This window comes from Lampetra planeri, chromosome 74, assembly GCF_965212315.1.
Source record: "Lampetra planeri chromosome 74, kcLamPlan1.2.h2, whole genome shotgun sequence".
NCBI lineage: Eukaryota > Metazoa > Chordata > Hyperoartia > Petromyzontiformes > Petromyzontidae > Lampetra > Lampetra planeri.
In genome coordinates, this window is record NC_136179.1 from 3,847,787 (window position 1) to 3,915,024 (window position 67,238).

Below are 67,238 nucleotides of genomic sequence, written 5' to 3' on the forward strand. Positions count from 1 at the left end.
AGATGCCGTACCAGCTTCGTCAACTCTTCGCTACCATTCTGCTGTATTCCATGCCAGCAGATACGAAGGCTCTCTGGGATAAATTCTATGACGAATTGGCTCGCGATTACGAGTACCAGTACCGCCAGCTGACCAACAAAGAAGAAATGGTAAATCTTCTTGGTTGTTTCGGTAAAGTCATGTATAAGGGAAGTAATAAAATAATAAAAATAAAACAAAATAAAATAATTCTCACGACGTTTTGGCCACAACGCAAGCAGCCGTCCTCAGGTGAAAACCAGGTCTGTCGAGGCGACAGCGTCTGAATGAAACAGCACACGTGCTTGGAGCATATAAATAAGCTGGGATGGAAGGGGGGAAAGGGCGCCTTGACAAAATAATTTGCATATCAAGAGGAATTTAGCATATTTATGGGAAATGCAGGTATGTGATTACTGCTACTTATGCCCGTGCATTATGCAGGATTAGCAGCATCAATGGGAGGGGATATGGGAAATGCAGGTATGTGATTAGTACTACTTATACCCGTGCATTATGCAGGATTAGCAGCATCAATGAAAATAAAAGAAATGGTAAAGTTCAAGACCCTTCACAGCCTCCACGAGTTCCTCACGGCAGGTGGGATGGCTCTGTCGGACTTTGACGACCTCCCGCAGCTTTCCGAGTACCCACACTTGGTCTTGGACTCGCTGCTTGAGAACAACCATATCCGCCGCGAATTGGACACGAAGGACTTCCCATTTCGACTTCGGCGCAAACAGTTCCCCATTGTCCCAGCATTCGCGATGACCATCAACAAGGCGCAAGGGCAAACTGTTCACAACCTGGGATTATATCTACCAACGCCATGCTTCTCGCACGGCCAACTGTACGTGGCACTATCGCTAGTCACGGCAAGATCCAACATCAAGGCGCTTATTGAGGGACCTGACGACGAGGAGGAAGACGGAGTGTACACGAAGAATATCGTGTATCGCCAGATATTTCAATAAGTTGCATTCTATATCTGAATAAATTGCATTCTTTAATAATGTCGATTGAGCGTCTCATAAAAATGCATAAAACCTCACAAAAAGTAAACATTAAACAATCACCAAAACATGTCTATTGTGTACAGCCACTTTCAACTTCCCACCAACCAAGCATATACACACCGCCCGCGACGCGGGCGGCGACTGCTAGTAATATTATAAACTATGAACTACAACCTATCCATTTTAACTCTGTAAAATACTATTAATTGTTATAGTGTATAATCACGTAAATGGAGGTATGGGATTATAATCGAGGACAATGGATGGCATGGGGAACGTGTTTTTCCAGCGCTAATCCCATTTATTCCAAATAGGCGCACAATTACACACTGAGATGCACTTACATATTCATGCATGAAGCACAATGGGCACATTACCCTTCGGTATGTTAATAGACATGCGGATTGTACCTTCCAAAATTAACAATCGAATGCAAATATCCTGAAAGACAAAGGATTGGATCCGAGGGGGGGAGTTATGAGGCGGCTCAGAAGCAGAGCTCAATGCCATTTCGAGAGGGAACTTGATGAGGTTGGACGCTCGACTCGTCGCTCTGCTGATCGCCCTTCAACCCAGAGACAACGCAGCCTGGCGAGCACAATTGCTGTGTCGACAGTGAGGCGACTTTGCGTCGGGAGAGTTCGTGGCGACATCTTCAAACGGGTTCCAGACATCGACATACCGCGAATCTCCAAGTAAGTGTCTATTTTCGCGGATAAACTCTTAAACGTGTTCGCCGTCACATTAGCGAGATTTTTTTGCATCTCGGTTAGAGTGTCGTTCTTGTTTTAGCAGTTAACAAAATCCAAAACTCAACGCTAAACATACTTGCGGCCGATAGCGTACTTTTTACTCGATAACACCGCTGCTGTTACTACGCTCACATGGAGCAGAGACGCTCTCCACAGCCCCACGCACACGGATGCAAGAAGCCATTCAATTGCTCTGTGTGTGGGAAGGCATTTGCACACTCATCACATTTACAGTCACCAGAGAACACACACGGGCGAGAAGCCATTCCTGTGCCCTGTGTGTGGTAAGACATTTGCAAAGTCATCACATCTTCAGAGTCAGCAGAAAACACACACGGGCGAGAAGCCATTCCTGTGCCCTGTGTGTGGGAAGACATTTGCAAAGTCATCACATCTTCAGATTCACTGAAAAAATATTAAGTCATGTGGTTATACCTTTTAATCCGTATCGAGTACTTTTGTGTGTAATTTTTACCATTTTAGTTTTACAGTTTTTGTGAGAGTTTAATGGCGTGCCAAGTGGTGGTTTGTAATGTTATCGGATTACTTGCCGAAGTGGTGTGATGAGCACTGGTTGTGAGAGGGTTGAATTGTAGTCGTTAGGTGTTCCTGTTGAGCTAAAGTTGGAATGCGTCTGTAGGTAAATCTTTACTTAACATTTTAAAGATTTCGATTTAAAGCTTTCGTGACTGCAGGGATTCATCTTCTTGGTTCTTTCGGTAAAGTCACGTAGAAGGGAAGTAATAAAATAATAAAAATAAAACATAATAAAACAATTCTCACGACGTTTCGGCTACAACGCAAGCAGCTATCCTCAGGCGAAGAATGAAGCACCTCCAAGCTTGGAGCGTCGTGAGAATTGTTTTATTATGTTTTATTTTTATTATTTTATTACTTCCCTTCTACGTGACTTTACCGAAAGAACCAAGAAGATTTTAAAGATTTTTTGTCAGGTGTATAGCTTTTTTTGATTGGTATTAATCGATTTTAGATAGCTGATTTCAGGATGTACATTGATGACGCGTTCTTTGGATATATGGCCTTGACTTCAACATAGACGCACAGTGAACAAATGTGGTGAACTAATAAGGAAATAATGGGGAATGATACTTTAACGCTTTGGTATTCCTGGAACGGATATGGTTTACATTGCACTGTAACTGTTTGAACATAGGACATAATACATATTCGGTTCGAGTTTTGACTTAAAAATGATTGCAGATGAATAAAAACGTTTTTTTAACAAATGTGTGTCCGTTTATTTATTCATACAGTGAGGGAAAACGTATTTGACCCCCTGTTGATTTTGTACGTTTGCCCACTGACAAAGAAATAATCAGTCTATAATTATAATGGTAGGTTTATTTGAACAGTGAGAGACAGAATAACAACAAAAAAATCCAGAAAAACGCATGTCAAAAATGTTATTAATTGATTTGCATTTTAATGAGGGAAATAAGTATTTGACCCCTCTGCAAAACATGACTTAGTACTTGGTGGCAAAACCCTTGTTGGCAATCACAGAGTTCAGACGTTTCTTGTAGTTGGCCGCCAGGTTTGCACACATCTCAGGAGGAATGTTGTCCCACTCCTCTTTGCAGATCTTCTCCAAATCATTAAGGTTTCGAGGCTGACGTTTGGCAATTCGAACCTTCAGCTCCCTCCACAGATTTTCTATGGGATTAAGGTCTGGAGACTGGCTAGGCCACTCCAGGACCTTAATGTGCTTCTTCTTGAGCCACTCCTTTGTTGCCTTGGCCGTGTGTTTTGGGTCATTGTCATGCTGGAATACCCATCCACGACCCATTTTCAATGCCCTGGCTGAGGGAAGGAGGTTCTCACCCAAGATTTGACGGTACATGGCCCGTCCATCGTCCCTTTGATGCGGTCAAGTTGTCCTGTCCCCTTAGCAGAAAAACACCCCCAAAGCATAATGTTTCCACCTCCATGTTGACGGTGGGGATGGTGTTCTTGGGGTCATAGGCAGCATTCCTCCTCCTCCAAACACGGCGAGTTTAATTGATGCCAAAGAGCTCCATTTTGGTCTCATCTAAGCTCAACACTTTCACCCAGTTGTTCTCTGAATCATTCAGATGTTCATTGGCAAATTTCAGACGGGCATGTATATGTGCTTTCTTGAGCAGGGGGACCTTGCGGGTGCTGCAGGATTTCAGTACTTCACGGCGTAGTGTGTTACCAACTGTTTTCTTGGTGACTATGGTTCCAGCTGCCTTGAGATCATTGACAAGATCCTCCCGTGTAGTTCTGGGCTGATTCCTCACCGTTCTCATGATCATTGCAAATCCACGATGTAAGATCTTGCAAGGAGCCCAAGGCTGAGGGAGATTGACAGATATTTTGTGTTTCTTCCATTTGCGAATAATCGCACCAACCGTTGTCACCTTCTCACCAAGGTGCTTGGCGATGGTCTTGTAGCCCATTCCAGCCTTGTGTAGGTCTACAATCTTGTCCCTGACATCATTGGAGAGCTCTTTGGTCTTGGCCATGGTGGAGAGTTTGGAATCTGATTGATTGATTGCTTCTGTGAACAGATGTATTTATACAGGTAACAAGCTGAGATTAGGAGCACTCCCTTTAAGAGTGTGCTCCTAATCTCAGCTCGTTACCTGTATAAAAGACATCTGGGAGCCAGAAATCGTTCTTATCGAGAGGGGGTCAAATACTTATTTCCCTCATTAAAATGCAAATCTATTTATAACATTTTTGACATGCGTTTTTCTGGATTTTGTTGTTGTTATTCTGTCTCTCACTGTTCAAATAAACCTGCCATTAAAATTATAGACTGATCATTTCTTTGTTAGTGGGCAAACGTACAAAAACAGCAGGGGATCAAATACTTTTTTCCCTCACTGTATCAACAACGTGTTTTAAGCGAGTTTCAGGTGGAGGATCTTCGTCACACATCTGCCCTTAACCGGCAGCATCTTGGCTGTCTCCCCATTAACATGTGTCCCTGGAGGGGAAAGGGCCCCATTATAAATCGATTCACAACGTTACGGTCCCTAATCATCAAGTATACAGGGAATCCTGTACGCTATGACATGTGAACTGTAACACTATAAACGATAACACGAAACATTAAACTACTATAAACTAGTTTCATCATTTATAACTATAAAAACCGAGGTACGGTATTATAATCTCATTCCAAGTATTAGAATAACAACGTGATCGTATTTAAATCACACTCTGCGCATATGTATGTATAGTGTACGTGCAAGCGAACTGCTCGTATGTACGCATGTAATATGCATCTATGGACATGCGAACCGGTGGTCGGATATGCGAATTGGGGGGTGCAGGATTATGATCAGATTAAAACGATTAGAATAACACTTTGGTAGTATTAGAATGACACTGAGCTAGAATGTATGTTAAATGTAGATGCACATCGGGAGTCGTAAACGCGGCCTGGGTGGTGCCAGATTTAGAATCGCATCAAAATAATTAAAACAGCACCATGGTCGTATTAGAATCAAGCTGCCCACTGCTGGTAGAATGTTCCATCGCAATGGCACCAGCATATATATAAGCTGGGTTGGAAGGGGGAGAAAGGGAACCTTGACAAAAAAGATTGCATATTAAGAGGAATTTAGTATATTATGGGAAATGCAGATATGTGATTAGTACTACTTATGCCCGTGCATTATTCATGATTAGCAGCATCAAAGGGAGGGGATATGGGAAATGCAGGTATGTCATTAGTACTACTTATGCCCGTGCATTATGCAGGATTAGCAGCATCAAAGGGAGGGGATATGGGAAATGCAATTATGTGATTAGTACTACTTATACCCGTGCATTATGCTGGATTAGCAGCATCAAAGAAAATAGAAGAAATGGTAAAGTTCAAGACCCTTCACAGCCTCCACGAGTTCCTCACGGCAGGTGGGATGGCTCTGTCGGACTTTGACGACCTCCCACAGCTTTCCGAGTACCCACACTTGGTCTTGGACTCGCTGCTTGAGAACAACCATATCCGCCGCGAATTGGACACGAAGGACTTCCCATTTCGACTTCGGCGCAAACAGTTCCCCATTGTCCCAGCCTTCGCGATGACCATCAACAAGGCGCAAGGGCAAACTGTTCACAACCTGGGATTATATCTACCAACGCCATGCTTCTCGCACGGCCAACTGTACGTGGCATGATCGCGAGTCACGGCAAGATCCAACATCAAGGCGCTTATTGAGGGACCTGACGACGAGGAGGAGGAAGACGGAGTGTACACGTGTATCGCCAGATATTTGAATAAGTTGCGTTCTATATTTCAATCACTTGCATTCTTTAATATTGTCGATTGAGCGTCTCATAAAAATACATATAACCTCACAAAAATAAACATTGAACAATCACCAAAACATGTATATTGTGTCCAGCCACTTTCAACTCCCCACCAACCAAGCATATACACACCGCCCACGAAGCGGGCGGCAACTGCTAGTGTGTAGTGATTATGATGGGTGGTAGTGATGATGATGGATGATTGGGGAGGTTATGATGATGGGTGGTGATGGTTATGGGTGGTGATGATGATGAGTTGTTGTGATTATGGGTGTTGATGATGATGTTTGATTGGTGGTGGTTATGATGAATGTTGGTTGTGATGGTTGGGTGGTGGTGGTGACGATGGTTGATGATGGTGAGTTGATAGTGATAATGATGATTGGTGATGATAATGTGTGTTGATACTGATGATTTGTGTTGATGATTATGGGTTGTGATGAGTAAATGAGCCACCACCCGACGCAAAACAGCAACAGAAGTAACTAAAGCAACATCAATAACATCAGCGACAACAGCAGCAGCAACAACACATTTAGAGGGCGACACAACTACTTCTGATTCTGCTGTTTTGGCTGCTCGGCTATTTGTAGCCAGGCCCTGCTCTCGCGGGACCCCACACGTCTTTGGAAATGATTGCGATGATCATGTCTGAGCTGAGAATTAAGTGACTAAACGTTACTTTGTTTAACCATAACTGTGTGTAGGTTAGTATCTGGGGGCTCAGCGAATACTACTCATGAAATAACTCGTACTCCTTTTTGACCGCCTTTGTACTAATTTTGGTTGATCGAGACGAACACTGGATTAAACATGCACCTCTTAACCCCTGCCTCGCATTTACGACTAACAATTTGCATTTACACATAACATACAGTCAAGCATAGTAAAATGCTAATACGACAATATTGTTATTCTAGGAATTTGAATTCGATTCTAACCCTGCACCCCCACAGTTAGCATATCCAACCCCCGGGTCGATTGAACGTAAGCTTTCTTTTATATGAGCAGATTGCGATTATAATACTTTTAATGAGATTCGAATACCGTATCCATGAATCGCCTAAATATGAAAATGTGTCATTGAACCCGCCACCACCCCCACCCCCAATTAGTAAGGTTTGTCACGTGAAGAGGACATGCTAATTCGTTACTAGTCCAGCACAATGGTGTGTTGGAGAGCCAAGCCACAACATATACAATCTGAGTACGACGTTTCGCCAGTAATTACAACTAGTTTCATTAGGCGACGGCCAGTATTGTGGAGAAGTGCTCCTGTTTCGTTCCGTAAATAGAGAGATAGATGTGATGACAAAACGTGTGTGCTCTTCTTGCGCGAAGTGGGGGAGGGGGGGTGTTGATGGATACATATATATATGGCTATGGGTACCCATTGCCGTTTGGGTAATGTATATGGTAATCAACGTACAATAGGCATGCGAATTAAGTGAACCCATTGTCCTTGTGCTTCCTGTCGATTGTGTGTACTAAAATAGCCGTGCCAACGGTAATCCCAATTGAAGAATAGTGACCGGAATAGACATGCTTTAGTAACGAATTGTCATGTTCTGTTTTAGTGACAATCCTTACTATTTTCATGTGTCGGGTTGAGGCGGGTTTAACAAAATATATTTTTTACTTACGCAATTTAACCCCAAAAACCTGTTCGATTGAACATACACTATACATATTTATGAGCAGAGTGCTATTCAAATACTTCTAATGAGATTTTAATACCGTACCTCCGTTAATGGTGTAATAAATTATTAAACCAGTTTATAGTAGTTTAATGTTTAGTGCTATCGTTTATAATGTTACAGTTGACATGTTATAGAGTACAGGTGATATCCAGTATACTTCGGGATTAGGGACCAGAATGCTGCGAAACGATTTATAACGGGGCCATTCGCCTCTAGGAACATGTTTATGGGGAGACAGCCAAGATACTGCTGGTTAAGGGCAGACTTGTGTGACGGAGATTATCGACTACTACTGAAGAATTATCTATCATTTATGATAGAATGTGTCATAATTTTGGTTGATTACAGAGAACAAGACACCTGCTATGTTGACGAATTCTTAGTACATATAGTGTACTTACCTATATTGCTAAAATATCGTTAACACTAGAATGAACTTGAAGTTCTTAGCCATCTCATCACGTTGCTTCAAATATGCTCTAGGTTGAGTGTCCTGATGTGGTCTGAAGCATTTACTGTGATTAAATTGAAGCATTCAAAGCGGTCCACAACCCTGAATTGTGTAGCTTGGAATAAAGGAGGAATTCGCATTTATTTTTTGGTTTTTTGAACCTGAGGCCATAATTAGGAGGTACAACACAAGCGAAAGCGATAATATTTTCCAAGAATATCTTCATTAATCGAGAACGAAAGTAGGAAGTTCAAATGTTGTCATATACCGCCTAATTTTCGAGTTGGATCTTTGGGGCTGTTTAATGTGTAAAGTTGAAGGTGCTAGGTGTTGTCTTCTTCTAACAGCTACTAACGTGCGTGTGGTCTGTTTTTAGGATTTGTCCATTGCTGTTGTTAGCTTTGTCGTGCGCATTTCTTGTTGAGTTCTGCCACTTTAGTGTTGCAGTTTGTTAAAGAATTCGCCACGTGAGCGTGATATTTTGCTTAGTGGGAATTTCGCTTTGTTACAATTTGTGATTGTTATAATAATTGTAACGATTCATAAGCTCATGAGCTTTTAATGTGTTTATGCGTTAATTTATGAATATAAAACTGTCTATTGTTCTTCGATACCATTGAGATGTAACATTCATCCAGCAGTGAAAATCGTGATTCTATAACGACCGTAGTGTAATTGTAATGATTTTAATCCGATCCTTGCACGTACACTATACATACATGAGCAAAGTGCTATTCTAATGAGACCACACTGTGATTCTACTGCTTATAATGGAGATTCTAATACCTTACCTCCGTTCATATCGTTCTAAATTAAAACACTAGTTTATAGTCATTTTATGTTTAGTATTATCGTTTATAGTGTTACAGTTTACATGTTATAGAGTACAGTTTATCCCCGGCACACTTCGGGATTAAGGACTGGTACGTTGAGAAACGATTAACTACGGGGACCTTTACCCTCAAGGAACACGTGTTAATCGGGTAGACAGCCAAGATGCTGCCGGTTAAGGGCACACTTGTGTGACGGAGATCCTCCACCTGAAACTCGCTTAACATGTTTTTGCCAGGAACATTATAAAATAAAGAACGGACAAACATTTGTTAAAAATACGTTTTTATTCATCTGCAATCATTTTTACTTCAAAACTCGAAGGGAATATTGATTATGTCCTATGTTCACACATTTCCAGTACAATGCAAACCATTTCCGTTCCAGGAATACCAAAGCGTTAAAGTATCATTCCCCATGATTTCCTTATTAGTTCACCACATTGGTTCACTGTGCGTCTATGTTGAAGTCAAGGCCATATATCCAACGAACGCGTCATCAATGTACATCCATAAATCGTATATCTAAAGTCGATTAATACCAACCAAAAAAAGCTATATACTTGAAAAAAACTTTAAAATGTTGAGTAAAGATATACTTCCAGACGCATTCCAACTTTAGCTCAACAGGAACACTTAACGACTACAATTGAACCCTCTCACAACCAGTGCTCATCACACCACTTCGGCAAGTAATCCGATAACATTACAAACCACCACTGGGCACGTCATTAAACTCTCATAAAAACTGTAAAACTAAAATGGTCAAAATTACACACAAAAGTACTCGATACGGCTTAATAGGTATAACCACATTACATAATATTTTTTCAGTCACCCCGAGCTCTCTGGTTGACTCTCGAGCCACTCCATTACATCCAGCCATCTCTCGGGATCCAACTGCATGGGATCGAAGGTGGAAACTTCGTCAGGACTCATTGCAGCACCTTGAATTTCAGCTTTTGATTTCAGTTTTCTATCATTGTGGACCTTCTGATGCCTGTTAAGATTTGACGACTGTGAAAATGCCTTCCCACACACAGAGCACAAAAATGGCTTCACGCCCGTGTGTGTTCTCTGGTGCTTCTGAAGATGTGATGAGTGTGCAAATGTCTTCCCACACACAGGGCACCGGAATGGCTTCTCACCAGTGTGTGTTTTCCGATGACTATGAAGAGTTGATGACTGTGCAAATGCCTTCCCACACACAGAGCACAGGAACGGCTTCTCGCCCGTGTGTGTTATCTGGTGTCTCTGAAGATGTGATGGCCATGAAAAGGACTTCCCACACACAGAGCAATTGAATTGCTTCTTGCCTCCGTGTGCGTGGGGCTGTGGAGAGCGTCTCTGCTCCATGTGAGCGTAGTACGCTATCGGCCGCAAGGATGTTTAGCGTTGAGTTTTAGATTTCGTTAACTGCTAAAACAAGAACGACACTCGCGTCTAAGCGAGACGCAAAAAAATCCCGCTAATTTGACAACGAACACGTTCCGCGAAAATAGACACTTACTTGGAGATTCAAGGTATATCGATGTCTGGAACCCGTCTGAAGATGTCGCCACGAACTCTCCCGACGCAAAGTCGCCTAACTGTCGACACAGCAATTGTGCTCGCCAGGCTGCGTTATCTCGCGGTTGAAGGGCGATCAGCAGAGCGACGAGTCGAGCGTCCAACCTCATCAAGTTCCCTCTAGAAATGGCATTGAGCTCTGCTTCTGAGCCGCCTTATAACTCCCCACCTAGGATCCAATCCTTTGTCTTTCAGGGTATTTGCATTCGATTGTTAATTTTGGAAGGTACAATCCGCATGTCTATTAACATACCGAAGAGTAATGTGCCCATTGTGCGTCATGCATGAATATGTAAGTGCATCTCAGTGTGTAATTGTGCGCTTATTTTGAATTAATGGAAAAACTTTGTCCTCGATTTAAAGTGAATGCAGAGAAATTAGCATGTAACTTTAGAAAAGGAAGAGAGCGGCCTTCTCGACGAGGGAGTGAAACCCAATGGGTAATATTCTTTTACAGCGTTACAATGGATAGGTTGTAGTTCATAGGTTATAATATTATGTTCCACTATGATAGAGCTTAACATGTGAGAGTATACAATATCAGAGTTGATCAAATGCGACGATCAAGGGCGTCAATCGGGTGAGTTTGATCAGAGGCTTTAATCAAAGGCGTCATCCCATCACGGAACACCACATCCCTGCGTTTATTACAGCAACAGAAGCAACTACAGCAGCAACAACAGCAGCGACAACAACAGCAGCAACCTCACATTTCGAGGGCGACGCAGCTACTTCCGATTATGCTGCCCAGCTGTTTGGAGTCAGGACCTGCTCTCGCAGGACCACACACGTCTTTGGAAATTATTGCGATGATCATGTCTGAGCTGAGAATTAAGTAACTCAAGATTTCTTTGTTTAACCATAACTTTAGGTAGGTTAGTGTCATCGGGGCTCTGTGAATACTACTCACGAATGAAATCACACTCCTGTATGACCCACATTGTACTAATTTTGGTTGATCGAGTAGAACAAGGCATGTGCCATGTCCAGACGAATTATTATCAACAACAGTGTCCTTAAATATGATGCTAAAATAAATGTTAACACTGGATTAAACGTGCACCTCTTAACCCCTCCCTCGCATTTACGACTAACGGTTTGCATTTGCACATAACATACATTCACGCACAGTAAAATGCTAATACGACCATATTGTTATCCTAAAATTTGAATGCGATTCTTGCCATTTACCCTCCACAGTTCACATATCCGACCCCCGGTTCGATTGAACAGATCATTTACATACATATCTGTAGAGTGCGATTGTAATACTTCTAATGAGATTTAAATACCGTACCTCCGTTTATGGTGCTATAAATTATAAAACCAGTTGATAATTTTGATGCCGTTCAATGTTTAGTGTTATTGTTTATAGTGTTATCAATTTGCATGTTTTTAAGTACAGGTGATTCCCGGTATACTTCGGTATTCTGGACCTGAACGTTGCGAAACGATTCATAACGAGGACCTTTAACCACCAGAGCGCAATCCGCTAATGAAAAGAACTCGGGCGGCGGGAACACGTGCTTCCATGGGCAGTGGGGGACAGGGCATGGTTGTATTGCCTACAGGTGCCACCGGGAAAATCCCCCAAGTTGCTTCGCCCATGGCGGGGTCAGGTAGAGGTCATAGAGGTGGGTGATGTAAAGACAGTGCATCAACTAAGGGACAAGTGGTGACAACAAGATAGAGAGAGTTCGAGAAGGGAATGCGAGACCAAGTGTGGGCGGAGGTTCACGCCGAGAATAAGAGAGGAGGAGGAACGAGGTTTGGGGCTGTGTTGGCTGGTTGCTGTCTCGTCGTCGTTGCCATATCGTGACGCCTGGGGTCTGAAACCGCGTTAAAGGCTACCGAAAGAACTAAAGAGTAATTCCTGCAGTCACGAAAGCTCCAAATTAAGATTAAATAAAAGAACCCTCTGCAGTCTGAGTCCGGAGTCATTACAATTGTAACGATTCATTATTTCACGGGCTAATATTGGGTTTGTGCGATTATTTTACATATTCATACTGAATATTGCTATTTGATGCCATTGAGATGGAACATTCATCCAGCAGTGGACAGCTTGATCCTAATACCACCAAAGTGTTAATAAAAATGTTAATCCCAACCTGATCATGCACCTTCATGTTTCACATATTCCACCATTGGTTCGCACGTCCATATTACATACATACATTTTACATGCATACATATTACATACAGACATATTACATTCATGCATATTACATACAGACATGTTACATACTGACGAGCAAAGTGTGATTCTTAGAGGATCACAGTGTGAGGCTAGAATTCGAATTCGAATATCACACTTCAATGTTCGGTGTTCTAATCTTTAACAAAATTTATGATGTTATTTTATAGCGTTATAATATATCGCTCATAGCTAATATTGTTAGAGTTCACAACATTTTAGTTTACTATACTAGTTTGTAGTGTTATTTTAAAGCGTTACAATGTATAGCTCATAGTTTAAAGGTTATATTGTTAGAGTTTATAATGTTAGAGTATGCAATGTGAGTTTACAATTTGAGAGTTTGTTGAAGTGCCCTGTTCTCCTGGGACCCGACACGGATTTGGAAATAATTGCTATAATCATGTTTGAGCTGGGATGAGCGTTTACTTTGTTTAATCATAACTGGATGTAGGTTAGTGCAATCGGGGCTTAGTGAATACTACTCATGAATGAAGCCAAACTAATTTCGGATATAAATTGAAATCATGTTGGTAGAACAAGTAGCCTGCCTTTTCTAGACGAATTGTTATCTTCAAGTGCGTCCGTAAATATATTGCTATAATGCACAGCATAGGGAAGGCTGCCTTGTTCGGGAGACGTAGTTTGGCTAACGCGCTGTGGCCGGGTGATGACACGGATTCTGAAACAATGGAGTTAAACACTCGCTGCTAGGCCCCGTCGACAGCAGCGAAGGCTGTCATATACCGCCCCATTTACGAGTTGGCTGTATAATGTGTATCGTTGAAGGTGCTAGGTGTTGTCTTCTTCTAACAGCTACTAACGTGCGTGTGTTGTCTGTTTTTAGGATTTGTCCATTGATGTTTTTCTTTTAATTGCGGCCTTTTTGTTGTTGAATTTTGTCACTTGAGTGTTGCAGTTTGTTTAAAAATTCGTCACGTGAGCGTGGTGTTTTGCATGTGGGAAATTCTCTGTCACAATTTTTGATTGTTTTAATAATTGTCACCATTCATAATCTGATGTTTATAATGAGTTTGTGCGTGTATTTATATAAATATATTCCGTCTTTTGTTATTCGATTACATCTAGCAGTGAAAATCGTGATTGTAATATGACCATGTTGTAATTGTGTAATAAACGACTGGACCACGATGTCTGGCTCAGTGTCCTTTATTATTCGGTTCGTGCTGTACACCCACACGGCTGTCTTTACTCTGTAGCTTCTCCACGGTGCTGACTCCAATGTCGGCCCGATCCCCAACAGCAGCTCCGCTGCTGTTTCTCTCACACAGCCCCCCTTGGCTGTACTCTCTGCTGCTCTTCTCCCTCCGCAGCTCTCACAGCTTCTTGCTCTCTCTCTCTCCCTCCGCAGCTCCTCCTGGCAGCCACACCGCTGCCTCTATCAAGCAGCCCCCTCTCTCTCTCTCTCTCCGCAGCTCCTCCTGGCAGCCACACCGCTGCCTCTAACTCGCAGCCCTCCTGGCTGTCTCCTGCAATAAATACAACTGTAAGAAAAAAATAACAAGACAGCAACAATCAACGAAACGTAAGCGATTTGGAACGTGTGCGGGTCGCCGGCCCGTCCCGGACGGTCGGCGGCCCACTCGCAGAACGGGAACGCGATGAAAGTCGAGGAATGACAGGGGGTAATCCCCCTGTCGCAGCTGGAAGTCCACCGACGTCCCGTGTCCCTAAAGAGTTAGTCTTGGGCTTGTCCTGTGACCGTGCCCGCAGCTGGGTCGGAAGGGCTGCAGGGCTCGAAGGTCCCGCAGACCTGGCAGGCGTCCTCCGAGCAGGGCCCCTCGTCCCCCGCAATGTCACGGCCGGCCTGTCTGTTTCGGAGGATCTTTAGCCGACTTGACCGGTGCCGAGGCCTCCTGCTGCGGCGGAGCCGGGAAGCGGGCCCAGCAGTCTCTGGCGTAGTGGCCCCTACGCCCGCAGCGGAAACATTCGGCCTCGTTGCGCCGAAGCGCAGGCCTCGCCTCCTGACGGCCCCGTTCTGGTAGCACCGCGCGCGGTCTCGGCCCGCCGCGTCCCGTCCATGGAGCGGAGGCGGCCGTCAGTTGTTGAGGGCCCCGGTCATCCGGAACATAGACGGCCTGCGCAGGGTTCCACCCCAGCGCCTCCTCTTCTTTGACGGGCTCCCCCGTCCACGCCGTCACTTGTTTCCAGCGACGGAGGTTGAATTGCGCATCGAGACACTTAGCAGCCATCCGGGAAGTTAGCTTCTCATGCCCACACACAGGCATGGGGATCCCTAGATCCCGAGACAGCTCCAACATTTTCCCTAATATGAGAGGCTCCAGCAGGTCCTGTGGCGTCTCAGGATAAGCTGCCATGGCCAGCTCCAGCACCGCACCCCTGAACGCCACGGGCGACTCCTCTGGTGCTCGTTGTCGTTGAGCGAATCGCCGATGCGCATCATCTGGTGGCTCATAAGCATCGGCCATTTCTTGAAAAACACCACATAAAGTTGCCTTCTTATCGGTCGCTATGGAACGGAAGAATCGGACAGATTCGTCGTCCAGGAGAGTCGGCAACACCTCCAAAGCCTCCGCATCGGTCCATCTTGCTGTGCGTACCGCCGCCAAGAAGCGGCAGGCGAACGCGCTCCAGTCCCCACCGACGGAAAATTCTTTAACTGTTGTAAGGTGGCGACTCCGACTCCTCTTCCCGCCGTCTTCCAATGGTGGTGGTTGTGATGGCAAATTCAAAATGGCGTCGGCCCGCGGCGTGGCCAAGATGGCGGTTTGGCGCCACGGAGCGCGCAAAATGGCGGCCTCTTGCCGCGTGGGCAATGGCGGCGGCAGGACAGGCAACGTGGCGGCCCGCGGAGCACCACTTGCATCATCCATCGTCCCTGGCGCGACGAGATGGCATAGATGCGCCAGGACGTCCTTAAGTGCCTCCAGTTGTACCGCCATCGCTTGCCATCGTTGATCCGCGTCTGATGATGTCGACGGACCCGCCACCGCGCCAACATCCTCCACTCCCGTTCCCGTGGTCTCCTCAGCCGGGCTCTCCTCCACCACCCCAACAGGATCCGCGGTTGGAGGGAGTTCGTCGTCGTCGGACGAAGAAGCCGATGCAGGCGCCGGATTAACTTTCTTCCTCACTTGTTTCGACATGCCGTTGCACTTCCGACACCAGTGTAATAAACGACTGGACCACGATGTCTGGCTCAGTGTCCTTTATTATTCGGTTCGTGCTGTACACCCACACGGCTGTCTTTACTCTGTAGCTTCTCCACGGTGCTGACTCCAATGTCGGCCCGATCCCCAACAGCAGCTCCGCTGCTGTTTCTCTCACACAGCCCCCCTTGGCTGTACTCTCTGCTGCTCTTCTCCCTCCGCAGCTCTCACAGCTTCTTGCTCTCTCTCTCTCCCTCCGCAGCTCCTCCTGGCAGCCACACCGCTGCCTCTATCAAGCAGCCCCCTCTCTCTCTCTCTCTCCGCAGCTCCTCCTGGCAGCCACACCGCTGCCTCTAACTCGCAGCCCTCCTGGCTGTCTCCTCCCCAGCTGCACACCACTCCGCAGCTTGCTCTTATCTTCGGGGTTGGCTCCCGATCGCCGTCGGCGCCCTCCCGATCGCCGTCGGCGCCCCCCCTTCTCCACACTTGCCCGCGTGGCCTCACTCTTTTCCGCTCACACCCCGACTCCCTTCCCCTTCCGGTTTACCCGCTTAAAGCCCCGAACCTTACCCCCACGTCACATGACTCCACCCCCCGTGACGTCACCTCCGGAAGGTCGCTTACGCCCGCATTACAATTGTAATAATTTTTATCCGATCATTGCACGTACACTATACAAAAATATTAGCGATTCTTATACGACCACGCTGTGATTCTAATGCTTCTAATGATATTATAATACATTACCTCCGTTTATATGGTTATAAATGAAAACACTAGTTTATAATCGTTTAATGTTTAGTGTTATCGTTTATAGTATTACAGTTTACATGTTATAAAGTACAGTTTATCCCCGACATACTTCGGGATTAGGGACTGGTACGTTGATGAACGATTAACTACGGGGAACTTTCCCCTCAAGGAACACGTGTTAATCGGGTAGACAGCCAAGATGCTGCACACTTGTGTGACGGAGATCCTCCACCTGAAATTCTCTTAACATAGGAACATTATAAAATAAAGACCGGACAAACATTTGTTAAAAATACGTTTTTATTCATCTGCAATAATTTTGACGTCAAAACTCGAAGGGAATATTTATTATGTCCTATGTTCACACATTTCCAGTACCATGCAAACCATTTCCGTTCCAGGAATACCAAAGCGTTAAAGTATCATTCCCCATGATTTCCTTATTAGTTCACCACATTGGTTCACTGTGCCTCTATGTTGAAGTCAAGGCCATATATCCAACGAACGCGTCATCAATGTACATCCTTAAATCGTATATCTAAAGTCGATTAATACCAATAAAAAAAGCTATGTACTTGAAAAAACCGTTTAAAATGTTGAGTAAAGATGTACCTACAGGCGCATTCCAACTTTAGCTCAACAGGAACACCTAACGACTACAATTAAACCCTCTCACAACCAGTGCTCTTCACACCACTTCGGCAAGTAATCCGATAACATTACAAACCACCACTGTGCACGTCATTAAACTCTCACAAAAACTGTAAAACTAAAATGGTAAAAATTACGCACAAAAGTACTCGATATGGCTTAATAGGTGTAACCACATGCAATATTATGTTTCAGTCACCCCGAGCTCTCGGTTTGATCCTCGAGCCACTCCATTACACCCAGCCATCTCTCGGGATCCAACTGCATGGGATCGAAGGTGGAAACTTCTTCAGCACCCACTGCAGCACCTTGAATTTCAGCTTTTGATTTAAATTTCCATTCATTGTGGACCTTCTGATGCCTTTTAAGATGTGATGACTGTTAAAATGCCTTCCCACACACAGAGCACAAGAATGGCTTCTCGCCCGTGTGTGTTCTCTGATGGTTTTGAAGAGTTGATGATTGTGCAAATGTCTTCCCACACACAGGGCACAGGAATGGCTTCTCGGCGGTGTGCGTTCTCTGATGAGTTTGACGAGTTGATGACCGTGCAAATGCCTTCCCACACACAGGGCACAGGAATGGCTTCTCGCCCTTGTGCGTTCTCTGATGAGTTTGACGAGTTGACGATTGTGCCTTACCACACACAGAGCAATTGAATGGCTTCTTGTCTCCGTGTGCGTGGGGCTGTGGAGAGCGTCTCTGCTCCATGTGAGCGTAGCAACAGTAGCGGTGTTATCGAGTCAAAAGTATGCTATCGGCCGCAAGGATGTTTAGCGTTGAGCTTTGGATTTTGTTAACGGCTAAGAAAAGAACGACACTCGGGTCTAACCGAGACGCAATATCAGAGTTGATCAAATGCGACGATCAAGGGCGTCAATCGGGTGAGTTTGATCAGAGGCTTTAATCAAAGGCGTCATCCCTTCACGGAACACCACCTCCCTGCGTTTATCACAGCAACAGAAGTAACTACAACAGCAACAACAGCAGCGACAACAACAGCAGCAACATCACATTTCGATGGCGACGCAGCTACTTCCGATTCTGCCGCCCAGCTGTTTGTAGTCGGGACCTGCTCTCGCAGGACCCCACACGTCTTTGGAAATGTTGGCGATGATCATGTCTGAGCTGAGAATGAGGTCACTCAAGATTACTTTGTTTAACCATAACTTTTGGTAGGTTAGTGTCATCGGGGCTCTGTGAATACTACTCATGAATGAAATCACACTCATGTATGACCAACATTGTACTAAATTTGGTTGATCGAGTAGAACAAGGCACGTGCCATGTCCAGACGAATTCTTATCAACAACAGTGTCCTTAAATATAATGCTAAAATAAATGTTAACACTGGATTAAACGTGCACCTCTTAACCCCTCCCTCGCATTTACGACTAATGATGTGCATTTGCACATAACATACATTCAAGCACAATAAAATGCTAATACGACCATGTCCTGGAAACCATGGCAAGGTCATCCCATGAGGACTGCCTGGATGAAAACCAGCATGGAAGGGGCCCAGTGTGGGGCCGGCTATGTTAAAGACATAGTCCCGTGTGTGTGTGATGTGAGGTCTCCTGGCAGCAGTCATTCTCCGCTGTAGTCCTGGCATCTGCTGCTCAGCTTCATTCCCCAGCTGTGGTCCCAGTGGCACCGTCTCTCTGGGGACCCGTGTGGTGTGTGTAGCGAGTATCACGGGGTGGGCGGGTAGTGTGGTGATAGTGGTCACGGTTGGCACCGATGCACGACCACCGCCACCACCCCTACTGGGCGGTGGACCTGCCACCACAAAGCAGCACGCGGCGGACGAGTGAGGCGATCGCTCTCGCCACGCGAGCGAGGCCCCCTCGCTTCCTCTTCTTTTCGTGCATCTCCACCTGCACCTCTTCCATCTTCTCCTCCGTCTCATTTTCCTCCATCCCCTCTTCTTCATCCTCCACCACCATCTTCTCCTCTACCTCCTCCTCTTCCTGCGCCACCTCCATCTTCTCCATCTTCTTCTCCTCCGCTAGCACCATCTCTTCCTCATTCATCTCCTCCTCAACTTCCGGATCCACCATCTCCACCACCGTCTTCTCTTCCTCCTCCACCACCATTGTTTCCCCTTTGTCCGTCGTCTCCATGTCCTCCACCACGACCATCTGTGCATCCTTTGTTGTCTCCTTGTCCTCCATCTCCGTATTGTCTTTCTCCTCTCCCTCCGTGTTCTCCTCCATTGTCACCATCACAATCTCGTCCTCCTTTGCCTTCTCTTCCTCCGATTTCTCCTCCTCTGTCCCGCGTCCCGGCCATGGAGAGGAGGCAGCCGTCAGCTCCTGTGGACCCCGCTCATCCGGCACATAGATCGCCCTTGTGGGGTCCCACCCCATCGCGCCTCCTTCCTTGACGGGCCCACCCGTCCATGCCGCCACTTGCTTCCAGCGACGGAGATTAAACTGCGCATCCAGACACTTTGCTGCCGCCCGGGACGTGAGCTTCTCATGCCCACACACAGGCATGGGGATCCCCAGATCCCGAGACAGCTCCAGCATTTTTCCCAATATGAGAGGCTCGAGCAGATCCTGTGGCGTGTCAGGATATGCTGCCATGGCCAGCTCCAACACCGCACCCCTGAACGCCACGGGCGATTCTTCGGGTGCTCGTTGTCGTTGAGCGAATCGCCGATGCGCGTCGTCAGGTGGCTCATAGGCGTCGGCCATTTCCTCAAAAACTCCACATAAAGTCTTCTTCTTATCGGCCGTTATGGAACGGAAAAATCGAACAGATTCGTCGTCCAGTAGAGTCGGCAACACTTCCAAGGCCTCCGCATCGGTCCATCTTGCTGAACGAACCGCCGCCAAAAATCGGCAGGCGAAAGCGCTCCAATCGCCCCCGATAGAGAATTCCTTAACTGTAGTAAGGTGGCGACTCCGACTCCTCTTTACGCCGTCTTCCAATGATGGTTGTTCTGGAGGTAAATTCAAAATGGCGTCGGCCCGCGGCGTGGCCAAGATGGCGGTTTGGCGCCGCGGAGCGCGCAAGATGGCGTCTTCTTGCCGCGTGGCCAATGGCGGCGGCAGGGCAGGCAACGTGGCGGCCCGTGGAGCACCTTCTCGTTCCATCGTCGTCCTTGGCGTAACGAGGTGACACAGATGCGCCAGGACGTCCTTGAGTGTCTCCAGTTGTTCTGCCACCTGTTGCCATCTTTGCTCAGCGTCCGATGTTGTTGACGGACCCGCCATCGCGCCGACATCTTCCACGCCCGTCCCCGTGCTCGCCTCAGCAGGGCTCTCCTCCACCACCCCAGCAAAATCCGTGGTCGGAGGGAATTCGTTGTCGTCGGACGAAGAAGCCGATGCTGGCGCCGGGGGAATTTTCTTCCTTACTTGCTTAGACATGCCGTTTCACTTCTGACCCCAGTGTAATAAAAGACTTGACCACGATCTCTGGCTCAGTGTCCTTTATTCGGTCCGTACTGCGTTCCCACACGGCTGTCTCTCTTATTCTCTCTGTGCTGGTTCCGATGTCACTCCAGTCCACATCAGCAGCCCCGCTGCTGTTCTTGTCGCTCTTGCAGCCCCACAGCCGCTCCGCTGCTGTACTCTCACACAGCTCCCTTGGCTGTTCCTGCTGCAGCTCTGACAGCCTCGTGCTGTCTCGCCTTCTCGTCGCTCCTGCGACTCTTGGCAGCCACCCCGCTGCTCCTCACACACAGCCTTACTGCCTATCTCTATCTGCAGCTTTACACCTCCCAGTAGCTCCCTACTGTTCCCAGGGTTGGCTCCCGCTTCTGACGGTGCCCCCTCGGCTCGTACGCCCGCGTGGCCCCAAAATTTCCATTCACACCCCGACTGCCTTCTCCTTCCGGTTTACCCGCTTAAGGACCCCCTACCTTTCACCCACGTCACCTGGCTCCGCCTCCTCGTGACGTCACATCCGGAAGGTCGCTTTCGCCCGCATTACATATGTAACATGTATGTATGTATTATGTCTGTTTGTAGTAAGTATATGTGCATGTAACATGTATGTATGTAACATGTATGTATGTAATATTGGGTTTGTGCGATTATTTTATATATACATACTGAATATTGCTATTTGATGCCATTGAGATTAACATTCATCCAGCAGTGGACAGCTTGATCCAAATACCACCAAAGTGTTATTCAAATAATTTTAATCCCATCCTGATTCTGCACGTTCCGTTTCACATATCCCACCATTGGTTCGCACGTCCATATTACATACATGTATACATGTTACATGCATACATGTTACATGCATATATGTTACATGCATACATGTTACATGCATACATGTTACATGCATACATGTTACATGCATACATACTACATGCATAATTACTACGTACAGACATGTTACATGCACATATACTTACTACAAACAGACATATAAAATGCAATCTTAATTTTGGAGCTTTCGTGACTGCAGGAATTATTCTTTGTTTCTTTCGGTTAAGTCACGTCTAAAGATAAAATAATAAATTAAAATAATAGCGACGTTTCGATTGCAGCACAAGCAATCATCATCAGGCATAAAAGAAATAACAACAAAAAACTAACTAGAAAACTATAGACAGACATACAAGCAGACAGATATCACAACGGCACACAGAGAGAGGACACACATCGGCACAAAGAGAGGGGCCGCCCCTGTGACGGTCCCTTAAACATAGAGAGAGGGGGGCGGGGACGGAGAGAGAGAGGGGGCAGAGAAAACCAGCACATCAATGAGTGTACGGCAACGCACCGCTGCTGCAAACAAGATGACGACGCGGCACGGGTACGCAAGCCTGAAAACTAGGAGAAAGGCACACGAAAATTAAATAACCTAGCAAAATATCGAAATGTGATGTAATACAACACAGAGAGTCGGTTAACACACAATTAACGCATAGCCTGGTTGATTACGTATCCCAAAGATTGCTAAGTTAGAATTTTAAGTGTGAAAATTCCAAAGAGAGGACACAGGCAGAGAGAACACATAGCCAGAGAGAGAAAAGGATAAGCTTAAAACTTCTCCGTAGAAGTGGTTCAATCTTAATTTTGGAGCTTTCGTGACTGCAGGAATTATTATTTGTTTCTTTCAGTTAAGTCACGTCTGATGATGATTGCTTGTGTTGCAATCGAAACGTCGCTATTATTTTAATTTATTATTTTATCTTTAGACGTGACTTAACCGAAAGAAACAAAGAATAATTCGGGGTGACTGACAAAATATTATGTCATGTGGTTATACCTTTTAATCCGTATCGAGTACTTTTGTGTGTAATTTTGACCATTTTAGTTTTACGGTATTTGTGAGAGTTTCGTGACCTGCACATTGGTGGTTTGTAATGTTATCGGATTACTTGCCGAAGTGGTGTGAAGAGCACTGGTTGTGAGAGGGTTCAATTGTAGTCGTTATGTGTTCCTGTTGAGCTAAAGTTGGAATGCGTCTGTAGGTAAAAAGCTATACACTTTTTTGTCAAGTGTATAGCTTTTTTTAATTGTTATTAATCGATTTTAGATAGCCGATTTCAGGATGTACATTAAAGACGCTTTCGTTGGATATATGGCCTTGACTTAAACATAGACGCACAGTGAACAAATGTGGTGAACTAATAAGGAAATCATGGGGAATGATACTTTAATGCTTTGGTATTCCTGGAACGGAAATGGTTTGCATTGTACTGGAAATGTGTGAACATAGGACGTAATAAATATTCCCTTCGAGTTTTGACGTAAAAATTATTGCAGATGAATAAAAACGTATTTTTAACAAATGTTTGTCAGTTATTTATTTTATAATGTTCCTAGCAAAAACATGTTCAGAGAATTTCAGGTGGAGGATCTCCATCACACAAGTGTGCCCTTAACCGGCAGCATCTTGGCTGTCTACCCGATTAACACGTGTTCCTTGATAGACAAATCCTAAAAACAGACGTTAGTAGCAGTTAGAAGAAATCAACACCTAGCACCTTCAACTAGACACATTATACATCCAACTCGTAAATGGAGCGGTATATGACAGCCTTCGCTGCTGTCGACGGGGCCAAGCAGCGAGTGTTTAACTCCATTGTTTCAGAATCCGTGTCATCACCCGATCACAGCGCCTTACCCAAACTGCATCTCCCCAACAAGGCAGCCTTTCCTATGCTGTGTATTTTAGCAGTATATTTACGGACGCACTTGAAGATAACAATTCGTCTAGAAAAGGCAGGCGACTTGTTCTACCAACAGGATTTCAAATTTCTACCGAAAGAAGTATGAGTTCATTCATGAGTAGTATTTACTAAGCACCGATGGCACTAACCTACACACAGTTATGATTAAACAAAGTAGACATTAGTAGCTCATCCCAGCTCAGACATGATCGTAGCAATTATTTCCAATTCCGTGTCGGGTCCCACGAGAACAGGGCACGTCCACAAACTCTCAAATTATAAACTCACATTGCATACTCTAACATTATAAACTCTAACAATATAACCTTTAAACTGTGAGCTATACATTGTAACGCTTTAAAATAACACTACAAACTAGTGTTATAGTAAACTATAATGTTGTGAACTCTAACAATATAAGCTATGTGCGATACATTAAAACGTTATAAAATAACATCATAAACTAGTGTTACAGATTAGAACACCGTACATTGAAGTGTGATATTCGAATCTCATTCGAATTCTCAGCTTCACAACGTGTTCCTCTAAGAATCACACTATGCTCGTGAGTATGTAACATGTCTGTATGTAACATGTATGCATGTGACATTTATGTAATATGGACGTGCGATCCAATTGTGGGATATGTGAAACGGAAGGTGCAGGATCAGGATGGGATTAAAATTATTTGAATAACACTTTGGTGGTATTAGGATCAAGCTGTCCACTATTGGATAAATGTTCCATCTCAATGGCATCAAATAGCAATATTCAGTATGGATATGTAAAATAATCGCACAAACCCAATATTAGCCCGTGCGCTCCGGTGGAGAAAGGTCCCCATTATGAATCGTTTCGCAACATTCAGGTCCAGAATACCGAAGTATACCGGGAATCACCTGTACTTTAAAAACATGTAAATTGATAAAACTATAGACAATAATTTTAAATTTGAAGCTTTCGGGACTGCAAGGATTCATATTCTTAGGTTTTTCTGTAAAGTCACGTAGGTAAAACATCAAAATTAATAAATATAATAAAATAAAATAAAAGTCACGACGTTTCGGAGGCAACACAAGTCTCCGTCATCAGGTGGGACCGTCACAGCCAGATTAGCTGCATCAAGTGAGGCAATGATTCAAGATGCAATCCCTTAAAAGCAAGTTGAGGGGGGAGGAGAGGGGGGCTCATCAGAATGTGGTAGCCAATGAATGGAACGTATCGGGAGGGAGGGGGGCGGGGCTCAAAGACAGCACGGGGCGCCAGGCACAACGCATCGGGAGGGGGAGGGGCCAAAAGGATGTGCTCGACGTTCCATTCATTGGCTACCACATTCTGATGAGCCCCCGTCTCCTCCCCCCTCAACTTGCTTTTAAGGGATTGCATCTTGAATCATTGCCTCACTTGATGCAGCTAATCTGGCTGTGACGGTCCCACCTGATGACGGAGACTTGTGTTGCCTCCGAAACGTCGTGACTTTTATTTTATTTTATTATTTTTATTAATTTTGATGTTTTACCTACGTGACTTTACCGAAACAACCTAAGAATATAGACAATAACACTAAACATTAAACGACAACACAAATTATCAACTGGTTTTATAATTTATAGCACCATAAACGGAGGTACGGTATTAAAATCTCATTAGAAGTATTAAATCGCAATCTACACATATGTATGTAAATTATCTGTTCAATCGAACCGGAGGTCGGATATGTGAACTGTGGAGATACAGGGCAAGAATCGCATTCAAATTTTAGAATAACAATATGGTCGTATTAGCATTTTAATGGGCTTGAATGTATGTTATGTGCAAATGCAATCGTTAGTCGTAAATGCGAGGGAGGGGTTAAGAGGTGCACGTTTAATCAAGTGTTAAGGACACTGTTGTTGATAAGAATTCGTCTGGACATGGCACGTGCCTTGTTCTACTCGATCAACCAAAATTAGTATAATGTCGGGAGTATGATTTCATTCAAGAGTAGTATTCACAGAGACCCGAGGACACTAACCTACCTAAAGTTATGGTTAAAAAAAGTAATCTTGAGTGACTTAATTCTCAGCTCAGACATGATCATCGCAATCATTTCCAAAGACGTGTGGGGTCCTGCGAGAGCAGGTCCCGACTACAAACAGCTGGGCAGCAGAATCGTAAGTAGCTGCGTCGCCCTCGAAATGTCATGTTGCTGCTGTTGTTGTCGCTGCTGTTGTTGCTGCTGTAGTTGCTTCTGTTGCTGTGATATACGCAGGGAGGTAGTGTGCCGTGAAGGGATGACGCCTTTGATTAAAGCCTCTGATCAAACTCACCCGATTGATGCCCTTGATCGTCGCATTTGATCAACTCATAGTGAAACATAATATTATAACCTATGAACTACAACCTATCCATTGTAACGCTGTAAAAGAATATTACTCATTGGGTTTCACTCCCTCGTCGAGAAGGCCGCTCTCTTCCTTTTCTAAAGTTATGTGCTAATTTCTCTGCATTCACTTTAAATCGAGAACAATGTTTTTTCATTTATTCAAAATAAGCGCACAATTACACACTGAGATGCACTTACATATTCATGCATGAAGCACAATGGGCACATTACCCTTCGGTATGTTAATAGACATGCGGTTTGTGCCTTCCAAAATTAACAATCGAATGCAAATATCCTGAAGACAAAGGATTGGATCCTAGGGGGGGAGTTATAAGGCGGCTCAGAAGCAGAGCTCAATGCCATTTCGAGAGGGAACTTGATGAGGTTGGACGCTCGACTCGTCGCTCTGCTGATCGCCCTTCAACCGCGAGACAACGCAGCCTGGCGAGCACAATTGCTGTGTCGACAGTTAGGCGACTTTGCGTCGGGAGAGTTCGTGGCGACATCTTCAGACGGCTTCCAGACATCGATATACCCTGAATCTCCAAGTAAGTGTCTATTTTCGCGGATGAACTCTTGAACGTGTTCGTCGTCAAATTTACGGGATTTTTTTGCGTCTCGGTTAGACGCGAGTGTCGTTCTTGTTTTAGCAGTTAACAAAATCCAAAACTCAACGCTAAACATCCTTGCGGCCGATAGCGTACTTTTGACTCGATAACACCGCTGCTGTTACTACGCTCACATGGAGCAGAGACGCTCTCCACAGCCCCACGCACACGGAGACAAGAAGCCATTGAATTGCTCTGTGTGTGGAAAGACATTTTTACGGCCATCACATCTTCAGAGACACCAGAGAACACACACGGGCGAAAAGCCGTTCCTGTGCCCTGTGTGTGGGAAGACATTTGCACGCTCGTCACATCTTCAGAGTCACGAGAGAACACACACTGGTGAGAAGCCATTCCTTTGCTCTGTGTGTGGGAAGACATTTGCACAGTCGTCAACTCTTCAAACTCATCAGAGAACACACACGGGCGAGAAGCCATTCCTGTGCCCTGTGTGTGGGAAGACATTTACAAACTCATCACATCTTCAGCGTCACCAGAGAACACACACGGGCGAGAAGCCATTCCTGTGCCCTGTGTGTGGGAAGGCATTTGTACGGTCATCAACTCTTCAAACTCATCAGAGAACACACACGGGCGAGAAGCCATTCCTGTGCCCTGTGTGTGGGAAGACATTTACAAACTCATCACATCTTCAGCGTCACCAGAGAACACACACGGGCGAGAAGCCATTCCTGTGCCCTGTGTGTGGGAAGACATTTACAAACTCATCACATCTTCAGAGTCACCAGAGAACACACACGGGCGAGAAGCCATTCCTGTGCCCTGTGTGTGGGAAGGCATTTGTACGGTCGTCAACTCTTCAAACTCATCAGAGAACACACACTGGTGAGAAGCCATTCTTGTGCCCTGTGTGTGGGAAGGCATTTGCACGGTCATCAACCATGAACAGGCATCAGAAGGTCCACAATGATAGGAAACTGAAATCAAAAGCTGAAATTCAAGGTGCTGCAATGAGTCCTGAAGAAGTTTCCACCTTCGATCCCATGCAGTTGGATCCCGAGAGATGGCTGGATGTAATGGAGTGGCTCGAGGATCAAACCGAGAGATCGGGGTGACTGAAATATAATGTTGCATGCGGTTATACCTATTAAGCTGTCTTGAGTACGTTTGTGTTTAATTTTGACCATTTTAGTTTTACAGTTTTTTTGAGAGTTTAATGACGTGCACAGTGGTGGTTTGTAATGTTATCGGATTACTTGCCGAAGTGGTGTGATGAGGACTGGTTGTGAGACTGTTCAATTGTAGTCGTTATGTGTTCCTGTTGAGCTAAAGTTGGAATGCGTCTGTAGGTACATCTTTACTCTACATTTTAAACGATTTTTGTCAAGTATATAGCTTTTTTTGGTTGGTATTCATCGACTTTCATAACCGATTTCAGGATGTACTTTGATGACGCGTTCGTTGGATATATGGCCTTGACTTCAACATAGATGCACAGTGAACAAATGTGGTGAACTATTAAGGAAATCATGGGGAATTATACTTTAACGCTTTGGTATTCCTGGAACGGAAATGGTTTGCATTGTACTGGAAATGTGTGAACATAGGACATAATAAATATTCCCTTCGAGTTTTGACGTAAAAATGATTGCAGATGAATAAAAACGTATTTTTAACAAATGTTTGTCCGTTCTTTATTTTATAATGTTCCTAGCAAAAACATGTTAAGCGAGTTTCAGTTGGAGGATCTCCGTCACACAAGTGTGCCCTTAACCGGCAGCATCTTGGCTGTCTACCCGATTGACACGTGTTTCTTGAGGGGAAAGGTCCCCGTAGTTAATCGTTTCTCAACGTACCAGTCCTTAATCCCGTGTGCCGGGGATAAACTGTACTCTATAACATGTAAACTGTAACACTATAAACGATAATACTAAACATAAAACGACTATAAACTAGTGTTTTAATTTAGAACGATATAAACGGAGGTAAGGTATTATAATCTCATTAGAAGCATTAGAATCACAGTGTGGTCTTATTAGAATAGCACTTTGCTCATATGTATGTATGGTCTACGTGCAAGGATCGGATAAAAAAAAAATTACAACACGGTCGTATTACAATCACGATTTTCACTGCTAGATGAAGGTCTCATCTCAATGTCATCGAATAGCAAAAGACGGAATATTATTATATTAATACTTCGAAAAACACCACTGTCACATGACAAATTCTCAAACTGCAACATTCAAGTGACAGAACAAAAAAAAGCCTAAAAAAAAGAACAACAATGAACAAATCCAAAAAAACAGTCATAACACGCATGTTAGTAGCTGTTAGAAGAAGACAACACCTAGCACCTTCAACTATACACATCGTACAGCCCCAAAGAGCCAACTCGTAAATGTAGCGGTATATGACAGCCTTCGAACTTTCGCTCGTGATTTGCCTCTTAATTATTGGTCTCAGTTTTCGAGAACCAACAAAATAGATGTGATGTCCTCAATTAGTCCAAACTGCACAATTCACGGTTGCAGACTGCTTTGAACAGCCAAATGTTATCACAGTAAGATAGTTAAGTACATTTATGATAAGAATTCGTCGACATGGCCTGTGTCTTGTTCTCCTTAATCAACCAAAATTATGACAAATTATGTAATAAATGAGTGTGAGCTAATTCTTCGGTAGTATTCGCTAAACACCGATGGCACTAACCTACACTAAGTTATGTTTAAACAAAGTAAACTTTAGTCGCTCAAATCTCAACTCAGATAGGATCATCTCAATTGTTTCCATAGACGTGTGGGGTACCACGAGAGCAGAGTCGGCCACAAACAGCCGGGCAGCAGTTGGAGCAGAAGCAGAAGTCGCTGCTTTGCCATCGAACGGTTTCGTAGCTGCTGTAGTTGCTTCTGTTACTGTTATATACGCAGCATGGTGGTGTCCCGTGATGGGATAACGCCTTTGATGAAAAACTCTGATGCAACCTACCATATCGAAGCCATCGATCGACGCCTTTTGATATACTGTTACATTGTAAACTCTCACACTGTGAACTTTAACATTATGAATTCCAACATTATAACTTAAACATTAACATATACATTTGAAGAATATACAAAATACTGTAAACTAGTGTTATAGTAAACTCTAACAATATAACATATGAGCTATACATTATAACGCTATACAATAACATTATTAACTAGTGTTATAGATTAGAACAACCTACATTGAAGTGTGATATTCGAATCGCATTCGAATTATTCGAATCACTCCGTGGTCCTCTTCGAATCACACTACGGTCGTAAGTATGTAACATGTATGTATGTAACATGTCTGTTTGTAGTAAGTATATGTGCATGTATCATGTATGTATGTGACATGTATGCATGTAACCTGTATATATGTAACATGTATGTATGTAGTATGTATGTATGCAACATGTATGTATGTAATATGGACGTGCGAACCAATCGTTACCATTGTAATGACTCGTTTGATAAAAGTATTTGATCAAAGTTTCTTATCCCATCAGGGAACACCACTGGAACTGAAGCATACTAAGCAGCAACAGCAGCAACAACAACAGCAGCAACTGCAGCAGCAGCAACGGCAACAACTGCAGCAACAGCAACAACAGCAGCAACTGCAGCAGTAACTGCAGCAGCAACTGCAGCAGCAACTGCAACAGCAACAGCAGCAGCAACTGCAGCAGCAACTGCAGCAGCAACAGTAGCAGCAACAGCAGCAACAACAGCAGCAACAGCAGCAACAACAGCAGCAACAGCAGCAACAACTGCAGCAGCAACAACTGCAGCAGCAGCAACAACAGCAACAACAGCAGCAGCAGCATCACCTTCAGAGATGCTGCGTCCCGCGGCACCATCCAGGCGAAGAAAGAAAGAGCAAAGCTCGAATCGACGGCCGCCACCAGAACATCGGCAGCAGTAGATAGCGTGATTCTAATAGGACCACGTTGTTATTATACTAATTGATGACATTCTAAACCGAGAGCCTCCCAGTTTGCAATTACGACTCCCAATGCACATCTACATATAACACTAGCAGTCGCCGCCCGCTTCGCGGGCGGTGTGTATATGCTTGGTTGGTGGGTAGTTGAAAGGGGCTGGACACAATAGACATGTTTTGGTGATTGTTTTATGTTTATTTTTGTGAGGTTATATGCATTTTTATGAGACGCTCAATCGACAATATTAAAGAATGCAACTTATTCAAATATAGAATGCAACTTATTGAAATATCTGGCGATACACGATATTCTTCGTGTACACTCCGTCTTCCTCCTCGTCGTCAGGTCCCTCAATAAGCGCCTTGATGTTGGATCTTGCCGTGGCTCGCGATAGTGCCACGTACAGTTGGCCGAGCGAGAAGCATGGCGTTGGTAGATATAATCCCAGGTTGTGAACAGTTTGCCCTTGCGCCTTGTTGATGGTCATCGCGAAGGCTGGGACAATGGGGAACTGTTTGCGCAGAAGTCGAAATGGGAAGTCCTTCGTGTCCAATTCGCGGCGGATATGGTTGTTCTCAAGCAGCGAGTCCAAGACCAAGTGTGGGTACTCGGAAAGCTGCGGGAGGTCGTCAAAGTCCGACAGAGCCATCCCACCTGCCGTGAGGAACTCGTGGAGGCTGTGAAGGGTCTTGAACTTTACCATTTCTTTTATTTTCTTTGATGCTGCTAATCCAGCATAATGCACGGGTATAAGTAGTACTAATCACATACCTGCATTTCCCATATCCCATCCCTTTGATGCTGCTAATCCTGCATAATGCACGGGCATAAGTAGTAGTAATCACATACCTGCATTTCCCATAAATATGCTAAATTCCTCTTGATATGCAAATTATTTTGTCAAGGCGCCCTTTCCCCCCAATCACGTGTGCTGTTTCATTCAGACGCTGTCGCCTCGACAGACCTGGTTTTCACCTGAGGACGGCTGCTTGCGTTGTGGCAAAACGTCGTGAGAATTATTTTATTATGTTTTATTTTTATTATTTTATTACTTCCCTTCTACGTGACTTTACTCGTAATCGCGAGCCAAATCGTCGTAGAATTTATCCCAGAGAGCCTTCGTATCTGCTGGCATGGAATACAGCAGAATGGTAGCGAAGAGTTGACGAAGCTGGTACGGCATCTGAAAGAGCGAGGCTTCTTCCAGACACGCAACCCATTCGCAATCGCTCTCAAGGTAGCCTGCTCGCATGGCTGCTTCCAGCGGTTTGTTTTGTTTTATTTTATTCGTAACGCACCATCCATATGCGCTCCACCATCCACCATGCCCTTGCATTGCAAAGACACAGCTCCGGTGTGCGTCAGAGTGTGCGCCATCCACAGTGACATTGGTCAGCAATTGCACCGTTCTGATCGCACACAGGTTGGCCCCTGCATCCTCCGTCTGTATGTACACACACAGACAGATGCGCTATGGGGCCACCTATTTTTTTCTTATATTAAAATGTATTTTGTTGGTGTTTTTACGTTTACGTATTCCCATTGTGGGTGTTTTACGCATGCATCAGATTTTTGGGTTCCTCACATATGATATCAGAGGTGTGGGTCACTCCATTTCTCAATCGAACAATAAAGGGGATCGTTTCAGTTATGACAGCTTGCAGATAGAAACATTGCATGATCGTATACTAATAATGACAGAATTTGTACCCCAGTGAAGGGCATCCCCCACCCGGCGCTTCTTACCGATACTGTGAGACTTACAAATCCAGACCTCTCCTCCTCCTGAACCGTTCACAATACCCTGTGGTAGTACCATAATCATCTCAATAAAGCGATCACTTTCCAATGGCCATTTTGATCCCGGGAGTTACCCGGGTGGTGTCACGCTGTACTCATTATTTTAGCATGTCGCAAATTCCGATATGGCTTGTGCAACGGCCAGAGAGTGACAGCTGCGGGGGCCGGGCTGCAACCTTTGTAGACAGTTTATTACATTTCAAAGTGCATGGGATTGGCACTCCAAAACATGAAAAATGTACAGTAACGCCAACTGCATCCGTGCCAAACATGATACGCGGACACATGCTGCATATTATGCAACACATGCCCTTACCAGCAGCAGCATGCACAACATCTCAATTACACAACCGAAGTAGACAGCAAGCCGTCCATGGAGACGTGATCAACGTCAATACATAATAATGGTAATAAGCCGGATAAACCGAAAAGTACCCATTGTACCCATCAAACAGTCAGCTGGGTTGCCCCAACCCAGCTGACTGTTTGATGGGGACCCATGGGCGAAACTGTAGGGGGCGCTACGCAACTGGCCGTGGTCCCGGCAGGTGAAGCTGCCAGCTCAGTCCGCTAAGACTTACTGTATAGCGACCCCTGCCTACTCGTAAGGTAAAGTTGTTTGGGGACTCCACTAATCGCAGCACGCAGCACCCATTTTTTACATAAATAAACGTAATATTAGCGTAACTACCATTCGCACACTTGCATACACACCACACTCACACAGCGCAGGATGTGCGCCCACAGTGCACTGCACCACTGCGGCGCAGACCTTGGCAGACCTATGCTCTCACACAGCGGTTACCTTCTGTGTGCTTCTGCTTGTTTGGAAATGGACGACTGACTGACTAACGCGTGCTGCCGCCACAAAGCAGGCAGGCCACTTTGAGGCAATTAAATGTAAGGGATAATTAATTAGTCCAATGAGATTGAAGGCAACACCGACAGAATTTCTCGAGCGCTGGTTTGATATGTAGGGCCGTGAACTGTGCTGGGCCACTTTGCACACACTTGTTTCGGCCCAATGAAAGATTAAGCACAGTGGTTTCAAGGGAATGGGCGCAATATTGATGGAGCTGCGTACGAAAGAGTGGTCAGTTTTGTCCACTGGGCCGTCGAACCGAACCCCACCAATAATGAACAGATTTTATTGAAAGTTCTGGAATTGAAAATGTATGTGGCTATCTGATTTAGTGGAGGGTTCTTGGTTGCAGCCGCGGACGTTCTTCGTTGGGGAGATATCGCCACCAGAACGCAGTGTTCGGCGGGTGCAACAGCAACACTGTACCTACAGTAGATTTTGCGTTGCGACCATCACTGTGAATATGGTGTTGCGTGAAAGTAGGTGCAATTGTTGACCGAAGAGACGCTGTTGTGCGGCAGGTTTATTTATTCATATTTGTCGAATGAAAGTCAGCTGTGGCTTTTTGACGGCTGTTTTATTAATTTTTATCGACGAATCAGAGCGAGCTGTTTGGGCGGGTCCGTAAATAAATTAACGTCCAGATACGCACGCAGACGACCAAACCAGCGTAGTTGTTTAAGATGTTTGTAGCTGTGTGTGTTTGTTAATTTATGATGGGTGGTGATGATGATGTTTCTTGATAATGGATGGTCGTGATGATGATGATGGGTGGTGATTATGAAGGGTTGTAATGATGATGGGTGGTGATGATGTGTAGTGATTATGATGGGTGGTAATGATTGGTGAGGTTATGATGATGGGTGGTGATGGTTATGGTTGGTGATGATGATGGGTTGTTGTGATTATGGGTGTTGATGATGGATGATTGGTGGTGGTTATGATGAATGTTGGTTGTGATAGTTGGGTGGTGGTGGTGACGATGGTTGGTGATGGTGAGTTGATAGTGATAATGATGATTGGTGATGATAATGGGTGTTGATGCTGATGATTATGGGTGGTGATGAGTAAATGAGCCACCACCCAATACATAACAGCAACAGAAGTAACTACAGCAGCAACAATAACAGCAGCAACAACACATTTTGAGGGCGACGCAACTACTTCTGATTCTGCTGTTTCTGCTGCTCGACTATTTGTAGCCAGGCCCTGCTCTCACGGGACCAACCCACACGTCTTCGGAAATGATTGCGATGATCATGTCTGAGCTGAAAATTTAGCGACTAAACGTTACTTTGTTTAACCATAACTGTGTGTAGGTTAGTATCTGGGGGCTCAGCGAATACTACTCATGAAATAACTCGCACTCCTTTATGACCGACATTGTACTAATTTTGGTTGATCGAGACGAACAAGGCACTTGCCATGTCCAGAATAATTTTTATTACCAATATTGTCCTTAAATATGATGCTAAAATAAACATTAACACTGGATTAAACATGCACCTCTTAACCTCTGCCTCGCATTTACGACTAACAATTTGCATTTACACGTAACATACAGTCAAGCACAGTAAAATGCTAATACGACAATATTGTTATTCTAGGAATTTGAATTCGATTCTGACCCTGCACCCCCCACAGTTCGCATATCCAACACCTGGTTCGATGGAACGTTCGCTTTACATACATATGAGCAGAGTGCGATTATAATACTTATAATGAGATTTGAATACCGTACCTTCGTTTATGTTTTAATTAATTAGGAAACCAGTTTATAGTCGTTTAATGTTGAGTGTTATCGTTTATAGTGATACAGCTGAAGTCATAGAGATGAAACGGCCTAAGTGTGTACGAATGTAGATAGGGCGTCGCCGCTGGTTCGTCCCCCCATCCCGCCTCAAGACTTATGTCCGTCCCCACCCAGACAGCTCATCCCCATGTCCTGTACAGCCCAAGTCTGGTGTGTCCGACGTAGTGGGGTGCTTGGCAACGGAAACCGTACGCCAAAGGAAATGTGTTGTGCCGCTCACAGTTTCCGAGCCCCTGAGGCCCGGGGTGCTTCAAGGATCCCCCACGTGTGAGGAATCGGTGCCTGGAGCCCGGTCATGTTTCTCAAAAGAAGCCAGGGACCTGCCTAATCCTTCAAGGCTGTGGTGCGATCCCTTGACGCCCCGAAAGGCACAAGATTCCACCATGGGCGAGGGACCGGCGTAGAGAACCAGGTCAAAATGCGCAAGGTTGCGCTCGTAGAATCCAAGCCCAACACACGGACAGTTGAAGGGTCCAGTTGAACAACGTGGAAGCGTGTTAGGATTGTTGTTGTGGTTATTGTGTTGTTTTCTTGTTGTTGACAGGTGAGTGTGGTCACACCGCTTACACCTACAGTTGAGTATTAAATTTTGATGCAGCTGCTGCCCTGACGCACGTGGTGTCTAAAAACTGTTGTTGATGTAAAGACAGTGCATCTACTAAGGGACAAGCGGTGACAATAGGATAGAGAGAGTTCAAGAAGGGAAGGCGGGACAACAATACAAACTAGTGCTATTGTAAACTATGAGCGATACATTATAACGCTATAAAATAACATCATTAACTAGTGTTACAGATCAGAACACCTTACATTGAAGTGTGATATAATGACGACTACGAGACAGCAACCAGCCAACACCTCGTTCCTCCCCCTCTCATTCTCGGCGTGAACCTCCGCCCACACATGGTCTCGCCTTCCCTTCTCGAACTCTCTCTATCTTGTTGTCACCACTTGTCCCTTAGTTGACGTACTGTCTTTACATCACCCACCTCTATGACCTCTACCTGACCCCGCCATGGGCGGAGCAACTTAGGGGATTTTCCCGGTGGCACCTGTGGGCAATACAACCATGCCCTGTCCCCCACTGCCCATGGAAGCACGTGTTCCCGCCGCCCCGTGATCTTTTCATGAGCGGATTGCGCTCTGGTGGGGAAAGGTCCGCATTATGATTCGTTTCGCAAAGTTCAGGTCCAGAATACCGAAGAATACCGGGAATCACCTGTACTTAAAAAACAAGTAAATTGATAACAATATAAACAATAACACTAAACATTAAACGACAAAAGAAATATCAACTGGTTGTATAGTTTATAGCACCATAAACGGAGGTACGGTATTTAAATCTCATTAGAAGTATTAAAATCTCACTCTACACATATGTATGTAAATTATAACGTATCGGGAGGGAGGGGGGCGGGGCTCAAAGACAGCACGGGGCGCCAGGCACAACGCATCGGGAGGGGGAGGGGCCAAAAGGATGTGCTCGACGTTCCATTCATTGGCTACCACATTCTGATGAGCCCCCGTCTCCTCCCCCCTCAACTTGCTTTTAAGGGATTGCATCTTGAATCATTGCCTCACTTGATGCAGCTAATCTGGCTGTGACGGTCCCACCTGATGACGGAGACTTGTGTTGCCTCCGAAACGTCGTGACTTTTATTTTATTTTATTATTTTTATTAATTTTGATGTTTTACCTACGTGACTTTACCGAAACAACCTAAGAATATAGACAATAACACTAAACATTAAACGACAACACAAATTATCAACTGGTTTTATAATTTATAGCACCATAAACGGAGGTACGGTATTAAAATCTCATTAGAAGTATTAAATCGCAATCTACACATATGTATGTAAATTATCTGTTCAATCGAACCGGAGGTCGGATATGTGAACTGTGGAGATACAGGGCAAGAATCGCATTCAAATTTTAGAATAACAATATGGTCGTATTAGCATTTTAATGGGCTTGAATGTATGTTATGTGCAAATGCAATCGTTAGTCGTAAATGCGAGGGAGGGGTTAAGAGGTGCACGTTTAATCAAGTGTTAAGGACACTGTTGTTGATAAGAATTCGTCTGGACATGGCACGTGCCTTGTTCTACTCGATCAACCAAAATTAGTATAATGTCGGGAGTATGATTTCATTCAAGAGTAGTATTCACAGAGACCCGAGGACACTAACCTACCTAAAGTTATGGTTAAAAAAAGTAATCTTGAGTGACTTAATTCTCAGCTCAGACATGATCATCGCAATCATTTCCAAAGACGTGTGGGGTCCTGCGAGAGCAGGTCCCGACTACAAACAGCTGGGCAGCAGAATCGTAAGTAGCTGCGTCGCCCTCGAAATGTCATGTTGCTGCTGTTGTTGTCGCTGCTGTTGTTGCTGCTGTAGTTGCTTCTGTTGCTGTGATATACGCAGGGAGGTAGTGTGCCGTGAAGGGATGACGCCTTTGATTAAAGCCTCTGATCAAACTCACCCGATTGATGCCCTTGATCGTCGCATTTGATCAACTCATAGTGAAACATAATATTATAACCTATGAACTACAACCTATCCATTGTAACGCTGTAAAAGAATATTACTCATTGGGTTTCACTCCCTCGTCGAGAAGGCCGCTCTCTTCCTTTTCTAAAGTTATGTGCTAATTTCTCTGCATTCACTTTAAATCGAGAACAATGTTTTTTCATTTATTCAAAATAAGCGCACAATTACACACTGAGATGCACTTACATATTCATGCATGAAGCACAATGGGCACATTACCCTTCGGTATGTTAATAGACATGCGGTTTGTGCCTTCCAAAATTAACAATCGAATGCAAATATCCTGAAGACAAAGGATTGGATCCTAGGGGGGGAGTTATAAGGCGGCTCAGAAGCAGAGCTCAATGCCATTTCGAGAGGGAACTTGATGAGGTTGGACGCTCGACTCGTCGCTCTGCTGATCGCCCTTCAACCGCGAGACAACGCAGCCTGGCGAGCACAATTGCTGTGTCGACAGTTAGGCGACTTTGCGTCGGGAGAGTTCGTGGCGACATCTTCAGACGGCTTCCAGACATCGATATACCCTGAATCTCCAAGTAAGTGTCTATTTTCGCGGATGAACTCTTAAACGTGTTCGTCGTCAAATTTACGGGATTTTTTTGCGTCTCGGTTAGACGCGAGTGTCGTTCTTGTTTTAGCAGTTAACAAAATCCAAAACTCAACGCTAAACATCCTTGCGGCCGATAGCGTACTTTTGACTCGATAACACCGCTGCTGTTACTACGCTCACATGGAGCAGAGACGCTCTCCACAGCCCCACGCACACGGAGACAAGAAGCCATTGAATTGCTCTGTGTGTGGAAAGACATTTTTACGGCCATCACATCTTCAGAGACACCAGAGAACACACACGGGCGAAAAGCCGTTCCTGTGCCCTGTGTGTGGGAAGACATTTGCACGCTCGTCACATCTTCAGAGTCACGAGAGAACACACACTGGTGAGAAGCCATTCCTTTGCTCTGTGTGTGGGAAGACATTTGCACAGTCGTCAACTCTTCAAACTCATCAGAGAACACACACGGGCGAGAAGCCATTCCTGTGCCCTGTGTGTGGGAAGACATTTACAAACTCATCACATCTTCAGCGTCACCAGAGAACACACACGGGCGAGAAGCCATTCCTGTGCCCTGTGTGTGGGAAGGCATTTGTACGGTCATCAACTCTTCAAACTCATCAGAGAACACACACGGGCGAGAAGCCATTCCTGTGCCCTGTGTGTGGGAAGACATTTACAAACTCATCACATCTTCAGCGTCACCAGAGAACACACACGGGCGAGAAGCCATTCCTGTGCCCTGTGTGTGGGAAGACATTTACAAACTCATCACATCTTCAGAGTCACCAGAGAACACACACGGGCGAGAAGCCATTCCTGTGCCCTGTGTGTGGGAAGGCATTTGTACGGTCATCAACTCTTCAAACTCATCAGAGAACACACACTGGTGAGAAGCCATTCTTGTGCCCTGTGTGTGGGAAGGCATTTGCACGGTCATCAACCATGAACAGGCATCAGAAGGTCCACAATGATAGGAAACTGAAATCAAAAGCTGAAATTCAAGGTGCTGCAATGAGTCCTGAAGAAGTTTCCACCTTCGATCCCATGCAGTTGGATCCCGAGAGATGGCTGGATGTAATGGAGTGGCTCGAGGATCAAACCGAGAGCTCGGGGTGACTGAAATATAATGTTGCATGCGGTTATACCTATTAAGCTGTCTTGAGTACGTTTGTGTTTAATTTTGACCATTTTAGTTTTACAGTTTTTTTGAGAGTTTAATGACGTGCACAGTGGTGGTTTGTAATGTTATCGGATTACTTGCCGAAGTGGTGTGATGAGGACTGGTTGTGAGACTGTTCAATTGTAGTCGTTATGTGTTCCTGTTGAGCTAAAGTTGGAATGCGTCTGTAGGTACATCTTTACTCTACATTTTAAACGATTTTTGTCAAGTATATAGCTTTTTTTGGTTGGTATTCATCGACTTTCATAACCGATTTCAGGATGTACTTTGATGACGCGTTCGTTGGATATATGGCCTTGACTTCAACATAGATGCACAGTGAACAAATGTGGTGAACTATTAAGGAAATCATGGGGAATTATACTTTAACGCTTTGGTATTCCTGGAACGGAAATGGTTTGCATTGTACTGGAAATGTGTGAACATAGGACATAATAAATATTCCCTTCGAGTTTTGACGTAAAAATGATTGCAGATGAATAAAAACGTATTTTTAACAAATGTTTGTCCGTTCTTTATTTTATAATGTTCCTAGCAAAAACATGTTAAGCGAGTTTCAGTTGGAGGATCTCCGTCACACAAGTGTGCCCTTAACCGGCAGCATCTTGGCTGTCTACCCGATTGACACGTGTTTCTTGAGGGGAAAGGTCCCCGTAGTTAATCGTTTCTCAACGTACCAGTCCTTAATCCCGAAGTGTGCCGGGGATAAACTGTACTCTATAACATGTAAACTGTAACACTATAAACGGTAATACTAAACATAAAACGACTATAAACTAGTGTTTTAATTTAGAACGATATAAACGGAGGTAAGGTATTATAATCTCATTAGAAGCATTAGAATCACAGTGTGGTCTTATTAGAATAGCACTTTGCTCATATGTATGTATGGTCTACGTGCAAGGATCGGATAAAAAAAAAATTACAACACGGTCGTATTACAATCACGATTTTCACTGCTAGATGAAGGTCTCATCTCAATGTCATCGAATAGCAAAAGACGGAATATTATTATATTAATACTTCGAAAAACACCACTGTCACATGACAAATTCTCAAACTGCAACATTCAAGTGACAGAACAAAAAAAAGCCTAAAAAAAAGAACAACAATGAACAAATCCAAAAAAACAGTCATAACACGCATGTTAGTAGCTGTTAGAAGAAGACAACACCTAGCACCTTCAACTATACACATCGTACAGCCCCAAAGAGCCAACTCGTAAATGTAGCGGTATATGACAGCCTTCGAACTTTCGCTCGTGATTTGCCTCTTAATTATTGGTCTCAGTTTTCGAGAACCAACAAAATAGATGTGATGTCCTCAATTAGTCCAAACTGCACAATTCACGGTTGCAGACTGCTTTGAACAGCCAAATGTTATCACAGTAAGATAGTTAAGTACATTTATGATAAGAATTCGTCGACATGGCCTGTGTCTTGTTCTCCTTAATCAACCAAAATTATGACAAATTATGTAATAAATGAGTGTGAGCTAATTCTTCGGTAGTATTCGCTAAACACCGATGGCACTAACCTACACTAAGTTATGTTTAAACAAAGTAAACTTTAGTCGCTCAAATCTCAACTCAGATAGGATCATCTCAATTGTTTCCATAGACGTGTGGGGTACCACGAGAGCAGAGTCGGCCACAAACAGCCGGGCAGCAGTTGGAGCAGAAGCAGAAGTCGCTGCTTTGCCATCGAACGGTTTCGTAGCTGCTGTAGTTGCTTCTGTTACTGTTATATACGCAGCATGGTGGTGTCCCGTGATGGGATAACGCCTTTGATGAAAAACTCTGATGCAACCTACCCGATCGAAGCCATCGATCGACGCCTTTTGATATACTGTTACATTGTAAACTCTCACACTGTGAACTTTAACATTATGAATTCCAACATTATAACTTAAACATTAACATATACATTTGAAGAATATACAAAATACTGTAAACTAGTGTTATAGTAAACTCTAACAATATAACCTATGAGCTATACATTATAACGCTATACAATAACATTATTAACTAGTGTTATAGATTAGAACAACCTACATTGAAGTGTGATATTCGAATCGCATTCGAATTATTCGAATCACTCCGTGGTCCTCTTCGAATCACACTACGGTCGTAAGTATGTAACATGTATGTATGTAACATGTCTGTTTGTAGTAAGTATATGTGCATGTATCATGTATGTATGTGACATGTATGCATGTAACCTGTATATATGTAACATGTATGTGTAATGCGGGCGTAAGCGACCTTCCGGATGTGACGTCAGGGGAGGCAGAGCCAGGTGACGTGGTGAAAGGTTGGGGGTCCTTAAGTGGGAAAACCGGAAAGAGAAGTCAGTCGGGGTGTGAATGGAAAAGAGTGGGGCCGCGCGGGCGAACGTGAGGAGGGGGCACCGTTGGCCAGCGGGAGCCAACCCCGGAGAATAGCAGGGAGCTAAAGGGTGGTGAGAAGCTGCGGAGAGTACAGCCAGGAAGGCTGTGTGTCAGAGGCAGCGGTGTGGCTGCAGAGAGTCGCAGGAGCGACGAAGAGAGAGAGAGAGACAGCACGAGGCTGTCAGCGCTGCGGAGTGAGCAAGAGCGAGAAGAGCAGCAGCGATTACAGCCAAGGGGGCTGAGAGTGAGTAACAGCAGCGGAGCTGCTGTGGGGGCTACAGGAGCGACAGAGGCCAACAGAGGGGCTGCTGGTGGAGAAGAGAGAGACATCGGAGTCAGCACTGTGGGGTGAGCAAAGAGGAGACAGCCGTGTGGGTAATACAGTACGGACCAAATAAAGGACACTGAGCCAGAGATCGTGGTCAAGTCTTTTATTACACATGTATGTAGTATGTATGTATGCAACATGTATGTATGTGTAGTGGTGGTATTGACGTGCGCCGACTGTGACAGTGATGGATCACGGGGCGGCGCGGGGTGCGGGGTTGGGCACGCGTTGTGGGCGTGGTGTGGACGCGCGCGCCGGGAGTGACAGATGACGAGGCGGCGCGGAGTGAGTGGTGAGGCACGATGAGATGTGGGAAAAGAGGATCGTAGCCAGCGCCCGGCGATTGGTCGAATAAGTGGGTGCTCGCAGCGACGTCCGCAGGTGGGGTATAAAGGGGGACGCGCGAGAGCACTCGGGGAGAGTTACCCAGTTGAAGACCCGAAGACGGAGCTGAAGACCTAGTGAAGCCGAGTAGCTCAGTGGCGTTAGTCGCCGAGTAGCTAAGTGGATGTTGGTCATCCGAGTAGCTCAGTGGCGTTAGTCGCCGAGTAGCTAAGTGGATGTTGGTCATCCGAGTAGCTCAGTGGGCGTTAGTCGCCAAGTAGCTAAGTGGGTGTTTGTCACCCGAGTACTAAGTGGATGTTGGTCATCCGAGTAGCTCAGTGGCGTTAGTCGCCAAGTAGCTAAGAGGATGTTGGTCATCCGAGTAGCTCAGTGGCGTTAGTCGCCAAGTAGCTAAGTGGGTGTTTGTCACCCGAGTACTAAGTGGATGTTGGTCATCCGAGTAACTCAGTGGGCGTTAGTCGCCAAGTAGCTAAGTGGGTGGTTGTCACCCGAGTACTAAGTGGATGTTGGTCATCCGAGTAGCTCAGTGGGCGTTAGTCGCCAAGTAGCTAAGTGGGTGTTTGTCACCCGAGATACAAAGTAGGTGTTAGTCACCTGTAACCAAGTTTGATAAAATAAAGAGTGTGTTACCCGTGAAGTCGTCTCCCGTGGAGTTACTACATTACAACTGGCGTCAGAAGTAAACCTGTCTTCAAGAAGTATGGACACAAGGAAGACTACCCGTACCCACGAGCGAGGTCGGGATGACGACGGCGTACCGGGGACACCGACCTCGGGAGTAGAGGACGAGGAGTTGCCGCCGATGCAGCACTTCGCGGTGATGGCCGACGCTCCGCTTGCCTCCGACACCGGCCTCCAGGACGCGCACGCCCGCTTGGCGGAGTTGCTACTCGCCGCCGCCGCTGTCTTGGCCGACATCTCCGTTCCGGCGAGCGGAAAAACGGCTGCGGGGGTCGTGGAGGAAGCGACGGTGGAGGATTCCCGCCAAAGGGCGCTTCGCGCCAAAAGCCTGGAAGTTGCCGCCGTTTTTGGGGCGCCGCCACCGATTGGCGGGAAAGACGGACGCTACGTGGCCGGACACCTCCGCGCAGCGCAGCCCACGTCATCGGCGCGCGCCGGAGCCCTCCATTTTGCGCCTGACAACCGAGCCGACATTTTACACAACTCCAGCGGAGCGCGGGAAAATCTCTCCGACGTCGACGACGATCGGGTCCTCCAGCAAAGATTGCCCGCGCTGTCGGCGTTCAAGGCGGATGGGGGCGACTGGGGAGCCTTCCAACGAAGGTTCCTCGCTCATCAGGAGATGTCGGGGTGGTCCGACACCACTGCCCTGCGTGCGTTGCCAGCGATGCTTGACGACGACGCGCTTGCAGCCTTCACATCTGCTGCAAGGTCGTCCCGCTCGACGCTCCAGGCCGCACTACACCTGATGGCGAAGGTGTTCGGGCCGCCCTCCACGTGCCGCCACCAGTTCTACGATCGGCGGAAGGTGGCTGGGGAAACGACGCTAGCCTACCGCACGGCACTGCTCGCCTTGGCGGACGCGGCTTTTCCCCGCATGGATAAGGAGGGGAAGGACGCCATGGTGACGGAGCAGCTGCTGGTGTTGGCCCACGAGTTGGGGGTCCCCATCAACGTGGCAGACGAGATGGAGATCTGCTCCCTGGCGATCGCCACGAGCATTCACGCGTACGAGGTCCTCAAACGCAAGCCGGGGGTCGTCTGCAAATGGCCGGGGAATGCGGCACTGGCCGCCACGATCGCCGAACCTCAGCCAGCTGCGGTGCAGGAGCGGGGCTTCGCTGCATCGTGTCCGGGGGAGTGGAGAACGGGAGGTCGTTCGCCCACACGTTCGCCCCGCAAGCTGGAGCAACCGAAACCTACGACGTCCGTCGTCTGCTACAACTGCGGCCTTCGGGGTCACGTCGCAGCCGGGTGCCGGGCCCCGCGTCCGCGCGCCGCAGGACCACGTCGGGACGACGACCAGGGCCACAAGTCATCCCAACAAAACCCGGCAAGTCGCGGCACCTCACACGTTCGGTCCACAAACACGGCACATTCGGGTCGCCGCTTCGCGGTAGGGGGTTCGCGGCTGGGTGCCGGGGGTTCAATTCGGCGAGGGGGGTCCGTACGCGGCCCGCAAGCAGTCGAGTGGTCCGAATTGGCCCACAGGATCGTGGCTGCGTCAGCCGGGTCGTCCGTGGTAACGGGGTTCATTGACGGGGTTGAGGTCCGGGTGCTTGTTGACACGGGTGCGTCGGCCACCATCATCTCGGACCTTATTTATAACATTCTTCCCGTCCAAAGTAGACCCCTTCTGCCGGTAGACGTGCCATTTTATGCGGCGAATGGGGGATCCCTGGGGATCATCGGCCAGATTCGGGCGACTATTTGCATTGGGGACATTAAATTAGCGGGCCCTATTTTTGTATCATCATCGCTGGCCGTTCCCTGTTTGCTAGGTACGGACTTTTTGTCAAAAATGCCCATCAAAATTCTTATTGATCAGGCCTGCATAGAGCTTCCGTCAGGTCGGCGGGTTGCCTTCTTGTCGAGCCCTATCAAAGTGCGCACGGTTTGTGCGACGGTGCAGGCGCTGGCGACTCACACTGTACGGGTACCCCCGGGATCGCAAATGTTAGTACCCCTTCGGTTCAGGAAGCCACTCGAGGTGGGTGCGGAGGCACAGGGGGTGCTGTTGGGGCCGTCAAACAGAGCCAGTAAGGGCCTCGACTTAGCGGTTGCTCAAACCGTGGTGAGAGGGGACAGTGAGCCGTTCGTAATGGTCCTGAATACGGGGTCGCGGCCGGCCGTAATTGCGCAGGGAACGGTGCTGGCTCACGCCGCGCCGCTGCCCGTTGAGGAACGGCTCGTGGCTCAAGCAGATTTTACTGTCGAGTCGCATCCTCAAAGTGATGAGGGGACTGAGTGGTTGGACTCGCTGTGTGCGGGTTCTGCTAACTTGTCCGGGGTGCAATTGGGAGCATTGAGGGGTTTGCTCATCGAGTTTGCTGACGTGTTCAGCAAACATAAGTACGATATCGGCTGCACTGACCTGTTGCGCCACCACATAGCTACAGGGGACGCGGCCCCTATTCGTCAGAATCCCTTCCGGCTCAGCCCGGCCGAGAAGGAACATGTGCAATCGGCGGTTAATGATATGTTGGCGGCCGATATCATTTCGCCCTCTTCTAGTCCGTGGGGTGCTCCTATTGTCCTAGTAAAGAAACAGGACGGGTCCTTGCGGTTTTGTGTCGATTTCCGCCGCTTAAACAAAATCTCGATGGCGGATGCGTATCCGCTCCCCAGGATGGATGAGTCGCTGGATGCCTTGGCGGGAGCGCAGTTTTTTTCCACACTCGATCTGCTTTCTGGATTTTGGCAATTGCCACTCGATAACGAGTCTAAACCTAAAACTGCTTTCCGGACACCTGGGGGCCTTTTTGAATTCAACCGTTTGCCCATGGGCTTACATTCCGCTTCCGCCACGTTCCAGAGACTCATGGAATTGGTTTTGTCGGGCCTCCAATGGGATACCTGTTTGATTTATCTTCACGATATTATCGTCTTTAGTCGGACTTTCGAGGAGCACCTCCAGCGACTGAGAGCGGTGTTCCTCAGGATGCGTTCCGCTAAGCTAAAATTTAAACCGGCTAAATGTTTTCTGCTTCGGGAATCGGTCAGGTATTTGGGCCATATCGTGAGTCGTTCAGGGATCTCGACGGACCCTGCTAAGACGCATTGCGTCAGCTCATGGCCAACGCCAACCTCGGTCACGGAGGTTCGTAGTTTCATTGGTTTTGCCTCCTATTACCGTCGTTTTGTCAAGCAATTTGCCACCATAGCCAAGCCCCTGCACGCTTTGACGGCTAAGGGTGTGAGGTTTCACTGGGGGGCAGAGGAGGAGGATGCGTTCTGCTCCCTCCGTGACGCTTTGGTGCAGGCTCCCCCCTTGTGTTACCCCGATTTCACACAACCGTTTTTGCTTGACACGGACGCCAGCAATACGGGTATCGGGGGGGTGCTCTCACAGTTGGTCGGGGGGGTTGAACGGGTGGTCGCCTACGGTAGTAGGGTTCTTTCCCCCGCAGAACAACGCTATTGCGTAACTCGTCGTGAATTGTTAGCCATTGTGTTTTTTACACAGCAATTCAGGCCGTATCTTTACGGCCGTCATTTTACGGTCCGGACGGACCATGCGGCTCTACAATACGCTATGCGCGTGGCGCAGCCATCGGGCCAATTGTCCCGATGGTTGGAGGTCCTTCAAGACTACCAATTCACGACGATTTACCCAAAAGGGTTGCGGCACTCAAACGCGGACGCCTTGTCGCGGTTGCCGCCGTGCACGGACTGCACATGTTTGTTGGGATCAGCGCGGTGCAAACCCCCGGTCGCCGGCACCCCGGGAGTTGCGCTCGCCGCCACTGACACCCCGGGAGAGGACGCCCCCACGGGGAGGGATTCGCTGTTGTCGTTGCCCCTCATTGAGTGGGGCCGCCTCCAGATGTCCGACAGCTCCCTACTTACGCTGCGTCGGAAAGTTGGCGCTCCCGAACAAGGGGAGGCGCGGGTCGGTTCCTGGGTGTGCAGACAGGGCCTGTTGATGAGGTGGGACAACATGTCCCGGCGTCACCTGCTCGTGGTGCCTGTTGCTATGCGGGGTAGGGTTGTTCTGGCAGCTCATGAACGGCTCATGCATCTGGGTTTTCACAAAACGCTCGCCCTAATCCAGCGAGACTATTATTGGCCGGGGATGGGTAACGACGTGGCGAATATTCTTAAGGGATGCGTAGGGTGCGCCAAAAGGAAACCGCCACCATTGGCAGCTAATCCACCGCTGCAATCCATTCAGGTTTCGCGTATAAACGAATTGGTAGCGTTGGACATCTTGGGGCCCTTTCCGGTTACACCAAGGGGAAATAGGTTCCTGCTGGTTGGCGTGGAATACTTCACCCGATGGCCTATGGCATGGCCGCTCGCCAACCAGTCGGCTGCGGCGGTGGCGGACGCCTTTGGGGACAAGGGCGCCCCCGAACGCTTGCTGACGGATCAAGGGAAGAATTTTTCGAGCGTTTTGTTGCGCGAGGTGTGCGACCTGTTGGGTACAAAGAAAGTGCGTACTTCCCCCTACCACCCGCAGACTGACGGGATGGTTGAGCGTCTGAACAGAACGATTACGTCTATGTTGTGCCAACAGGTCTGCGACGATCAGGTTGATTGGGACTTACAGGTGCCGGGGGTACTCGCGGCCTATCGAATGGCCCCTCATGCGGCGACAGGGTTTTCCCCATTTTTTCTCATGTATGGGCGGGAGGCGTATCCGGCCATGGACGTTCAACTGGGGATTTCCCAGCCACGTGCAAAATCTAAATTGGCAGACCACATCAAATTTAATATCGCCAAATTGACTGAAGCGCGGGAGGGGGCAAGGTTGAATTCGCGGTCGCGGCAAATTGCAAACGAGAAATTGCATGAGCGGAGGGTGCATACGCATGATTGGAAACCAGGCGATAAGGCCTGGCTGCATTGTCCACATGCACCGTTGGCTACGTCCCCCAAGTTGTTGAGACCTTGGAGGGGACCGGTGGAAATTGTGCGGGTTGCACGGCCCCAGAGTATACAGATTAAATGGGGGAAACGCCGTTGGTATGTGCACCCCTCCCGACTGAAGCCCTATGCGGCACCGTGTGACCCCGTTCTGTGCCGTGACGACCGGGCGTGTGATGTGACCGTCTACTCGGGGAGGGAGGTGTCGCAGGCTGATCCTCACGTGTCTCCACCTGACCCACCCCCAGGTGCCTCGGGCTTGACGGCTGCTGACCGTCGAGAGCCTGAACCCCGGGGCACGCACGAGTCCTCGATGCCTGGCCGATGTCTTCCTGAACCGCCGGCACCACCGGACGTTCAACCGCGTCTGGTGCCGTACGACGGACCGGCAAGGCGGACTCGGGCTAGGTCTCAACAATTTTCATGAGGACGGTTTTTTTTGTGCTCTACACCGAGCTCGCCCGGTGTTCCCCTCTGCCGGGGTAATGTCCCGTTGTAGGGACGCTCGGAAGAAAAGGGGACACTGCACGAGTCGAAAGAAAAAAAAAAATTTCCATTTATTTTTTTTGTATACACATTGCTATTGTCACTCGCCGGTTTGTATATATTGTTCTATTGTCGCGGTGGCATTGGTTGAGGGTTGCGGATGGTGGTGTTCGCGTCGTGTTGTGTTGTTAGCTTAGTTGTTGTTCTTGTTGTTGTGTTGTGTTACGGGGCACACAGGGAGGGGTTGTATATTTTTGTAGCAGCCGGGGCGGCTGCGAGCTATGTGGTAGGGGGTGATGTAGTGGTGGTATTGACGTGCGCCGACTGTGACAGTGATGGATCACGGGGCGGCGCGGGGTGCGGGGTTGGGCACGCGTTGTGGGCGTGGTGTGGACGCGCGCGCCGGGAGTGACAGATGACGAGGCGGCGCGGAGTGAGTGGTGAGGCACGATGAGATGTGGGAAAAGAGGATCGTAGCCAGCGCCCGGCGATTGGTCGAATAAGTGGGTGCTCGCAGCGACGTCCGCAGGTGGGGTATAAAGGGGGACGCGCGAGAGCACTCGGGGAGAGTTACCCAGTTGAAGACCCGAAGACGGAGCTGAAGACCTAGTGAAGCCGAGTAGCTCAGTGGCGTTAGTCGCCGAGTAGCTAAGTGGATGTTGGTCATCCGAGTAGCTCAGTGGCGTTAGTCGCCGAGTAGCTAAGTGGATGTTGGTCATCCGAGTAGCTCAGTGGGCGTTAGTCGCCAAGTAGCTAAGTGGGTGTTTGTCACCCGAGTACTAAGTGGATGTTGGTCATCCGAGTAGCTCAGTGGCGTTAGTCGCCAAGTAGCTAAGAGGATGTTGGTCATCCGAGTAGCTCAGTGGCGTTAGTCGCCAAGTAGCTAAGTGGGTGTTTGTCACCCGAGTACTAAGTGGATGTTGGTCATCCGAGTAACTCAGTGGGCGTTAGTCGCCAAGTAGCTAAGTGGGTGGTTGTCACCCGAGTACTAAGTGGATGTTGGTCATCCGAGTAGCTCAGTGGGCGTTAGTCGCCAAGTAGCTAAGTGGGTGTTTGTCACCCGAGATACAAAGTAGGTGTTAGTCACCTGTAACCAAGTTTGATAAAATAAAGAGTGTGTTACCCGTGAAGTCGTCTCCCGTGGAGTTACTACATTACATATGTAATATATCAAATAATCGCACAAACCCAACATAAGCCCCTGCAATTATGAATCGTTACAATTGTAATGACTCGTTTGATAAAAGTATTTGATCAAAGTTTCTTATCCCATCAGGGAACACCACTGGAACTGAAGCATATTAAGCAGCAACAGCAGCAACAACAGCAGCAGCAACTGCAGCAGCAGCAACGGCAACAACTGCAGCAACAGCAACAACAGCAGCAACTGCAGCAGTAACTGCAGCAGCAACTGCAGCAGCAACTGCAACAGCAACAGCAGCAGCAACTGCAGCAGCAACTGCAGCAGCAACAGTAGCAACAACAGCAGCAACAGCAGCAACAACAGCAGCAACAGCAGCAACAACTGCAGCAGCAACAACTGCAGCAGCAGCAACAACAGCAGCAGCAGCATCACCTTCAGAGATGCTGCGTCCCGCGGCACCATCCAGGCGAAGAAAGAAAGAGCAAAGCTCGAATCGACGGCCGCCACCAGAACATCGGCAGCAGTAGATAGCGTGATTCTAATAGGACCACGTTGTTATTATACTAATTGATGACATTCTAAACCGAGAGCCTCCCAGTTTGCAATTACGACTCCCAATGCACATCTACATATAACACTAGCAGTCGCCGCCCGCTTCGCGGGCGGTGTGTATATGCTTGGTTGGTGGGTAGTTGAAAGTGGCTGGACACAATAGACATGTTTTGGTGATTGTTTTATGTTTATTTTCGTGAGGTTATATGAATTTTTATGAGACGCTCAATCGACAATATTAAAGAATGCAACTTATTGAAATATCTGGCGATACACGATATTCTTCGTGTACACTCCGTCTTCCTCCTCGTCGTCAGGTCCCTCAATAAGCGCCTTGATGTTGGATCTTGCCGTGACTCGCGATAGTGCCACGTACAGTTGGCCGTGCGAGAAGCATGGCGTTGGTAGATATAATGCCAGGTTGTGAACAGTTTGCCCTTGCGCCTTGTTGATGGTCATCGCGAAGGCTGGGACAATGGGGAACTGTTTGCGCCGAAGTCGAAATGGGAAGTCCTTCGTGTCCAATTCGCGGCGGATATGGTTGTTCTCGAGCAGCGAGTCCAAGACCAAGTGTGGGTACTCGGAAAGCTGCGGGAGGTCGTCAAAGTCCGACAGAGCCATCCCACCTGCCGTGAGGAAAGCTGTGAAGGGTCTTGAACTTTACCATTTCTTTTATTTTCATTGATGCTGCTAATCCTGCATAATGCACGGGTATAAGTAGTACTATTCACATACCTGCATTTCCCATATCCCCTCCCATTGATGCTGGTAATCCTGCATATTGCACTGGCATAAGCAGTAGTAATCACATACCTGCATTTCCCATAAATATGCTAAATTCCTCTTGATATGCAATATTTATTGTCAAGGCGCCCTTTCCCCCCTTCCAACCCAGCTTATATATATGATCCAAGCACGTGTGCTGTTTCATTCAGACGCTGTCGCCTCGACAGACCTGGTTTTCACCTGAGGACGGCTGCTTGCGTTGTGGCCGAAACGTCGTGAGAATTATTTTATTATGTTATATTTTTATTATTTTATCAGTTCCCTTCTACGTGACTTTACCGAAAGAACCAAGAAGATTTACCATTTCTTCTTTGTTGGTCAGCCAATTCGTCGTAGAATTTATCCCAGAGAGCCTTCGTATCTGCTGGCATGGAATACAGCAGAATCGTAGAGAAGAGTTGACGAAGCTGGTACGGCATCTGAAAGAGCGAGTCTTTTTCCAGACACGCAATGCATTCGCGATCGCTCTCAAGGTAGCCTGCTCGCATGGCTGCTTCCAGCGGTTTGTTTTGTTTTATTTTTTTCGTAACGCACCATTCATATGCGCTCCACCATCCACCATGCCCTTGCATCGCAAAGACACAGCTCCGGTGTGCGTCAGCGTGTGCGCCATCCACAGTGACATTGGTCAGCAATTGCACCGTTCCGATCGCACACAGGTTGGCCCCTGCATCCTCCGTCTGTATGTACACACACAGACAGATCCGCTATGGGGCCACCTATTTTTTTCTTATAAAAAAAATATTTTGTTGGTGTTTTTACGTTTACGTATTCCCATTGTAGGTGTTTTATGCATGCATCAGATTTTTGGGTTCCTCACATATGATATCAGAGGTGTGGGTCACTCCATTTCTCAATCGAACAATAACGGGGATCGTTTCAGTTATGACAGCTTGCAGATAGAAACATTGCATGATCGTATACTAATAATGACAAAATTTGTACCCCAGTGGAGGGCATCTCCCACCCGGCGCTTCTTACCGGTACTTTGAGACTTAGAAATCCAGACCTCTCCTCCTCCTGAACCGTTCACAATACCCTGTGGTAGTACCATAATCATCTCAATGAAGCGATCACTTTCCCATGCCCATTTTGATCCCGGGAATTACCCGGGTGGTGTCACACTGTACTCATTGTTTTAGCATGTCGCAAATTCGGATATGGCTTGTGCAACGGCCAGAGAGTGACAGCGGCGGGGAGCGGGCTGCAACCTTTTTTGACAGTTTATTACACTCTAAAACATCATAAATGTACAGTAACGCCAACTGCATCCGTGCCAAACATGATAGGCGGACACATGCTGCATATTATGCAACACATGCCCTTACCAGCAGCAGCATGCACAACATCTGAATTACACAACCGAAGTAGACAGCAAGCCGTCCATGGAGACGTGATCAACGTCAATACATAATAATGGTAATAAGCCGGATAAACCGAAAAGTACCCATTGTACCCATCAAACAGTCAGCTGGGTTGCCCCATGGGGGTTTTGACCCGCGGGCGAAACTGTAGGGGGCGCTACGCAACTGGCCGTGGTCCCGGCAGGTGAAGCTGCCAACTCAGTCCGCTAAGACTCACTGTATAGCGACCCCTGCCTACTCGTAAGGTAAAGTTGTTTGGGGACTCCACTAATCGCAGCACGCAGCACCCATTTTTTACATAAATATACGTAATATTAGCGTAACTAACATTCGCACACTTGCATACACACCACACTCACACAGCGCAGGGTCTGCGCCCACAGTGCACTGCAGCACTGCGGCGCAGACCTTGCCAAACCTATTCTATCGCTCTCTTCCGGGCGTGTTAATTATTTATTTTTATCGAATCAAAGTGAGCTGTGGCTTTTTGCCGGCTGATTTATTTTCATCGAATCAGAGCGAGCTGTTTGGGCGGGTCCGTAAATAAATTAACGTCCAGATACGCACGCAGACGACCAAACCAGCGTAGTTGTTTAAGATTATAAAAAGCCCAAATTACCACTACCAGGATAGGTGCACACAGACAAATCCTTTACACAATAATAATTTACATGGAACTCAAATGCACACTTAGTACAACCACCTCACTCACTTAAATATAACTACAGATCAATAACTATAATAAAAACCTGCATTTTAAAGTAAAACAACCAATGGGATGGTGTTCATACGCTTGAAATGTAATTAATGAAATGCAAGTTAATAATTCCAATTAAACAAAAAATAACTACGAACAAATATGAAGCCTGAGGCCTAGGTATATGCCAGGCCTGATGGTCAGGCATCGCTTCAGTCCTCGCCGCAGTAACGGCGACATCAAAGACAGCACAAAGCGAGGGGGCAAATGTTTAATGTCGAACCGAGGACTCTGCTGTTTCCGGTGACGCACACCACCCGCACTGCACCACGTGGTGCGCCCGCCAAGCGGGTGGGGGTGGAGCCTCGCTGTAGTGACGTCACCGCTGTTACGTCATTGCCACGCCTCCACCCGCAGTCGAGAGGAATGCGCACGAGTGAGCAGCAGCAGAAGAAGCCTTTGCAGAGCGAATCCTCAACGAGGTGAGCGTCCCTGTTGACGATGTGTGTTGTTTATTTTTATTGCACGTTTTGACTACAAACTAAAGCTTCATTACTTTTGTATATGTTGGCATTTGGATTTTCTGCAACCAAGTTAGGACTATTAGTTAGATTACTTGGCATGCTCTGATATGTTACTGTTACTGTCATTGTTTAGACCCAAAGCAAGTTAACTTTTAAAACGTTCATAACTAACCTGTTTAAATCTCATATAATATGATTAACATGTCTATAATTATTGTGTTCTGATTGCCTGCATAATTGTGCCCTGCATTGCATGTATTGAATGTTATCCAACACGGGGGAGGAGTCTGCCTTTTAGTTCAGACCCTAGCTGCTGCCATAGACGTCTCCTATCTGTGACGTCACAGCCACATGGGCGGTACCTCTGACATCACGTGACCTACGACGTCATTCTCGGGTTATAACAAATAATTAAAGTATGGTCATTTGACCCCAGTGACCTACAAGACATAGGGGGGGGGGGGCCTTTATCAAGCAGTCGATTAATACAAATGGGATGTGCATCAACATGCTTGTCTGGATTAGAGGTTAAACATCACGGTTATGTCTGGCGATTATGTTTAATGCAATAGGCAGTTGGATTAAACATGTTCGCGTGGGTGGATGAGTGAGTGATCTGACGCACGCGTGAGTGGGCAAACAAGCGAGTGAGTGATTTGATTTGTACAGCGAGTGGTCAAATATGTAATAATTGAGAGGATGAGTGATTCAAAAGGTTGCTAAATCTGAGCGTTTTTACAACCTCCCCAGGCCCTCCAACATCAAACAGAAACAATTCCTTCCCAACAACATGGACAGACAACGCAAGTGGGCTGACATCTTGGAGGACTATGATGGTAAGTCCCAGTTACCTGCATCACGTGGCATTTATGCAGAGGAGGCAGCTCCCTGATTAATTATTTTTAGTGAACGTGGCTTGGTGGTGATGGAAAGAGGTAAACGGTCAAGTGTGGCAGACAGCATGGATTTAGAGCTGCGTTTCAGGCATCTTTGTTTAAACGGGGTCTCAAGTTCATGAAATTGTTGATCTCAACATGCTTACAAAAATATTTACTTGTAAAGTTTTACTGCCATGTGATTAATATTTCTCAACAGCAGGTCATGTTATGTGGTAAGAGGTAATTACAGGGATCTCAGAATTAGTTGTGTGAATATCCACGTGCTTCGTTCTCTAATACATTACTCGTCCTTTGAATTAATTTTGTTTTCCGTAGCCCGGGAGTCATCGCGCCAGTCGACCACGTGGGGGGACATTATGGATAAAGTGGACCCTTTCCCAGGCCAAAGCTACGAGCATCCCTCCCCAAAGGTGTGTATGGGGTCCATGGGGGTCAAACACCACATTCTCACACCATTTCACCACACCATTGCACCAAAACATCACTACAACTCACATTATCTCTTCACGTCACCTTTCTCATCACACCACCACCAACTCAATACACCGTCACAGAGCCTCAATGCGTCAATACCATCACGACACCATCTCTCCAGAACATTCCACAATTTCACCTCTCTATATCACAACACCATCTCCCAACACCATCACTCCATCTCTCCACCATCACGTCATGCCATATCCCACTCGTGCAGGCAAATGAAGTCGCCATTCATTACCAATGAAGACAGAATGATATCATGCAATCTCATGAATTATGTCAGTGAGCTGATTGGAAGTTGCCATTCCAGTTGCCCATTATCGGTGCTGCAATAAAATGTGTCCAGATTATGGGCATCCAGAGCTGTACAATGAAACATTCTATTGCCCGTGATGATTGTTGCCAACAATCTCCATGAAAAATCGTTGCATTAAGTGCGTGTATTGAATTTGTGAGAATATGAGGATGTAACATGTATTTTGATAACATTAGGTGATGGTGTATATTCATACGTGTGCTAGCATGTTTGCATGAGTTAATGTGCATGTTTGCATCCGTACATAGATGTGCGAGTATGCATTTTTGTTTGTCTATGTGCCCGTCCATGTTTGTGTGCCTGCGAGAATGGATTTTGTCCTGAGTGTGCATGTCTAAATGGTCATGTGCTTATCTTCGCGTGAACAGAGGAGCATTGGGGAGGTGAAGAACTTCAGCGGAGTGAAGCGTCTCCAGGGGGACAAGCACCTTGCGAAGGTGAAATGCACAATGGAAGAGAAGCGCCCCAATGAGGTGAAGCGCCTCGCCAAGGTGAAGCACCAAACGGAGCAGAAGTGCCTTCGAAACAATATCCTCAACGACGTGAAACGCGTCATGGAAAAGCGCCTCCTTGAAGAAACGCGCTTCATGGAGGAGAAGCGCCTTCGCGAGGTGAAGCGTCTCAAGGAGAAGCATCTGGAGGAGGAGAAGCGCCTCATAGATGTGAAGCGGGTCAAGGAAGAGAGGCGCCTCATGGAGGAGAAGCGGGTGGAAGAAGAGAAGCGCCTTGTCGAGGAGCAGCGCCTCATTGAGGTGCAGCGGGTCGAGGAAGAGAAGCGCCTCATGGAGGAGAATTGCCTCTTTGAGGTGAAGCGTCTCATAGAGCTGAAGCGTCTTGAGAAGAAGAAGAAGCGTCTTGAGGAGAGGCGCTTTCGCAAGGTGAAGCTCCTCGAAGAGAAACGTCTCATGCAGGAGAAGCGCCTCGTTGAGGTGAAGCGTCAAGAGGAGGAGCACTTGATGGAGGAGAAGCGTCTTGTGGAGCAAAAGCGCCTCGAGGAGGAGGAGCGCCTCGCCAAGATCGAGCGACAATGGCTCCAGACCGCTACCACCACCGCCGCCACCGCCACCGCCACCACGTCCTCCAATCCTGTGTTGAGCCCAATTGCTCCGAGCTTTGGAGAAGAGGGCTTCCAAGAAGATAAAGCAAACTCCGGAGTCGCTGAGCCACGGTAAACCACTCTGCGTGTGCATCCCCTGTGTGTTTATTTTTGTTATTTATTGCCATGCTTCTCACGCAGCATCAGCCTTACTCGGTCTCAAGACTTTTTTTCAGGAGGATCCTGCCAAATTTGCTCGCATTTTGCAACAAAGTTGCTACTGTTTGCGATCCAAATTGAACGATTTGCATTGCTTGTGTGGGTTCAGTAACAGGGAGAAAGCTGCAGAACCTTCCCAGAACAGGGGGCTGCATAATCCACACGGAGAATGTGGCCAAACGTGGAAATCAAACCCAGGTCAATGTTTCTGTGAGGCACAGGTGCTCAAGCCCTGTCGCGCTCTCAAAATTCACAGACACTGCAAACCCCACGTGTACATTCCGCTATACTGAGGACAGATTTATTTTTCATAACTGGTTTCTGGGTTAGACCACATAACGAAGTGGGCATATCTTCACCATGTAACCCTCCTTCCACCGTGAGATGTTCGCTGTCTATCGCCTGTTTCCAGGCCAGCTGCCAAGTCGCCTTGTAATGCACAGCGATAGCGACCACTGAGAGGGGTGTCCAATTTAAAACGCGATGAGATGAGAGATGCGAGAGGCTCATCGCATGCAATGCACTCTGAGATGCCTTCGACGTCAAGGGAGGTGGCTCTCTCGACCACGAATCACTGTCGGACACTTTTTCGAAATCGTGGATGTGTTGAAGCGACCAAATTGTCGTGCACTAATTCTTCACCGCTTACAGTTCAGATCTTGCTTCCCGCCTTGGCTATGATTGCTGCTGCATTAACCACACAGATACACACCCATTCCGTCACAGTGGACGTTCAGGATCTCTATCGATGCCATTTGAAATGCTTAGGACATTATGTGCAAAAGGTCAATTAGAATATACATATAGAAAGTTTCAATCTAGATTTGAAGTTTTCGTGACTACAGGGATCCATACTCTTTGGTTATATCGGTAAATTCACGTAGGCATGAAATAAAATAAATTAAACTAAATCACGACGTTTCGATGGCCATGTCGTTATTGCAAGAAAGTTTCTTGCTGTGGTTTTCCCACCTCATGATGATTGCTTGTGTTGCAATCGAAACGTTGTGATTTAATTTCTTATATTTTATACCTACGTGACTTTACCGAAAGAGCCAAAATAATCTCACTTAAAATTATTCAGCTAAATTTGCACAGCAACGCCACCCACTACTGCTACAGCAGTCTGTGTGAGACACAGCTGCACCTATCTCAAGGATAGCCTGGCGCCATGAGAATGACAGTACCAATACTAAGCACACTCACTGGCCATGTCGTGATTGCGGTTTCTATTCAGCTCGATTAATCCGCCACACATTCCACCCACGGACGATGGGAAGATGGCGATGTCTGCCGTAGCAGCAAGGTGGAACGGTGTCGTGTTTGACAGACAACCATCACAGTTTTACCATGTCTAGTGGTGTTCTCCCTGTTACAGGTTGAGTCACAAACCGCACCTCTCCATAATAAAGGCTCAGCCTTTGTTATGCAGTCTATTCTTAGTCTTCAGCCTCAGCTTACCATATTCATAAAAGTATGCGGCCCTTGCCCCACCACCTTCTCCAACCATAAATAAACGAAGTGGTAGCTTCTGCAACCTCTCATTAACTTGATACAGCTGTCGTGGCTGTGACGGTACCACCTGAAGACGGAAGCTTGTGTTGCCTCCGAAACGTCGTGATTTTAATTTTTTATGTTATTTTATTTTACTTTTTAATGTTTTTTACCTACGTGACTTTACCGAAAAAACCTAAGAATATGAATCATTGCAGTCACGAAAGCTTCAAATCTAGAACGGTGTCGTGTTGTCTCTTCACAGATCTGAGCCAGCGCAGCCCTCCTACTCACTCGTCCAGGCCTTTGAAGCGAAGACAGAGGTTGTGGAGAATGAAGAGGTGAAGGAGATGATGGAGGATGAGGTAGAGACATAGGAGGAGAAATCGGAGGAAGAGAAGGCAAAGGAGGACGAGATTGTGATGGTGACAATGGAGGAGAACACGGAGGGAGAAGAGAAAGACAATACGGAGATGGAGGACAAGGAGACAACAAAGGATGAACAGATGGTCGTGGTGGAGGACATGGAGACGACGGACAAAGGGGAAACAATGGTGGTGGAGGAGGAAGAGAAGACGGTGGTGGAGATGGTGGATCCGGAAGTTGAGGAGGAGATGAAGGAGGAAGAGATGGTGCTAGCGGAGGAGAAGAAGATGGAGAAGAAGGAGGTGGCGCAGGAAGAGGAGGAGGTAGAGGAGAAGATGGTGGTGGAGGATGAAGAAGAGGGGATGGAGGAGGATGAGACGGAGGAGCAAACGGAAGAGATGCAGGTGGAGATGCACGAAAAGAAGAGGAAGCGAGGGGGCCTCGCTCGCGTGGCGAGAGCGATCAACTCACTCGTCCGCCGCGTGCTGCTTTGTGGTGGCAGGTCCACCGCCCAGTAGGGGTGGTGGCGGTGGTCGTGCATCGGTGCCAACCGTGACCACTATCACCACACTACCCGCCCACCCCGTGATACTCGCTACACACACCACACGGGTCCCCAGAGAGACGGTGCCACTGGGACCACAGCTGGGGAATGAAGCTGAGCAGCAGATGCCAGGACTACAGCGGAGAATGACTGCTGCCAGGAGACCTCACATCACACACACACGGGACTATGTCTTTAGCATAGCCGGCCCCACACTGGGCCCCTTCCATGCTGGTTTTCATCCAGGCAGTCCTCATGGGATGACCTTGCCATGGTTTCCAGGACATGGTCGTATTAGCATTTTATTGTGCTTGAATGTATGTTATGTGCAAATGCACATCATTAGTCGTAAATGCGAGGGATGGGTTAAGAGGTGCACGTTTAATCCAGTGTTAACATTTATTTTAGCATTATATTTAAGGACACTGTTGTTGATAAGAATTCGTCTGGACGTTGCACGTGCCTTGTTCTACTCGATCAACCAAATTTAGTACAATGTTGGTCATACATGAGTGTGATTTCATTCATGAGTAGTATTCACAGAGCCCCGATGACACTAACCTACCAAAAGTTATGGTTAAACAAAGTAATCTTGAGTGACCTCATTCTCAGCTCAGACATGATCATCGCCATCATTTCCAAAGACGTGTGGGGTCCTTGCGAGAGCAGGTCCCGACTACAAACAGCTGGGCGGCAGAATCGGAAGTAGCTGCGTCGCCCTCGAAATGTGATGTTGCTGCTGTTGTTGTCGCTGCTGTTGTTGCTGTTGTAGTTACTTCTGTTGCTGTGATAAACGCAGGGAGGTGGTGTTCCGTGATGGGATGACGCCTTTGATTAAAGCCTCTGATCAAACTCACCCGATTGACGCCCTTGATCGTCGCATTTGATCAACTCTGATATTGCGTCTCGGTTAGACCCGAGTGTCGTTCTTTTCTTAGCCGTTAACAAAATCCAAAGCTCAACGCTAAACATCCTTGCGGCCGATAGCATACTTTTGACTCGATAACACCGCTACTGTTGCTACGCTCACATGGAGCAGAGACGCTCTCCACAGCCCCATGCACACGGAGACAAGAAGCCATTCAATTGCTCTGTGTGTGGTAAGGCACAATCGTCAACTCGTCAAACTCATCAGAGAACGCACACGGGCGAGAAGCCATTCCTGTGCCCTGTGTGTGGGAAGGCATTTGCACGGTCATCAACTCGTCAAACTCATCAGAGAACGCACACCGCCGAGAAGCCATTCCTGTGCCCTGTGTGTGGGAAGACATTTGCACAATCATCAACTCTTCAAAACCATCAGAGAACACACACGGGCGAGAAGCCATTCTTGTGCTCTGTGTGTGTGAAGGCATTTTAACAGTCATCACATCTTAAAAGGCATCAGAAGGTCCACAATGAATGGAAATTTAAATCAAAAGCTGAAATTCAAGGTGCTGCAGTGGGTGCTGAAGAAGTTTCCACCTTCGATCCCATGCAGTTGGATCCCGAGAGATGGCTGGGTGTAATGGAGTGGCTCGAGGATCAAACCGAGAGCTCGGGGTGACTGAAACATAATATTGCATGTGGTTACACCTATTAAGCCATATCGAGTACTTTTGTGCGTAATTTTTACCATTTTAGTTTTACAGTTTTTGTGAGAGTTTAATGACGTGCACAGTGGTGGTTTGTAATGTTATCGGATTACTTGCCGAAGTGATGTGAAGAGCACTGGTTGTGAGAGGGTTTAATTGTAGTCTTTAGGTGTTCCTGTTGAGCTAAAGTTGGAATGCGCCTGTAGGTACATCTTTACTCAACATTTTAAACGGTTTTTTCAAGTACATAGCTTTTTTATTGGTATTAATCGACTTTAGATATACGATTTAAGGATGTACATTGATGACGCGTTCGTTGGATATATGGCCTTGACTTCAACATAGAGGCACAGTGAACACATGTGGTGAACTAATACGGAAATCATGGGGAATGATACTTTAACGCTTTGGTATTCCTGGAACGGAAATGGTTTGCATGGTACTGGACATAATAAATATTCCCTTCGAGTTTTGACGTAAAAATTATTGCAGATGAATAGAAACGTATTTTTAACAAATGTTTGTCCGGTCTTTATTTTATAATGTTCCTATGTTAAGAGAATTTCAGGTGGAGGATCTCCGTCACACAAGTGTGCCCTTAACCCGCAGCATCTTAGTTGTCTACACGATTAACACGTGTTCCTTGAGGGGAAAAGGTCCCCGTAGTTAATCGTTCATCAACGTACCAGTCCCTAATCCCGAAGTATGTCGGGGATAAACTGTACTCTATAACATGTAAACTGTAATACTATAAACGATAACACTGAACATTAAACGATTATAAACTAGTGTTTTAATTTATAACCATTTAAACGGAGGTAAGGTATTATAATATCATTAGAAGCATTAGAATCACAGTGTGGTCGTATAAGAATCGCTTTTATGTTTTTATAGTGTACGTGCAATGATCGGATAAAAATTATTACAATTACAACATGGTCATATTAGAATCACAATTTTCACTGCTAGATGTCATCGAATAACAAAAGACGGAATATATTTATATAAATACACGCACAAACCCATTATAAACGCATGCGATTATGAATCGTTACAATTATTATAACAATCACACATTGTAACAAAGCGAAATTCCCACTAAGCAAAACATCACGCTCACGTGGCGAATTCTTTAACAAACTGCAACACTAAAGTGGCAGAACTCAACAAGAAATGCGCACGACAAAGCTAACAACAGCAATGGACAAATCCTAAAAACAGACCACATGCACGTTAGTAGCTGCTAGAAGAAGACAACACCTAGCACCTTCAACTTTACACATTATACAGCCCCAAAGATCCAACTCGAAAATTAGGCGAATATGACACCATTTGAACTTCCTACTTTCGTTCTCGACTAATGAAGATATTCTTGGCAAATACTATCGCTTTCGCTTGTGATGTAACTCCTCAAGTTCAAAAAAACAAAAAAAGAAATGCGAATTCCTCCATTATTCCAAGCTGCACAATTCAGGGTTGTGGACCGCTTTGAATGCTTCAATGTAATCGCAGTAAATGCGTCAGACCACATCAGGACACTCAACCTAGAGCATATTTGAAGCAACGTGATGAGATGGCTAAGAACTGCAAGCTTATTCTAGTGTTAACGATATTTTAGCAATATGGGTAAGTACAATATATGTACTAAGAATTCGTCAACATAGCAGGTGTCTTGTTCTCCGTAATCAACCAAAATTATGACAAATTCTATCATAAATGATAGATAATTCTTCAGTAGTAGTCGCTAATCTCCGTCACACAAGTCTGCCTTTAACCAGCAGTATCTTGGCTGTCTCCCCATAAACATGTTCCTAGAGGCGAATGGCCCCGTTATAAATCGTTTCGCAGCATTCTGGTCCCTAATCCCGAAGTAGACTGGAGATCACATGTACTCTATAACATGTCAACTGTAACATTATAAACGATAGCACTAAACATTAAACTACTATAAACTGGTTTAATAATTTATTACACCATTAACGGAGGTACGGTATTAAAATCTCATTAGAAGTATTGAATAGCACTCTGCTAATAAATATGTATAGTATATGTTCAATCGAACAGGTTTTTGGGTTAAATTGCGCAAGGAAAAAATATATTTTGTTAAACCCGCCACATGAAAATAGTAAGGATTGTCACTAATACAGAACATGACAATTCGTTACTAAAGCATGTCTATTCAGGTCACTATTCTTCAATAGGGATTACCGTTGGCACGGCTATTTTAGTACACACAATCGACAGGAAGTACAAGGTCAATGGGTTCACTTAATTCGCATGCCTAATGTACGTTGATTACCATATACATTACCCAAACGGCAATGGGTACCCATAGCCATATATATATATGTGCATCCATTAACACCCCCCTCCCCCACTTCGCGCAAGAAGAGCACACACGTTTTGTCATCACATCTACCTCTCTATTTACGGAACGAAACAGGAGCACTTCTCCACAAAACTGGCCGTCGCCTAATGAAGATTGTTGTAATTACTGGCGAAACGTCGTACTCAGATTGTAAATGTTGTGGCTTGGCTCTCCATCACACCATTGTGCTGGACTAGTAACGAATTAGCATGTCCGGTTTACGTGACAAACCTTACTAATTGGGTGTGTGGGTGGTGGCGGGTTTAATGACACATTTTCATATTTAGGCGATTTATGGATACGGTATTCGAATCTCATTAGAAGTATTAAAATCGCAATCTGCTCATATAAAAGAAAGCTGACGTTCAATCGACCCGGGGGTTGGATATGCGAACTGTGGGAGTGCAGGGTTAGAATCGAATTCAAATTCCTAGAATAACAATATTGTCGTATTAGCATTTTACTGTGCTTGACTGTATGGTATGTGTAAATGCAAATTATTCGTCGTAAATGCGAGGCAGGGGTTAAGAGGTGCATGTTTAATCCAGTGTTCGTCTCGATCAACCAAAATTAGTACAATGTCGGTCATAAAGGAGTACGAGTTATTTCATGAGTAGTATTCGCTGAGCCCCCAGATACTAACCTACACACAGTTATGGTTAAACAAAGTAACGTTTATTCACTTAATTTTCAGCTCAGACATGATCATCGCAATAATTTCCGAAGACGTGTGGGTTGGTCCCGTGAGAGCAGGGCCTGGCTACAATTAGTCGAGCACCAGAAACAGCAGAATCAGAAGTAGTTGCGTCGCCCTCAAAATGTGTTGTTGCTGCTGCTGTTGTCGCTGCAGTTATTGGTGCTGCTTTAGTTACTTCTGTTGCTGTTATGTGTCGGGTGGTTGCTCATTTACTCATCACCACCCATAATTATCAACACAAATCATCAGTATCAACACCCATTATCATCATTATCACTATCAACTCACCATCATCAACCATCGTCGCCATCACCACCCAACCATCACAACCAACTTTCATCATAACCACCACCAATCATCCATCATCATCAACACCCATAATCACAACAACTCATCATCATCACCACCCATAAATATCACCACCCATCATCATAACCTCCTCAATCATTACCACCACCCATCATCATCACTACCACCCATCATAATCACTACACATCATCACCACCCATCATCATTACAACCCTTCATAATCACCACCCATCATCATCATCATCACCACCATCCATTATCAAGAAACATCATCATCACCACCCATCATAAATAACAAACACACACAGCTACAAACATAGATATGTAACCTGACACAGAGGTAGATAACAGACACATACAAATAAACAATCTCATTAACAACTTAATTATAAAAAGCCCATATTACCACTGCCAGGATAGTTGCACACAGACAAATCCTTTACACAATAATAATTTACATGTAACTCAAATTCACACTTAGTACAACCACCTCACTCACTTAAATATAACTACAGATCAATAACTATACTACAAACCTGAATTTAAAACTAAATAAACCAATGGGATGGTGTTTATACGCTTGAAATGTAATTAATGAAATGCAAGTGAATAATTCCAATTAAACAAAAAATAACTACGAACAAATATGAAGCCTGAGGCCTAGGTATATGCCAGGCCTGATGGCCAGGCATCGCTTCAGTCCTCGCCGCAGTAACGGCGACATCAAAGACAGCACAAAGCGAGGGGGCAAATGTTTAATGTCGAACCGAGGACTCTGCTGTTTCCGGTGACGCACAACACCCGCACTGCACCACGTGGAGCGCCCGCCAAGCGCGTGGGGGCGGAGCCTCGCTGTAGTGACGTCACCTCTGTTACGTCATAGCCACGCCTCCACCCGCAGTCGAGAGGAATGAGCACGAGTGAGCAGCAGCAGAAGAAGCCTTTGCAGAGCGAATTCTCAACGAGGTGAGAGCATCCCTGTTGACGATGTGTGTTGTTTATTTGTATTGCACGTTTTGACTACAAACTAAAGCTTAATTATTTTTGTGTATGCTGGTATTTTGATTTTCTGCAACCAAATTAGGACTATTAGTTAGGTTACTTGGCATGCTCTGATATGTTACTGTTACTGTCATTGTTTAGACCCAAAGCAAGTCAACATTTAAAACGTTCATAACTGACCTGTTTAAATCTCATATAATATGATTAACATGTCTATAATGATTGTGTTCTGATTGCCTGCATAATTGTGCCCTGCATTGCATGTATTGAATGTTATCCAACACGGGGGAGGAGTCTGCCTTTTAGTTCAGACCCTAGCTGCTGCCATAGACGTCTCCTATCTGTGACGTCACAGCCACATGGGCGGTACCTCTGACATCACGTGACCTACGACGTCATTCTCGGGTTATAACAAATAATTTGTGTACGGTCATTTGACCCCAATGACCTACAAGACATAGGGGGGCCTTTATCAAGCAGTCGGTTAATACAAATGGGCTGTGCATCAACATGCTTGTCTGGATTAGAGGTTAAACATCACGGTTATGTTTGGCGATTATGTTTAATGCAATAGGCAGTTGGAATAAACATGTTCGCGTGGGTGGATGAGTGAGTGATCTGACGCACGCGTGAGTTGGAAAACAAGCGAGTGAGTGGACTTGTAAAACAAACGGCACGAAAGTGATTTGATTGGTACAGCGAGTGGTCAATATGGAATAATTGTGAGGATGAGTGATTCAAAAGGCTGATAAATCTCAGCGTTTTTACAACCTCTCCAGCCCCTCCAACATCAAACAGAAACGACTCCTTCACCACAAAACATGGACAGACAACGCAAGTGGGCTGATATCTTGGAGGACTATGATGGTAAGTCCCAGTTACCTGCATCACGTGGCTTTTATGCAGAGGAGGCAGCTCCCTGATGGGAAAAGGTAAACGGTCAAGGGTGGCAGACAGCATGGATTTAGAGCTGCGTTTCAGCCATATTGGTTTAAACGGGGGTCTCAACTTTATGAAATTAATGATCTCAACATGCTTACAAAAATATGACTTGTAATGTTTTACTACCATGTGACTAATGTTTCTCAACAGCAGGTCATGGTATGTGTTAAGAGGTAATTACAAGAATCTCAGAATTTGTTCCGTGAATCTCCACGTGCTTCGTTCTCTAATACATTACTCGTCTTTTGAATTAATTTTAATTTCCGTAGCCCGGGAGTCATGGCGCCAGTCGACCACGTGGGGGGACATTATGGATGAAGTGGACCCTTTCCCAGGCCAAAGCTACGACCATCCCTCCCCAAAGGTGTGTATGGGGGTCTATGGGGGTCAAACACCACATTCTCTCCACACTCCCACACTATTGCACCAAAACATCACTACACCTCACATCACCACACCATCTCTTCACACCACCACCAACTCAATACAATATACTCTTAGTTTTTTCGGTAAATTCACGTATGTGACTCTTTCTTAGGTTTTTTCGGTGAAGTCACATACGTGAGTATGAATCCTTGCAGTCACGAAAGCTTCAAATTGATAATCAATACAATATCATAGAGCCTCATAAAGCGTCAATACCATCACAAGGCACCGTCTCTCCAGAACATTCCACAATTTCACCTCTCCATATCACAACACCATCTCCCAACACCATCACTCCATCCCTCCATCATCACGTCATACCATGAGTTAATGTGCATGTTTTCATCTGTACATAGATGTGCCAGTATGCATTTTTGTTTGTGTATGTGCCCGTCCATGTTTGTGTGCCTGCGAGAATGGATGTTGTCCTGAGTGCACATGTCTGAATGGTCATGTGCTTATCTTCGCGTGCACAGAGGAGCATTGGGGAGGTGAAGAACTTCAGCGGAGTGAAGCGTCTCCAGGAGGACAAGCGCCTTGCGAAGGAGAAATGCCCAATGGAAGAGAAGCGCCCCAATGAGGTGAAGCACCTCGCCAAGTTGAAGCACCAAACGGAGCAGAAGTGGCTTCGAAACAAAATCCTCAACGACGTGAATGCGTCATGGAAAAGCGCCTCCTTGAAGAAACGCGCTTCATGGAGGAGAAGCGCCTTCGCGAGGTGAAGCGTCTCAAGGAGAAGCATCTGGAGGGAGAGAAGCGCCTCATAGATGTGAAGCAGGTCAAGGAAGAGAAGCGCCTCATGGAGGAGAAGCGGGTGGAAGAAGAGAAGCGCCTTGTCGAGGAGCAGCGCCTCATTGAGGTGCAGCGGGTCGAGGAAGAGAAGCGCCTCATGGAGGAGAATCGCCTCTTTGAGGTGAAGCGTCTCATAGAGCTGAAGCGTCTCGAGAAGAAGAAGAAGCGTCTTGAGGAGAGGCGCTTTCGCAAGGTGAAGCTCCTCGAGGAGAAACGTCTCATGCAGGAGAAGCGCCTCGTTGAAGTGAAGCGTCAAGAGGAGGAGCACTTGATGGAGGAGAAGCGTCTTGTGGAGCAAAAGCGCCTCGAGGAGGAGGAGGAGCGTCTCGCCAAGATCGAGCGACAATGGCTCCAGACCGATGCCACCAGCAGCACCACCACCACTGCCACCGCCACCACCGCTACCACCACCGCAGCCAC

General features: G+C 46.3%; 1 protein-coding gene and 1 pseudogene across 1 annotated transcript; one reads left to right on the forward strand and one right to left on the reverse strand.

Annotated features, from left to right (window-relative positions):
* Nucleotides 1-6,674: 6,674 nt before the first annotated feature.
* Nucleotides 6,675-19,517, reverse strand: LOC144737834 (uncharacterized; annotated as a pseudogene).
* Nucleotides 19,518-24,080: 4,563 nt separating this feature from the next.
* Nucleotides 24,081-58,175, forward strand: LOC144737835 (uncharacterized). The gene is made up of 6 exons (XM_078620708.1): nucleotides 24,081-24,086; nucleotides 26,704-27,414; nucleotides 38,194-38,970; nucleotides 55,418-55,801; nucleotides 55,862-56,052; nucleotides 58,064-58,175. The coding sequence occupies exons 1-6, from the start codon at nucleotides 24,081-24,083 to the stop codon at nucleotides 58,173-58,175; spliced, it is 2,181 nt and encodes a 726-aa protein (XP_078476834.1).
* The last annotated feature ends 9,063 nt before the right edge of the window (nucleotides 58,176-67,238 follow it).

Bases quoted from the DNA above. Each gene is read 5' to 3' on its own strand.
- LOC144737835 (XM_078620708.1), top strand. The intron at 55,802-55,861 runs GTGCAGCGGGTC...TTTGAGGTGAAG, and splicing joins AGGAGCAGCGCCTCATTGAG to CGTCTCATAGAGCTGAAGCG. The intron at 56,053-58,063 runs GCGCCTCGCCAA...GTCTCTTCACAG, and splicing joins AAGCGCCTCGAGGAGGAGGA to ATCTGAGCCAGCGCAGCCCT.